Source organism: Eurypyga helias, unplaced genomic scaffold (assembly GCF_000690775.1).
Source record: "Eurypyga helias isolate BGI_N326 unplaced genomic scaffold, ASM69077v1 scaffold1881, whole genome shotgun sequence".
NCBI classification, from domain to species: Eukaryota; Metazoa; Chordata; class Aves; order Eurypygiformes; family Eurypygidae; genus Eurypyga; species Eurypyga helias.
The window spans coordinates 5,869-72,811 of NW_010228768.1; the positions used below are offsets into that span (position 1 = coordinate 5,869).

Sequence of the window (66,943 nt, forward strand, 5' to 3'; positions counted from 1 at the left end):
GGGGGGGGGGAAGCTATGTGAATGTCTTAATTCATGCAAAGGCCAAACCACTCAGTAGTTAGATTTTTGAAGAAGGAATTAAAATCAAATTATCTTTTATGAGGAAGGAGAGATATTTTGGGAGGATAAGCCAATTTCTCAACTATCACTGGGTCTCATCTCTTGAACTCCTCAAGATAGTTCATTCAGAAATCCCAACACTGCATTTCCTTGATCAGACATCATATACAGAGAACATTTTTATTTTTAAAAACTTCACTACCCATAGCAAATATTCTGCTAGTAGCCAGAGCCATATGATCTTCCAGCTAGATTCACAAGACTGACTAAAATGTGACACACTGCCCTTCAGTTTCTGGGGCTTCTTCCCTGCTTTCCTTGAAGGGCAAAGATGTACTTTTCTTCTTCAGTGTATTTTAAAAGTCTCTCATTAATACCTGGAAATAAGACACTTTGTCTGTCGTACTTATTTGCTGTATGTTTCCACACCCTGTTTGATGAGCAAGGGGTGATAATATACTGCTTCAGAGTTGTGGCATACTGTAGCATTTTAATTTTCTACTTTGTAGATTTTAATCCATCGCAGCACATTCTGTCACCCACACTGTGCAGTAACAGTAGATATTTCACCAGCCAAGGGAGAGCGAACACAAAGATATTTAGCAGAGACAAAAGCCCCACAGAAATGCCAGCAAGCTAAGGGGAAGGAATGCATGATAAATGAAGAATGCAACCGCAGAGATAACTGGTAGGGGCAATGAGCTTTGTGCAGTTCCACTCAAACGCTGAAAGCTGATTACTTCCGTACAACGTACTGGGCTGAATAATGCTACTATTTTAAAGCAACTAACATGCTTTTGCTAAATAACGGACCATTACCAGAGCTGCTACCCCAGGACGGCAAAACTACCCTTACTGCAATCACCATGCTCTAGTTGGAAGGTTAGTTACCCGGATTCTCTACACTTAATTGACATCAAACCCCAGCTCACTTCTGATGTTCAGAAATACTTCATTCCAGGCATACAGAAATGTTCAGGATTTCCAGCTGAGAAATACTTCTGCTACTAAAAAACCCCACAACACACACACACCCTTCCCACCCCTCCCCCCCCCCCCCCCCCCGAAAAAAAAACCCAAAACCCACCACTCCATCTTCTCCCTGCAATAACACACAAGATGATAATTGTTTTGAAAAGCACATAGAAAAGGTATGTCAGAAAACCTAACTAAGAATATTTAATACAATCTTCACAGCACTGCTAAACTAAACAGCATAAAACTAAATGCTATCTTCCTTCTTTCAGCAACTGTCATGAATCCCTAAATTATCACTGGAGTATTAAGTGGTAAGGTTTAAGCCTGTGACCAAACAGAACACTGACGGGTTTTGGTTTTGCCCTTCTTCTCCCCAATTATTTAACCTTTATTAGGTAATAGTCACTGCTATTTACATGCTGTATTCTACAATGCAGACTTGATCATTCCAATTCCAGTTACAAATCCTGAAGGTTTAGCTGTATATCTCTGACATGCTTGCACCAATTCAATTTCTTTTAAGCCTGTACTGCATCCAAATGTGGGTACATTTTCCAAGAACAACAAGATGGGGAATTGCTTATAAAGCTTCCAATCGCTGCCAAAACATATGACAGCATTACATTTTCCCCCAAAGAAAAAGTCACCATAAAATGAAAAAAATGAGGCAAAAGCATTGAACTTCTTCTTAACCCTTGCTCAGAGAGATGTAAAAAAACTGGCAAAGTAGAAAAGTAGAAAAGAAAAATCGCAAGTTAAAAAAAAAAATCTAAAAACTAAGGTTTTCAAAGTTAACTATATAGAAACTTTCAAGTGTCAGTCAATTTTGATAAAAGTGTTCTATCAGCACAAATTAAAATAACCTTAAATGAATAATATTATGGTGTTGAAGCCATCATCTATACCTACACTATTGTCCTGAAGACGTGGCAAATAGTTTGAAAACAATGAGGTTAAACGAGGATCTGCTAAACCATACTAGTAGACAGTATTTTAAAAATAGTACTAATTAAGAATAGATCACTTTTACAAAGCCATGAAAAAACACTGCAGGACTGACATCCACAAAAGAAATACTTATGGTAGGCAATTAGATTGAAGGACTTAGTGAAAATTTAATCTATTTCAAGTGTGGATTTTTTTTGTTTGTATTTAATTTTTAATCAGATTTTTTCAATCTCAACACTTATTTTTATGTACCCTTTCTGATCAGCTATGAACATCTTCCTTTATCTCAGAGAAGTTCTGTATTCTTTCTTCACACTGAGCTCATGACTTCAGTACATTGAACTTGGAACACAGGTATGCAAAGCTCTAAATACACTGACAGACCAGGCTGCTAAGCATAAATTTAAAGACTGTTTATATTGAGGTTTGAGAAGAAGGGCGAAAAATGTGAAGCAGTTCAATTACAACTACTGCAATTTTGTGTTTATACAAGTGTAGAACAAGGCTGACATTTCGCTTCATCTCTGCAAGCAAATATAATAATCTTATGATAAAGTCTTATGTTTACCTAAGCTTTTATTATCTGTGAACTACTCAAGAGAAAGCAAATGAGTCTTTCTAAAGACATTTCAGCTAGGAAGCCAGTTCCAGTTCTGCTTTGAAAACTTTGATCACAAGAATAAAAATGAAACCCGACGAATTTATCTTTAATTACCTTTTCTTGGCCTCTTCATACTGCCAGTTCAGTCTTACTTTGTCTACAAGTCTTGTTTTGTCATCAAACCCAAACTTTTGCAGAGTTGAAGAGCAAGAAGGGGAGGGGGAAAAAAAAAAAAAAAAAGACAGGGAGAAATTAAAAGTTAAAAAGACTCTCACAATAAAGGAATAAATTACTCTCACTTACTGGACTCATTAAAAAAACTCAATGCTTTAAGTAATAACATAAAAATCAATTTTATGCTTTAGAAATCCAAAACTGGTTTCTTGCTAAAAATACAGAAGATAAATTAGCCCTTCCAATAAACTATGATCCTGGAAATCAAGGGTTAGCAGAATCACTGATGAATGGTCAAAGCTTTTCAGTTTTATCCAAGCTTAAAATATCAAGAGTATTTTAATTGAAATATTTTACTACTTGATACAGCTATTTTATGGATAGTTTAATTAGAATTAATTTAGATTACATTCCCCGTACTGTGATGTGTTATACAGCGCTTAGATCATCAGTGCATTTTAAGCCCTATTACAAAAACACCACCTCACCCTTTAATGAGTTGTAGAATGCACATTTATACTACAACTCCTGTTGTATACAGCCCAGTTTCCACAGCAACTTCTCTCCAACTCAGGGCATCAGCAGTTTCCCTCTTTGGAAGTCTGAGTACAGTCTAAGAGTTAAAACCCAAGTCCCTGTTAAGTGCGCTGCTGAAAAACATCTAACTGCTGCTTTTGCTCTCTTCATCATCACACTCGTAAAAAAATCCATCTCTTTTTTACTCCGTTCCACTATTAGTAATTCAGGAAAACAATTAACATAATTATGTAATTTTATTTTCCTGATGAAAAACCTATACCTAATATATATATATTTCAGCCTTTCCTTGACTTGTCTTGGATAGCATTCAATGTGCACTGTGAATGGGAAAACGCTGCTATGTTCCTTTTGGTAACTTGTTTTGGAATTCAATAATGACATCCATGATCAGTCTGAAAAATGGCATCCCAAAAGCACCATCTACCTAACACACTGAAAGACAGCTCAATGCTTGCGAAGTTTTCTTAGACGCTTTAGAAGTTTATGGGCTCAAAAACAGAGATTTCCTCTTCTGTAGAGGACATCTGGAGACATCCAACTTGGCAACTAGTCAGCAGTGAAAGACGACAAAAGAGGAGAAATAGAGGATAAAAGACTACAATTAAAAAGTTACACAGTTCAAGAAAAATTTCTAACCAAATTATGTGGAGTAACATCCAAACTACAGTACTAACAAACCACAAACAGGTTGACGTCTGGCTTTGTTGTCAATCTCATCCACATAAGCAAATGTTTTATTGCTGAAGAACAGCTCGGCTGTCATTGTACCAGTGACAGCCAAGTTTTTATAATTTGGAATACACAGTTTCATTCACACAGAACTATTTCCAGGGAATGCCACTATGTTCTTCTCAAATACTGTATTTAAAGGCATATTTGAGCATAAAGATAGGACACGAGATCAGAATTTTTGTTAGTTTTTAAGAAAAAATACTTGGAGACTAAAAAATATTTCCCTTGTCTCAGAGAAAAGGAACAGATGTCTACTCTGCATCTTTGATTTATATGAACAATGATGACAAGCATGACAAAGACAAGATTTAAAATATATGTATATATACATTCATCACTACTACCAGAATACTAACACCCCACGCTGTTGCACAATCAGGCCTCTACTGCAACTTCAGGCTAGCTAAAGTATTTTCTTCCTTCCTGTATCATTACAAGTATGAGTAAGTCAGAGCTGGTGACATGAAGAGGAGGTCTGCGGACACCTCAGCAAGAGCTGTTACTCACAGATGAACCCACGGTCACCAAAGTGACGACGCGAGAAGTGCTCTGCCAGGCTGGCTGAATCCAGGAGCTGATTTTACCTGTCACTGACCTGCGAGCACGTCGCTATGCCCCTCTGCCACACTCAAGTAAGAGAACCACAAAGCCTACCGCTCATGAGCACCGCTCACACGCTCTGGAAACAAGAAGCAAACACAATTCCCTCGCCACCAATATTGCTTTGGATTTTTCATTCTGCTACAGCCCACACCTCTTAAATTAAAACAGGAAATAACCATGTATCACTATAGTACAAAAGCAGCTTATTTTCTGCAGCGAATGTCTCACACAGGAACACATACCTCTCCAGTGATGTCAGTCTGAGAACAAGCATCGCAGTGTTGTTGAGGTAAACCGGAGTCGCTGAGTGAACTAGAATTGTGCTGGAGATCCTGCAGGGAATCTGTAATACAACAACTATTCCTGAATCCATCTGTTAATTTGGCCAGGCTCTACAGGAGAAGAGATTAAAAAAAAAAAACCCATAGAAAACCTGATTTTTTTAATAATTCTTTTGTTAACAGAAAACAAAGAAAAAATTCATTTTAGAAATATGACAGGTAGCTTGCCTATAAAGACATATTTACAGAAAGTACAATTCATTGTAGTGTTATTAACATGCAGAAGCTTTGTTTTGAAGTAAGTGTCTCCATTTAAAACATGTATCTAATGGCAAACAGATTTTAAATTACTTGGTTTAGATATATGAATGTTTTAGGTTTTGTGTGGCTTACAGTTCTTTAAATCTAGCAGCTGTCAACCTTCAGGTTAGCTGATAGGAAAGACAAATGTGATTCACTTGCCCTTTTGCCATCTTTCAGACAGGTTACATTCCTTAGCAACTACTGCTATCAGATCCAACTTGATGAGTACCTTGTATTGATTGTATTTTTATGACAGTTTATTTCACCCTTGAGCTCTCCTACCCAAGGTTCACATAGCTAAAAAATATTTTACACTTTCGGTTAAGCAAGGGACATCTTTGAGATGCCTAGACAATGACACAAACTGTGAGGTAAAAGCAGAAATGTCGAGCAGTCTTTAAGAGGAAAGGGGAACAGGACAGAATCACACAAAATGTAACAATAACTTGACAATACAATATTGGACCTTTAAGATCACCTAGTCCAACCAATAACCCAGCACTGCTAATACCACCACTAAGCCATGACCCTAAGCATCACATCTATATGTCTCTTAAATACCCCCAGTGATAGTGACTCAGCCACTTCCCTGGGCAGCCTGTTCCAATGCCTGACAACCCTTTCCATGAAGACATTTTTCCTAATATCCAACCCTTTCCATGAAGACATTTTCCCTAATATCCAACCCACACCTCCCCTGGAGCAACTCGAGACAGTTTCCTCTTGTCCTATCGCTTGTCACTTGGAAGATGAGACCAACCCCCAACTCTCTGCAACCTCCTTTCAGGCAGTTGTAGAGAGCAATAAGGTCTCCCATGAGCCTTCTCTTCTCCAGGCTAAACACCCCCAGCTCCCTCAGCCGCTCCCCAAAGCAGTTGTGCTCCAGACCCTTCCCCAGCTCCGCTGCCCTTCTCTGGACACGATCCAGCACTTCTATGTCTTTCTTGTCGTGAAGGGCCAAAACTGAACACAGAATTCAAGATACGGCCTCACCAGTGCCCAGTACAGGGGAACAATCGCTTCCGTGGTCCTGCTGGCCACACTGTCCCTGATGCAGGCCAGGATACAACTGGCCTTCCTGGCCACCTGGGCACACTGCTGGCTCATGTTCAGCCGGCAGTCAACCAACACCGCCAGGTCCTTTTCCCCCAGGCAGCTTCCCAGCCACTCGTCCCCAGGCCTGTAGTGTTGCATGGGGGTGCTGTGACTCAAGTGTAGGACCTGTCACTTGGCCAGGTTTTTACTCAGTGAAGTGTACACCCATCCAAGCCATGAGTAGTCAGTGTCCCACAGCATTCTCCTGGAGAGATGGTGTCAAAGGCATTAATAAGGTCTAGGCAGACAACATTCACAGCCTTTCCCTCATCCACTAAGGTCAGATTAGTCAAGCAGGACATGCTTTTCAAACCCATGCTGACTGGGCCTGATCACCTGCTTGTCCTCTATGTGCCATGTGATGGCACATAAGATGATCTGCTTCATAGCCTTCCCTGGGACTGAGGTCAGACTGACAGGCCTGGAGTTCCCCAGATCCTCCTTCCAGCCCTTGCAGATGGGCATCACACTGGTTAACCTCCAGTCAACTAGGATGTCCCCATTTAGCCAGGACTGATCATGGGTGATGGTGGAAGAGCTGTATCAATTTACAAATCATAACCGAATAAAACCATTTGGTTCTAAAGACACACATAAAAACTCTCAAAACTGCTTATTCCTGTGTCTGAACTACAGAATCAGAGGCAAATCTGAAGCAGCGCACTGGAAGAAGGCTGGCACTTAGGAATCTCAGTGGCTCTGACAACTGATTTGCACCGAGCCCCATTTATTGCCCACATCCAATTACCACAGCATTTTTTCAGTCTTCAAAGCACAGTTTAAAGAGCATAACACATCAATGCTGCCTTTTCTTCCATAAGATTCTTCTAACAGAGTCAAGAAGATGAACCTGTGTAACAGCAACTGGTTGCTGCTCACGGGACCAGCAGGGCCACCTTGCATCCATAGGAATTGCAGCAGGCCTTGAAACTGGCCACAGAAAAACAGCTTTTTCTGGTGCCCTCCATTTTCGTCATTATATACCAGTCCCTCCCTCAGGCTTGCCTCCACTAGAGATGAAAAAGACTAAAAATACCCAGCCTGGTGCAGGACGAATGAACAAGTGGACTCCCTAGCCACAAGAAGGGGGGCCTGTGCTCCTTCCTGCCACCCCCCCAAGTCACACGCACTTTGTCTTCTTCCTATTAGGGAAAGGCAGGGAGAGACATAGGTACCCACGACATGTCGGAGAGCACGTGCTGCTCCCTCTTCAGTCTCCATCTGCTGGTACTACAAGGTCTGAGTGGGGCTGGGATTTTACACTCAGCGCTGGCAGGGACAGAGGATAATGCCAAGCAATGCCAGACCTGCCAGCACTGGGACACAGCTACTACTACTTGCCTCCAGAAGCTCAGTTTGTGTTGGGTCCTCAAAAAAGACAATTCTTCTGCCACCTCCCGACTGAACTGTGTCATCTTAGTAAGAAGGTCAAAGGAAATAGTTTCTTCTCAGACAAGACAGCAAAATTCACTTTCAAGTTATGTTGCCGAAAAGTCCCTGGCTAGTGTCCCTTTTACCCCCCAAGGCTTGCTACAGAATTAACTTCATGACATGGCAAAAAAACCCACAATGTCTTCCACTTCATGAAAATTGCAGAATCCTGTCTAACTCTCTTCAAATCTCACTGGAAATCATCCAGTCCTGTCAGTCTCCTGCTGTATGGAAGATCAAGATGGATCCCTAATGGGTTTGTAACATGGAAATAATAATTTCAAATCATAGCTACACAAACATCTAACATGTCCTCTTCCCAGTGAAGCAGAGCCAGTCCCATGACCAAAAACTGAGGATTCAGAAAACCCTAGGTTTCTCCCAAATAAGCTAAGTCCCACCTGGCACCTTTTGCTACCGCAAACCATGTTACAGGCATATGTAACCCCAAAGACCCTCATACCAGAACTTAAATCTAAACTTCTGTCCATATTTCAACTGCTTTATGCCCTCGTGGTGTGCTCCTGACACCCTCCAGCATCTCCTTGGCAGGTAACGAAGGGCTGCCTGGCTACTGGCCAGGCTTCCTATCTGGGCACAGTTGCTAAACCCAGGGTACTGCTTAAAAATTACACAGCATGTGGCAGGTGGCAATCACCAAGCAGTATCACCTTAACATATATCTGTGTGCACAGCTGACTATGCTCTAGGGTAAGCATATATGCTTTGAGTCCTTCTAGTTGGATGAGTGAAAGCACAGCCTCCAGCAATCCTAACATGGAAAATTACAACCAGAATTAGCATACTTTTAGATAGAAACAATTTATATAAACTGCTAGGAGTCATATCCTCCCCTGCCATATGGAGGAATCCATCTTTCTCTTAGGGTTAATGGATTGTTTACAGCAATCCCACAGAAACTGCCAGACCAGCCTACCATTCCAGGCACACCAGCCTAGACCTACCCAAGAAGACAGAAATGTCATTTCATCACTGCTTATAGCTCTCTGATTTGGAAACTCTCTGCCACATAGTTTCAGAGTAGTTGCTATCTAACCTATTTAGCCCATTTAACTGGTAAAGGAAAAAAAAAGGGAAAAGAAAAAAGGAAAAAACCCCCCAATCCCTATGCTTCCGAAGGACAACATTTCTAAAATCATATGCACATACTGGAACAGAAACAGGAGTATGAAAAGGATGGGGAAGAGTGGGAGGTGGACAGAGAAATACATGCTGCTTTCAAGAACCTAACCACACACCTTGATTACTCAATCTTTTTATATAAAAAGTTTGCCCACTTTTGAGGAGCAATGTCACTGCATATTTAGCTTTATTTGTAACCACAGCACCCAGGTTAAATCTGACCACCCTCTCCTTCCCTCCCACACAGCTTGATCCAATTATCATATTTCTATGACAGCTACAATATTGCAAGCACCTACAGAAGACTGAGTCACTTCTACTATGTTTAGTTCTGTTGCTTATACTGGACAGATTTAAATTAAGAAATAGTAAGAAATTGTCTATTTCCTTTCTCTGAAATAAATCCCCGTCTGTTTACACAATACTTTGAACTTCTCTATAAACACCTTTCAAAACAAAGAGTTTTTCATAAGCAAGCTTGTCCTACCAACAATAGCTTTAAAATGTAGCATTTTCAAGGAAAAAACAACTTCAAAATTGATAGGAAATTAAAAAAAACAAATTCTGAACTCATTAGGAAGATACTTAAAATAGACTTGCACTTGTTTGACAAAGCTAAATAAATCCATAACAAAAATCTTCAACTGATTATAAAAGAGCAAAGCACAGGAAAGTTTGGTGATAAAATCTTTTAAAATTTCATTTTTTTGGTCAAAATTTAAAAAAATATCAGGTAGAAAGCTTGGTGTTTTTGCAGAGCGCAGAAAGTTGGCAGAAATGCACAATTTTTACAACTGTGAATCTTGCAAACTATAGCATTTAATCCCTTATTAGAATTCCAACCAAACCAGAACTCTTTTGCATGCTAGGCCTGTGCAGAACAACTATTTTCTAGATTCTCTGGGACTACAGGTCTATTACTGGATGCTACCCAACAGACTGTCAATAATTACAGAAATGATACCCCCTAGACTGGTATTTCCTGTATGTCACTGAAATCCACGAAGAAGGATGGCAACACTTTTCATTTTTGCGACTGTCTTGTGCAACCTCTAAATTCGGGTGCTGCCAGCATTGCCCAATCCTTGGATGCTGAGCTCGATCCTAGACTTCTAACTCCCTCAACACTGCATTTGAAGAAACTGCAAGTGCACTTATGGTTGGTTTAATAGGTACGACTTTCAAGGCATCTCAATGTTTACAGCTGGATTTAGAGCCACTGAACACTGAAAATGTAAGGAAAAAGGGGGAAAGAAAAAATATCTAGTGGGGGAATCAACTTAAGGCCAGTAGTTAAGCTGCTCCAAGATCTCACACACATCTTTAAATTACAAGTTAGTTTCCTAAAATGTGCGTCACTGCATTCATGAAGAACTGCCTTTCTAATCATTTCTTGCTAGCCAGGCATGTGGAAGACTGAGAACCACTTTAAAACTTGGCCAACACAAAATATCAAGTATGTTAAAAGTTGCCAAGGCAGAAACTTTTCATAGTGACTTAAGTGTTCTGTATACTTGAATAAAGATTTGCGGTACATCAGCTGACCTTTGGGTAATGCTTTGGAGACTGAATAATTGTAGAGCTATGGAAATTCATTATATGCAGATTAGTAGCCACTCATGTCATTTAACAATTAAAAAAATAAAAGAAAACAGCAAAACACTATTGCAGAGAAAACTGAAAGAAAATGTTTGAATTGCAATATTAATTTAGCATGGAACCAAAAATTTAAGTAATAAAGATGTCTTTTTTCACATAGCAGTTTGAAGACTGGGTGAAGAGAACTGTCCTTGTCACCTCTCTGTATCTGCAGCCTATTTGCGCAAGTCTAGACTGAAGTCCTAGTGGTGGCAGAGGCCTGTGGCTCTTTGATCAAGCTCCCATCACATTGATAACGCAGACACAGTGACTGAAAGCCTGAAACTGGATGCAGAATCCAGCCGAAAGTAAGATCACCACTCAGCATGCATCTCCCCTCGATCCTCATGCTTCAATTCACAAAATAATTTAAAGCTTGCACAATGGTTTCTGTATACATTGTATTTAATCCTACTCTTTGAGGGGTTTGTGAGAACATTTGAAATTAACATGTGTCTTGACCTGAGTACTTAAGAGGAGCGCTTGTGGCCAAAAAAGGAGACATGCCAAACTGTAGTACAGTGACACAGAGATCCAGTTTTGTGAAATCCTTATAAAAGGAAGAACATGGTAGATAAACTGGTAAACATTTTAGCACATGAATTCTCAGTCCTACTTCATTATAGGTAATACAAAGAGACATTAAACAAAATGAAAAACAAACAGGGTAAACCTCAGAGTATTTTTGGTTTGGTTTTTTTTTTTTTTTTACATGCAGCATAATGACTCCAAAGCAGCCTTTGATACAGTCAGCAGCAGTGGAAAGCTATATTCAATAAAGACATTGTTCTAAAAGTAAGGATAGTATGTTATCTAAGACAAACATATGAAACGCATATGAAGTCTAGTGTTCACAGCATAAACAACTATATAAACTACTTACCTCTTTCAAGCTGCCTGCTATTGGCAGAAAAATCAGTGTAGACCACCCCACTTTTTTGTTTACACTTGGTAACCCCAGTGCAATCACAAACAAGAAAACAGAGGTAGGTTATTACTTCTTAGCAGCTATTTGTTCAGTAGCGTATTTTTTACCTGCATAAGGTCCTGCCTTTCTTTTTCACCTGTGCATATAGCTTTCTTTATGGTTCGAAGCTCACTCATTATAGCTTGTGCTTCATCCAGTCTGTAATTTGTATGAGCACTTGACATCTTACGATCAATCCTGTTGAACAGATTAAGATTTTCACATAATCAGAAAGCACGTAGATGTTTTAAGACCTCTTGCTTATTCACGTAACACTTTATTTCCATGAATAAAATTATACTCTACTTGGAATCAACACAGCACTCGGTGCCAAGTACACTTGAAAGACAAAACAATGCAATTATCTACCCAGGTTCTGCAGAACCAAAAGTCTCTTGTGTTTAAGATCCTAATGCAGAGCTTGCTTACAGGCATCTGTGGGCTACTTCACGCAACAAAAGTAAAATCAACCTTCAACTAACCTACACAGTAATAACTCAAAAGGAAAAGATTCCTAAGATTTTATTGCAAATGCTTTCCTGCCACTACGGGCATCTTTGAATATCTTTTCTACAATACATCATCTTCTTGTTCTAAAGAACATCATGTGGGACTATCCCAGAAGATTTCAAATGCAAACTCAGCATGAAGCAAGAGCACTACTCACTACACTAGGGTGAAGTACTGCTAATGGTTCCATCTTGACATAAAAATCTCTCATCTTAAGTGGGACATCCACTGTCTGAGTTTTTAAATACTTTTCCAGCAGTTCACAATAGCAGAGGACAACAGATTAGGATGCAGAAGCCTAATCCAGTGTATCATCTTGATAATTTGCTTTGATTTATAGATAAAGACCAGTGACTCTGCAGCACTTAATAAAAGTTCTAGTTGTGTTAAATTCCTGTTAAAATATGAAAACCTCAATTTTCCAGTAAATCTAGCCTAGATAGTGTGCAGATAGAGAAAAGGTGGTACGTGTAATGATCCCTAAAACTGATGCTAAGAATGACCACCTCCAGGAAAAGGTGTGTCGGGTTAACAGAATTAAAGGTAAAAATACATTGGTCATTACACAAGAAATTAGTTTATAAAAGTTGTAGTAGGAGAGGTTATGCTACACATACATGACAAAAATATTCAAACTCTATTTAAAATATTGAGAATAACCAGAAGTTTCAAGGTAGGTATTATATTAAGCTAAGACCGTCAAACAACGCTCACTCAGCATGTTCTGCCAGCTAAACAAAATCAGCGAAATTCCACTTGAAGAAGATTACTTGCTTTAAAATTAAAATATTAAAATGCAAAATCAAAAGGCTTGAATGAAAATTCTGTGGTTTTATTGTGCAGCTCACAATATTTAGGAAAAAAAAAATACAGGTTGGGTTTCTATGCTTTGGGTTTGTTTTTTTTTTCCTGACAGTTCCTGCTTTTGAAGACAACACAAAATAAGCAGAAAGCTTGAGGTTCAGACTTAAACACAATTTTCCCCATGTTGCATAAGAAAATACATAAGCCTTTATGATTTTTGGTTCAAGAACAAGAAAGGACTTAAATGTCATGTGGATTGAAGCTGGACTTTTTGTTTGGTTGGGTTTATTTTCTTTTTGACCTTTTTAACTTGAGTCTTTACTAATTTTTAGTTAAAAATCTTGAAAAGATCAGATAAACTATGGTAAAACAACTAATCCAGCTCACTAGAAGTTACATGAAAAAGGTAACGTGGTTTTAGCTGAAGGTTACCTTAATGTTAAGAACATCGTTTCCATCCAAACATTAGACCTGAAAATGCCTCCTACACAACTGCTCATTATACTGTTTGCCAGGTACAAGGTGGCATTTCAGGAAAAGGAAATTATTTAATTTCAACCAGATTTTTGTCCTGTTACCCACATATTCATGTTCCTGGACGTCACTTTGGAGCCCTACTTATGAATTGATAGTTGTTTAAGGAAAGAATCAGAGAAGTTTCTACTGCCAGAAATATTTGAGCTTAAATCAGTATTGCTGTCAACCTAAACTGATTTAAGTATCTTACAGAATTACTTGTTATTCATCATCTGGTTTGGTGGGGGTTTTTTGCCCTCCTTTCATAATGCTCTGGCTTTGAAAGCCACAAAGTTAGCAGGAATCTCCCATTTTATTAATGGAAAATAGTATGATACGAATACAGATTAGACCTCTCTATGAATAAAAAGAACATTCAAGTAATACACAAAACTATGAACATTTTCTGAGGAAGATATTTCTAGGATATATCGAGTACTAATACACGTGCTAATACACTATTCTCCTCCACATGCTTTCAAATACCCGAGCCTCCCCCATCCTCGCACAGGTCTGTAGTTGAGTTAAAATCTAATTTTAAAGCTTTTGTCAGGTCTCATATCCTCTAGTCTGTAGCTACAAATTGTTTAGTCAGTCCTAATTCCATCTCTCCCAACTTCTCTCAGCGTTCAGTCTGCTCTCGCAGCCAACTGGCCGAGTTTCCATTTCCTTTGTTGCTAAACGCCTTCTTCCTCCAAAATTCCTGCCGGTGAGCAGAAGGGTCACTGAAAACACAAGGGAGGAGGAACTGCTCCTCGGTTTCAGTCCTTGCCGCTGGGTCAGAGGAAGGAGTTTGTTCCAGGAAAGGCTCATCTTTAACCCTGTAACTCTGGGCCACAACAGGATTAGCCACACCTTGGGACAAGGGTACTCGTGGAGGCTGAGGAACACCGTTCACGCAGGGTAGGATCTTTGCAGGCTTTCAGTGGTGAACTCTAGAAAGTCTCCAGTGGGGAAAGGAAGACTGTGATGTCCAAAGGCTTATCACCACACTGCCAAATTTGGATGACACTGTAGAAAATAGAGCCCTAATAAAAAGCTGGAGCACTACAAAGTTTGAAATTCTGACTGTATTGGAGTTGTAGACACATTAAAAAAAAAAAAAAAAATCAATCCTCTCTCCACCCCCTACAAACCCCACTTTTCTCTAGTTGTCTTGTGGTTTGTTGGTTTGGGTTTTTTTTTTTAATTATTATTCTTGAAGATGACTAAGACATTTTACTAAAATTAAAAAGAACAGAAAACAAAACACAGTCCAAGGCAGACACTGAAGGTGGAAAATGTCAATGCAAGAGATTTGCATTTATCAAAGGCATCTGATTCAGACAGCAACATAAAATGATGGAAATACTGAGGAACCTAACCACCCTCACCATAAAACTTGTCTCTTCTCTGAGAGCTTTGCCCAGCAGAGGTTGCACAGGGAGTTGCATGGCAGCAGGATCTGATACCTGCTCATAACACCATTCTGGTCAGACTTTCAAAGCAAACATTCAGCCAGATGTAAAGCCCAAAGTGTGACAGCTCCTAATATTGTTCTTGGCTTATACTTGAAACAAAGCGAAGAACATGGCTTTAACACAGCTGAACAGGATGCATGCCATTCTCAGTTTGGCAGTTACATGAAAATTTGACCTAGCACAAGAAGGAAGATAAATTATGCAGACCAAAAATTTAGAAAAGGTAACAAAAGGGGGAAGTGTCTGAGATGTAAGAAACCTAAGGGGCAAAAAAAAAAAGGGGGGGGGGGGAAAGAAAGAGAAAAAACACACCAGCATTTTTGTTTTAAAGAAGGAACAATGGGTTTCTTTTTAGACAATACGTTTACTTTGTGGATATGCAAAAAAAAAAAAAAAGAAAAAGTACTTCAGCTTCGACTGACCCTTCCCTCCCGACAAATACAAGGGTAGGGGAGAGATTGCCCAGGGACAACCCAGAACACAGGCCTGACTGGTCTGCTGACTACACAAGTAGGCTAGAGAAACTTCTCTCTTCAGCTGATATAGTGCGAGTACTCTCCAAATTGGCTTGCTTCCTACTAGAAGCAAAACAGTCAAAAGAAAGCACGTATCTCACTAGAAAGGCAATTTAAAAATTACTTTAAAAACACAAGACAAACCCACAAGCCTCTGGTTCACGAGTGAAGAAGTCACTGCAGAGAGCAGAGCTCAGCAAGGCCCAAACACCAACAGAAATTCACTGCAACCCCAGATCACACGCCAGCAAAACAGTCCCCCCAGCTTCAGCAAGCAACAACAAATGCCACCCGATGCACCAACAGGACAGAGTGAATGTAGCAACAGCAGCCATGAGCAGCACCGAAGCACTGAGTTGTCATCCCCGAACTTTGAAACGGGACAATTAGGGTGACCACTGACTAATCAGATATGCTTTAAAATAATTCCTCTCGTGAATGTCTCCCCTATACCCCCATCCTGGACTATGGGCAGCTTCACTTGGGCTAAAATCCAAGACTAACATTTGTATTCTTAATCATTCACAGACTTTACTTTTCAAAAACTTGCACTACTTTGCTGGACTATCTTAAATGAATTACATTATTTAAAACAATCTTGAGTTTCAAATGGCCTTCAAATACTTTCGTCATTCTAGTCAAGTGGTTAGTCCTTTCATATAACAATTGAACCTATTCCCTTAAAATAACCCAATAACCAGGACAAGGAAAACAAACAGAGAAAAGTAGAAAAGGCAAAGCAATTCTTACTCAAAGAAAATACAATTAAGAATATTCAGACAAAAATGCTTTTGTTCCGTTACTGCTTAGGTATCTAGGCCACCATCCTAAAATGTTGTCTATACTTAAAATATTTGCTGTTTCAATACACCGAGTGCTTAACTTTACTAATTTGCAGTTAATATCATACATTAACAATTCTGTAAATTACCTGTAAATACTTCATGCAGTCAATAAAACTGTATTTATGCCTGAAATGATTACATTCTAACTGCCAATGAAGGATTTTGGTTGAACAAGTTTTCTTATCTGAAGTTTTTAAAACGCATTATAAAACAACAGAACCCTGTAAGCTTAAAACAAAAAACCCCCAAATCACCACAATATAAAGTGCATGCATTACTCCCTCTCCTTTAAAAGTAAAATCTGAGTCTCTTTCCTTATAATATCGTTTTGTTGACGTAACACCAATCAAAATCAAAGTTGGAAATCAGTAACCTAATTGCTCCAGAATACCTGGAACCTTGCCAGAATTCCTCAAGCAAAAGTGTGTGTCCATAATTTGTAGCACCAACGCAATAAATCCAAAGCTTCAAAATATGTCCACAGATACTGTACTTGTGCTGCAAAAGGCATTAGACATGCAACAGTTCCAACATTTTCAGGAAGCGCCTGCATTAGGCAGTTTGTTCACATGCATGCTGGAAAACAGGCCAAAATTTCTAAATGCATGGCCACATGTCCAAAGCAAATCCAAGAGCTGTTCAACATATGGTCTAACTCCTGGCCTTGTTGAACAGATCTGGAAGTCACAACAACCTGTGTTTACCTGCTGTCTTTTCCATGGCCCGGCAACCTCTCTCCCTATCCCACTGGGCATCCCGCGTATGTGCTACATATGTGTAGGTGACTAAGCAGCGCACAGATGGAAGTCACTCAGTTCCCATCTGATGGCCTGCAGGAAGAGTGGCAGGGAGAAGGTCACCACCTTTGTCACCACTGAGCACAAAGGAAACAGAGCTCAGGCTGCCTAATAGCCTTGGGAGCAGGGGCAAATTGCTCTGAGCTCCCTTCCCTTGCAGGGAGAGGACAAGGAGTCACGTTTACATGCACTTGTTCTGCACACATGCAACAAAATCCAGGGTCTCTCAGACCATCAGATTTACTGTACACAGACAAATCAGCTGTACTGCACAGAAAGAGGCAACCTGACCATCAGGCAAAAGGGAGAAGCAGTGTTGCTGTGTACATCTTTCCCCCCGGGGAGAAGTCTTGTGCCCAGCCTGAAAGCCTCTGTACTGTTCACAGGAAAACGACTACTGCACGGTGCTTTGGGCTGTGCTCCAGGCGGTAGGTATCTCCAAAAAATGTTTGGAAAATATTTTAAAAATCTAATTCCACCCTGACATCTTCAGGAAGAGTTGAAGAACAGGGCCTATAAAACTGGTTTATGTGGATCTATGAAATCACCATTCCAAGCAATTCTGTCCAACCCTTCTTCCATCACTTCACACTGTTCTCACCCCGCATCAGTATCGCAGCAGAAATTCTGAAGCAAAGCAATTAAGAGTTTTCAAACTTTTTTTTTTTGGCAATGCTTTAAGAGATTCATTCCAAGGTGAATAAAGAAAAAAAAAAATCCTCCCACAAACTCTTAACTTACTCTTGCAGAGTTTCTACTCCTTTTTCTTTATATTGCAGTTCCTGCTTCATCTGTGCCAATTCTCGTTTTAGCCTAGAAAGCTGAATATAACAAAATAACTTAAAATATGTAACAGAAGCTTTCATATTACAAATAATTGTTTTTCAAATGCAAAATCTTAAGTTACTTTAAAAAATCGAAGTGATAATCCAGTATCTCTTCTTATTTTGCTTTAAAATTTACATTAAAACAACACAAGACTTTCTGACATATTGCCAAGACACAACCAAACAGTGGTCACAACATCCACGTTTCAAAGTATCAATATCCTCATCTGTTCTATTGGTTTTCTGTCTCCAATAGCTTATGCCATCAGACAGCGAGTTTCAATCCATCTGAGTTTTGTTCTCTCCTTGTAGCACACAGACACCTCCCAACCATCTTCAACTCTTAGCCAACTTTAAAAAAGACTGAACATGCAATGCTGTTAATTTTTCAATCCAGGAAACCAAAACCACTGGCAACAGCATCGTCCTCTCTCCCAGAAATGGCAGCCTGATGTTCTACAGTTATTTCCATGTTGTCCTGCCCCCTCAATCCCCCCACCAATTACCTTAATCCAACTAGTGAGCATAAATCAAAAGGGACAAAGCTGCGATGTCTCCAAAACCACGTTTTTGTGGTTTTATGAAAACAGTTACCTGAGTAGGTTGGGCAGACCTTGGAAAAGCGCTACCAGCACCAAGAGTGATCTGCACAGAAATAGTTCCTTGCCCTCCAAAGCTGGTAGATAGCTGAGAGCAACGTGGGGAGGGGGACGCAAGGGGCTATGGACAAATGGGGGGAATGGAGGTGCTTCAGTGTGCAGTGGCGAGTTGTAAGAGAGAACTGAGAGCCCAAAGAGGGGGCAGGGATGGAAGAAAAAAGCTCTCTTCTCAAGCTATCAAAATTGGTACCTCTTCTAAGATTTACCCAGAGCGCTCTTGATTTGCCCATGTCTGTCAGTGAATGACAAAATCATTAGTTAAAAAAAAAAAAACAAACCACCCACACCACATAAACTAGAAAGAGACTAAAAAGAAAATCCCACATAGCCTTCCCCTTTCTTCAAAACTCATCACACCTTCCCCCCAAACACTCCTATACCCTCACTAACTCTTCCAACTCACCAGAAGTAAAATTAAAAAAAAAAAAAAAATCACTATTATCACGTACACAAACACTTCATCATATGTATTTTATCCTCTTACCTGAAAAAACTCAATGCCTATGCACACTGAACAGGTTACACTACGCACTTAGGAAAACATTTTGTTTTGAGATACAGGAACAGAAAAAAAGAGCCATATAAGTGAAGACCTTATATATTTTTTTTATTAATATTTAATGAGGCTTATTTTCTTGTTGAGAATATGCTGACATTTAGAGTATGTAAAACAAGCAAACACTAGTCAGCACGTAGTAAACACATACAGAGAGAATAAATGCCTTTGAAGGGTGGCAAACAGGATTTATTTTCAGAGGCACTCATGTGAAAAGTGGTCACTACAACAAAAATGGAACACTATCCAGCAAAGATAAGTATTTTTTATTTATTTTGTGAACTGAGTGCCTGGCATGCTAAATCCCATTTTATCTATTAATAAAAAGAAACACAATTTAGAAATAGGTTCTAGAGCTTAATATTATAAACTGGTTTTATTTATGACTACTATATCAATTTGCCTGAAACCAACATGCAGACTTTAACTCTTTGCTAAAGCAGCAAGGGAGAAATTCAAGTCGACAACTATTTCAACAAAGACTGTAACAAAAGTATAACTCTAGTTTAAAAAGAAAATATATATACACATATATATATAAATGCAATACTTCTTCTAGAACTGCCTATCACTGTCAGAACACTTGAACTACCCTTCCCTCATAGAGGAGATCCGGCCAAATCAGCTGAAAAGTTTTATTTGCCCAACATGTCTACTGAATTGTGAACAGATTTCCAAATAAATGGCTAAATCTAGAGTTTGACGACATCCATGTAAACCCACTGAAAATGGGTAAATGGGAAAATATGAAGACAGTGGGCTTGAACTGCACTTAATCAAGAAAGAATTCGGCTGGAGAGTATTTACTACTTGTGGCAGTTTGCAGAGAGAAAGCAGTTTCTGAAAGCCTGGCTGTCTTTGACATTCGTGACAAGATCTTTATGCTTGTAACATGGAAAATGCAAGACTTTGCAAGTCATTGAAATGCAGTGAATACAGAACAATAGGTCAGAGTAGAAAAGCAATTCTTAATATTATGTTTCCAAATATGCATGCAACATCCAATGCAAATGCTAAGGTAAAAGAAAACCACATAGTCCTCCTCCATTCCCCATGCCTAATTCATATTTTTACAAAATGATAAGAAGATTACTTACTCTGTCACGTCGGCTGGCTATTTCTGCTTTTATCTGATATGGGTCATACTTGGTATTAGTTGAAAATCCAGAGAATGCTAAACAGATGGAAAAGAGCATTTTACATGTTGTGGGGTTTTTTTTCTTTAATACACCTGTTAATATGTGACGCTATTTCATAGCCCATTGCGTTCATTCTGTGTGTTCCATGTCACTAGGTTTTACAATAACCCTGTGCTAAATTACAGCTGAAGAATTACCTGTGGCCTGCCTGATTTTTTTTTTTTTTTGTCCTCAACAACAAGAGTTGTATATAGCAGCACTGCACACTGCCTAAAAAGCAATGAGCTTCGATGACAGGATGGTGGCATTCACTGATGCAAGCAATTTGTGTAACATTTACAACTGCTAATTGCTTTCCAGGTATGCTGAATTAACAGCATGGTAGGGAGTAAAGTACCAAAACTACTGTCAGAGTACAGTTCAATCCACTTCAGAGTGAAGCTGCCTCCTAAAGCAACAGCGTAGGGTACTGACATACAGACCAACCTCTGGCAAGTGAGTACTTCGCACAGCGCATCTAGAGTCAGGCCATGATTCCAAGCTGTGGCGTTACAAGCTAAGGCCTAGACGGATGAAGTAAAGGTCCTAGAGGATAGGCTGGGCAAGACCAACCATGATTTATTGCGTGAGTCGTTCACAGCAGCACTTGCCCACTGAAAAATGCCTGGTATGTGGGTGGATGGGGTTGTGCTGTTAGACCTACCATTCCTTTGTAGAGTTGAAGGCTGCTGTTTTGAAACCCATATCCATGTCTGCATTGCACTGAGCCTGTCAACTCTCGAAAGAATACTGCAATGCCAAGGTCACATCAAGCGTGCAGGAACTTGCCAAAATGAGTAGTCATGCCTGGACTAATTCTCTAAATCCAGGATTTTCTATGGATATTTTTTTTTTTAAACAGTGCTGATCACAACTGAGTCACAAAACTGCTGCATGGGCACCTCCCTGTCAACCCACAAGCACTGAGCTCACACCACCTCCCACTCATGAGCACACGACACTGAGTTAATGGCAGCACCCACACGCAAAGAGGAGGAAAACAGCTTGTAAAGTTTTAGTTCTTTTAACTCAAGAGATTGAAACAAGTGGTGGTGGAGGCAGGAATATTCGCAGTAAGTGCCCAACTTTGGCCATGTAATTGCACTTGAACGCAGAGCCTTCGATTTCTGTACAATAAATGGAGAAGAAGGGAGTGGAGGAGTTGGATTAAGAAAAGCAAGTGGAGAAGCCTCGGGGAATCTTGAGTTGACAGCATGATTAATCCCCAAAGGGGTTTTTTGGTTGGTTGGTTGATGTTTTGGTTTTGGGAGGTTTGGTTTGGGTTTTTTTAATATATCATCTGACTAACCATGCCATCCCATTTTCCCAAATCAGATGCATATGGCCTTAAACCAATATAAAACATATTAACACATCTGTAGAAAATTAAACTTTTCACCTCAAAACCAGTGAAAATCTTATTTAAACAAATTTACAGTATTTCATTATTGATTCCAAAGATATACCAAAAAAAGAAATCTACCAGAAGACTGAGAAACGTAAGTCAACTGACATAGCATTAGCATTCATACTACAGATAACCTCCTGTTTTGTAGTTTTTAAGTCGCATTTTGTTGCTGTTTCAAGCAACTTGGTTTTCCAAGAGCTCTAAAAATATGAAAACCAGGTTTCATTTTTCTAGTATGTTATCTTCAATGGAACTTTATTTCTATACATTCACCTGAAGCAATTCAAAGTACCCCATAGAACTACTACAAATTTTGTCAAAAAACAAAGAGCCCAAGTTCCTAGAAAAGTATTGTACTAAATGGAAATTTAGATTTTATAATCTAATAGAATATTGATTGCACTATCTTTTACCTTATTCCAAGTATTTAAACAGTAGTTAAACACTTTAATCAATAATTTCTTTTTTAAAAAAAACTTTAAGAAAAAAAAATTAATCTTTCCTAATAATTCTCAAGAAACTTCAACATAACAGGGAGAAATAAGACTAGTCACATCTGTTCAGTTATGTCACAAACTAAATTACAGAAGACATATTTAAGACTAATCAAAAATATGAGATAATCCCAGTTCAGCAGTAAAAGAACACTTGGTCAAGACCATGTGGGACACCTTAGCCCTAGGAAACATCTTTTATTCAGGATTTTGGCATACAAATTAATTACCTTGGATTAATAAATACTAGTGGATCAGTAGCTAAACACTTCTATACGGATGACTGCTTTGAACCCGACCCCTGCCAGGTTTCTTGAACATTTTCAGAAAGGGCTAAACAGAGCTTCCCATACTTACCACATACATGGGATTTGCCAGCAAATCCGGCAGTTTGGCAATGGCTGTACACACGGCAGCCACTGAAAAGTCACCAGTGCAGTGTAACTCCACCACCTTTCCACCTGATGGGTAGGTATGCCCACTTCATACACTCCTTTGAACTAGACTGTTTTGACTCTTCAGCAAAGACACCTTTTCCTGTTGCACCAGCCAACAGCCACGACAGCAGTGCAACAGCTTCAGATTTCAGAAAAAGTGTATGATCTGCTTCAAGCTACTGGGAACATCTGAAGAATGAAAAGGGCAGGAAATAAAGCCTCTGTGACCTACACCACCAGCATTAGGATCAGATACTGGCATTCAAGAATAAGGTGCGCTAATGAAACACCAGATCCTACTTTGTGGTCAGAGGTACTCTTGACCATAGATTTGCAGAAGGCTTCCCCTAACCTGACAGGTCAACCCCATGTCAAGGGTGGAATAATCTATGAATTTAGGAGTGCAAATAGGTGGGTAGTCCAGAAATATTACCTTGGTTTTGTTGCCTTGCACAAGGCATCACTATGACTGGCTCCAAGATAGCTAGAGATGCTAGGATATATCCCTGTTAAAAAGCCATGTTCTAATGGACTTAACAGGAAATGGAAGCCCTTGAATAGCAGAGCCAAGGGATAGCGCCTCACTTCTGTAGTCAGGATCTTCACACAGAGGAGAACCAGGTGATGGAAACACTTCACACTATTTCCAACACCACGTCTTTTGTAAGGGGAGGTGGGTAAGTCAAGAAGAGACTAGTAAACTCACAGCTGGCATAGGAACGGCTGTCATCCTCACACATTTTGTGCAACTGTTGATACTCTTGTTGTGCTAGCTCAAAACGCTGCTGCTTTATTTGGTAAATCTCTTTCTTGGCGTTGAGTGCCTCCTGGGCAACTATTAAATATTCCTTTAGCATGCGTTCCTGCTCCCTTCTCCATTGCTCCCTTGGGTCCTCAATTTGTGTGAGCTCTAAAGGAGAAAAGCATAAAAGAAAAATACAAATTATTTTGTTAAGGTCTGTTCTCAACTAGCACACCTAACACTACAGTGGTCAAAATCACTCCAGCCTGGACGAGAAGAAGGAAGGATGCTGAGTGAAAGAACAGGAAAAGACCTTTCAAATCTAAAAGCCATTTCAATTTCATTCTTTTATTTATCAGCTAGAGCAAACCCACAGAAAAGTGTTTTGACTCTAACCTTCCCTCGTAGCCAACTTGAAAATTCTAAGGACTACCTAACAACCCAGAGCCATGTAGGAGAGAAAAAGGTATCTTAATGCTTAACCCGTAACTCCACAAATAGTTGAAAAAGCCCTAAGATACTACATACAACTTCACAAGTATAACATCCTTAAAGGTCAGTGACTACACACTTGCGTTAATTAAGAATAAAGTCATTCAACAGAAAAATTATCGTTTTCATCTCAAATCCATAAAAGCATTTAAACTGCTGCTTTTTTTTGGTTTTGGTCTTCAGAAACAGCACTCTCATGCTTTCCCTTTCCAGGGTTTAAAACAGTTCATATTCAAACACAAATTAAAAATAGGTTTCCAGTACAAAATCTTTCCTGCATATAATGGTTTTCAAAGTTATTATCATACAGAAATCTCTTTGCAGTTCCAAAGACGTTTGAAGCGGACACATGCATTAAAATCCTATAAAATTACTGGCTCATTAGTTTTCTTTTTGTGGTGATGCTCAAGCTAGCAAATATGTTTTACATGAGGATGCCCTTGTAACATCTCATGTCCAAGTGAATCTTAATTTCTGATGATTGAGGCTCTACAGGTAAGAAGTTGCTGCAGATGCAATGTCACTGTTCAAAGCAGTGGCAGAACCTACAGCACAGTCAGGAGGTAAGCACCTACTCATTTTTTTTTCTCATGAAAGATGAAAGCCAGTTATGTTTTGTATTAATCTTCTGTATATAATTCAGTATATATTGGTGTCAGCGATGAAATGAGAAACTATAGAAGACTGAGCCAAACACTTTATGAGCTTTAATGGTGTCAAGGTCATACTAGCAGCTCTACCATTTGAGAGCCATCTGAAAAGTACATAAACAAAAACATGAAGCTCATCTAGGAACAGTACTTACAAGAGATTTGTATATTAGGTTCCTATGAACGTTTTTCTGAACAGCTGTAACGTTTTTCTCCCCATAACTCCTCAACACAACAATGTTGTGCCTACAGTTCTGCAACTTCTCCCCAGATGCCAGGGACCCTCAATTCTCAGCAGTACCTTCTAGCTCCAATTCCCCCAAATTACCTTTGGAGCCCAGGACAGGATGTACTGTGGCTTGTTCCAGTCTCCATAAATTCTTCTCTGCATCCAGGGCAAGCAGAAAAGACTTCACACTGCAGCCCATCCTTTACTGATAGCATGATAGTTTGCAATGCTATCTCATCTGTCTTTAAATATTCCTGAAATCCCTGCAAATTTCATGTTCCTAAAACTGCTAATACCCTATGGAAACTATGCAGATATTGAGAAGTACTTATGAGACAGAAAAGCTGGATCTTAGTGTCTCTTTTAGAATAGGAAATTAATAGTTCTAATCTCAAAAAACAACCAAGGCTAAAATGTTATGCTGTGTCACACATTAAGCTTCTCAAGTCCTATACTATAGGGCACTGCATCTTTTCTTGAATTATTTCAGAAGCCTTCTCAAACACTGGCAGCATTCTTCTGAGGCAGTAAAACTTATTCATGACAATCTCTTCTGCTTTATGAAGTACAGAGGCTTCGCTTTACCCTGGATTTCTACACGTTTGCCATGTAACAACAAAACTAAAGCTGCACTGCATAATAAAAAAAAAAAAATCACATCCTTCGTTTCCTTATAACCAACTAAAAAAAAAAAAAATTAAAAAACCTACAGTAATTCAAAAATAGCCCCAGACAAATGCAGAGAACATATTATTTCCCCCACCAGGGAATGCCAAACTGGTTAAAGGAGACTTCAAAGGCTCCCAAGACTCTGAGGAGGAGGGAAAGCAATTCCGTGTCTGGCAGCCACCAAGGTTTTTAAGCGATGTTTGGACAAGAGCCAAGAGCAGCTCAGTAAGGGTGTCAACAAAATACTGAATTTACAGAACAAGATGGAGATCAGGGTTGGAAGCACCATTGAGATTTACAGAAGATTCCTCTGTTCCTGGGGTTTTTCAATATAAATGAAAAGTTATTGCCTAGAAATCTTTTTATTACTTTCTTGGTAAACAAACATAGCAAGAGGCTTGGAAAAATAAGATATATTACTGTTTTCTTTTAAAAGGTGCAAGGGCAAAAAGCTTAAGACTGTGCACAAAGCGTGAGAGGTCCCTGGTAAGCATAACTTTAGAAAGACTCCCTCTGAATTATCCCTTGCATTTTCTCACAGTATTTCTTGAAACCGAAGCACTTTAACTGTTTTGTCAATTAACACAAAACTCCAATGCTGTATAAAGCATTTAACCAGACAGCCACAAACGTGAGCCTGAATGTTTTCATGTTCAAGCTGCCGTTCAAAGTATTTCAGACATAGTTCAGAATACAATGTTAAGGACTCATTTCACAAAAACATTTCTACACCATCTCTGCCACTTGCCTGACACCATCCCATGATGCACATGATTGTTTGCTCATTAGTCCTCACTTCTACAAAGGAGGTTAATGCAGTCTTGATTGGTACCTTTGTTGTCCACTTTAAAATTGGATCAAGTATCCTAGTAATTGTCAGTAATGATTATCCAGCTATATCATCAGCTCTGTCTTCCTTCTGAATGTAAATCTTGCTTGTATATGCAAGCACTGTATTAGCCTAAGGGTGACAAACCCATTTTGCTGTGACGGCTGAATTACTGTTTAGGATAATATCTGTGGGCTGCAAGTAATTAGTTATCTTGAAAGAGACAAATTTTGCAACCTTGTGAATTGCAGAATGATTCCTTTCATTCAGTTCAGCACAGATCCTATGAAGTTTCTATTCCTCTGTTCATATATTACCTTTATTTAACTCCTAATATGATTAGCTTTACTTTCCCAGGCTTGGATGCCCCATCCCTGGATGTCTTCAAGGCCAGGCTGGGTAAGGCTTTGAGCAACCTGGTCTAGTGGAAGGTGTCCCTGCCCATGGCAGGGGGTTGGAACTGGATGGTCTTTAAGGTCCCTTCCAACCCAAACCATTCTGATTTTAATATGTGCATTCATACACATGTACATAGGTTGTTGCAAGTGCGGTCCATTACTTCACTCCAATGTAAATCTCCCTTTTTATTAAACTTCAGCATTAACTAAAGTTCCCATGACAGGTTAAACAGCAATCATTAAGCTACTACTTCTTTTAAACATAAAGGTAAGAATTACCTTTATGTTTAAATTACATTTAGGTAAGAATTACCTAACAGTCTGTATTTATTGCCTTTCAATTGTCTCAGCTATCTGTCCTCGTGATCAGTGCATTAACAGCTCTTTAAAGTTTATTATTTAATTTGTGATCTTTTTAAATTTCACAACAACTAAGTGCCTGTGTGGGACAAACAATATCATAGGAACATTTGTTATTCTGCTGGGTTTTTTAAAAAATAAGTAATTGTGAAACCACAATACATAAGTAATTCCAATGATGGCACAAAGCCAAAAACTACTTCTACACTTCTATTTTTTAATTGACAATTGAGGTTGTTTTTACAGTTTATACTATTTACCATTGCTGTGATAGGCCATACAACTCCTTTCTTCTTTTATCCCTCCCCATCAACTGCCGATTCCCACAATATTAAAAGCATTCACTCACTGGTGATAAGTAGCTTAATGATAGCAGCACAGCAGTAACAGCAGCAGTATTACGAAGCTGTAAAAGATAACTTTTTTTTTAAAGTACAACTGGCTAATATGCCAGACAGTGGTGATACAAAGCTCAGCATAGTCCAAAGGAAAAACATTGGAAATCTCTCCCTCTCAGTTTCCAAAAGGGACATCTGTTGTCTTTTTGATAGCACTTTTACTGTATTAAACATAAAACATATACTGACTAAGAAGTGAGGAGGTTATTGTATTTAATAGTGCTTCTAATTAAAAATCAGGACTTCCCTCAGAATGTATTTTGGTTTTTAGTATAGAAGAGTGAACTATGGATGACTGGGAAAATAGGAAATACACGGTAACTCAAATCATAGTCTGTAAATTTCTTTACACATGGAAGGAGGATTGTGGCCCCATTTGAAAGATGAGAAAACAGATACTGCAAGAAATTACTTGCATACATTTTCTTACTGTGGTATGAGGTGCAAAAATGGTATCGGAAACAAAGTTCGTGCCATCAGTTAACATCAGCTTGCGAGATTCCTCAAGATAATCATACAACTACTCACGATTTATGTGGTCCATATAATAAACTCCAATCTGTTGATCGTAAACAGTTTCCCATCCTAAAGGAAGCTCATCACCGACACAGTCAGCAAATGTCAATGGCTTTGTAATCCTGTAAAAATAAAACCAACACAAATAAATACAAAAGGTGCAGAGTTTATAGTGCAATAAATATTAGTACATGTTTTGAAGATACCTCCATCATTTGATCACAAACCAGTTATGCTTCTTAGGAATGTGCTAATAACTACAAACATACAGTTTCAAAATAAAATTTCATTTAAATATGCTGACAGATACTCCCTGAACAGGTAAGACAAGCTTCTCCCTTCAAGTTTCTATGTTTAACAGTTTAATTACAATGGCATGCAGTTCTGCCAGTTTTTCTCCCATATTGAAAAGAACACAAACAGGAAGCTGGAGTTCACCACTGCTATAAGTTAGTAGAAGCTTTACAGACTAACTTCGTTAAGGTGTCAAAGCAGGATAATTGTTTGCCCCTATAAGAAAGCACTATATAATAGATTTCTCCTCTTTTCAATTATACACTTACGACTACTAATTATATTTTCCTTGTCTAGACCCATCCAAATTACTTCCTCTCCCTCCAAAAGAAGAGAGACAAACAGATGTCTCTAAAGAATACTGAAGGCACTGGAGCACAAACAGTAACTAATAAGTAACAGCATTACCACCTAGCAGCTTAAAATATTACACCCCTTGCTAGGCAAACTCTTGATAGACAGTGGATAATAAAAAACCAAACAGCAATTTCATTATTTACACATTCCTGTCAAGTACTAGGTAACAAATTCTACAGAAAGACTCTAAACCAATACTGTTCTATAGCATTATGTTATATTAAAAAGAAATCCTGAAACTAAAAATCTTTAGCATTCAGTTGAATCACATCTATTTCCAGTATCATCATTTTAATCGTTACTCAACCACTAAGATAAAGCTGCAATAGAATTCCTTTACAGAAGAACTATTAATAATAGCCATCTCATTATACATGGGATATAGATTCAAAACCTTCAGCATCTATTTGTTGAGGCATTTCTAATACATAGAATGATGACAGCTCTGCAAAGATTATACACACATGTTAATTTAGAGACTGACTTCAGCTCAGCATAACCTATGGTATAATACTATTTGGTGTAAAATGGAAGTCTTTGCATGTTACAATACCCAATTAAAGTTTTCTGACACCAGATCTGGACTATTCTTACAAATACACTGCGGAATAGAGAGATCACTGGGACTGGTATTTGCACTTCACCTGATAACACCCTCATAAAACATTAAGTCTGTCTGAACTACAACATAGAACGCTTTGGGTTGGAACGGGCCTTAAAGACCATCTAGTTCCACCCCCCCTGCCATGGGCAGGGACCCCTTCCACTAGACCAGGTTGCTCAAAGCCTCATCCAGCCTGGCCTTGAACACTTCCAGGGATGGGGCATCCACAGCTTCTCGGGGCAACCTGTTCCAGTGCTTCACCACCCTCTCCGGGAACAACTTCTTCCTGATGTCTAACCTAAATCTCCCCTCTTTTAGTTTAAACCCGTTACCCCTTGTCCTGTCACTACAGGCCCTTGTAAAAAGTCCCCCCCAGCTCCCTTGTAGCCCCTTCAGGTACTGGAAGGCTGCAATGAGGTCTCCCCAGAGCCTTCTCTTCTCCAGGCTGAACAAGCCCAACTCTCCCAGCCTGTCCCCATAGCAGAGGTGCTCCAGCCCTCTGAGCATCTTCGTGGCCTCCTCTGGACCCACTCTTAACAGGTCCATGTCCTTTTTATTCTGGGGGCCCCACAGCTGGACAGAGTACTCCAGGTACTCCACTAAATATTTTTCATAAAATCAAACAATAAATCAGAGTGCATTTCAATTTTTTTTTAGGCAGAATTGCTTGAGAAGTAATGTTATTAACTTCATGGTATCCCTCTGACATAGACATGCTGAACACATGAATATACACTGATTTTAATATACGTATTTTCAGTCATATATGTAGCTCCATCTAGACCAAATCTAAAACTGCATCTTTGGTGAAAGGGGGTGAGTAGGTCCTTGTCATTACAACATGCCCTGATATATTTTAAGATAACCACCTTGAGATGTCATCTGGTCATCCTCAGCCATCTTTGGTGAAAGGGGGTGAGCAGGTCCTTGTCATTACAACATGCCCTGATATATTTTAAGATAACCACCTTGAGATGTCATTTCCATCTAAGATCTCAAGTGTAACTTTTTATGGAGTGTTCCAGACACCTCATCAGGAGACATCCACAGAGGACCACTGAAGGGCATATTTTACCACTGACCAAGCAATCGCACAGTCTCACATTGAAGTGTCAACTTTTTTGTGACTTGGCAATGAAGTACACTGCCAAGAAAAGCTAATTTTTCTGTTTTGTGTCTTCCACCATCTCACTTTACCTAATGAAATGGGAGAAGAAACAGCAATCAATTCATGATGAAAAAGAAGGAGGAGGCAGGTGTGTAATGTGAACAGACTCACTAGACAACTACATAAATGCTAGCACCTGGGGGTGTTGGTTGACAGCCGGCTGAATATGAGCCAGCGGTGTGCCCAGGTGGCCAAGAAGGCCAACGGCATCCTGGCCTGCATCAGGAACAGTGTGGTCAGCAGGACCACGGAAGGGATTGTCCCCCTGTATTGAGCACTGGTGAGGCTGCACCTCAAATCCCTTGTTCAGTTTTGGGCCCCTCACTGTAAGAAAGAGGGTGAAGTACTCCCAGAGAAGGGCAACGGAGCTGGGGAAGGGTCAGGAGCACAAGTGCTGTGAGGAGCAGCTGAGGGAGCGGGGGGTGTTTAGCCTGGAGTAGAGGAGGCTGAGGGGAGACCTTATTGCTCTCTATAACTACCTGAAAGGAGGTTGCAGAGAGGTGGGTGTCAGTCTCTTGTCCCAAGAGGAGACAAGCAATAGGACAAGAGGAAATGGCTTCAAGTTGCACCAGGGGAGGTTTGGATTGTATATTAATAAAAATTTCTTCACCAAAAGGGTTGTCAGGCACTGGAACAGGCTGCCCAGAGAAATGGTTGACTCACCATCCTTGGAGGTATTTAAGAGACGTGTAGATGTGGTGCTTGGGGACATGGTTTAGTGGTGGACTTGGCAGTGCTGGGTTAATGGTTGGACTTGATTATCTTAAAGGTCTTTTCTAGCCTAAATGATTCTGTCCTACTGTCTGCTCGCCTGAAGCCCAGGGTAGTGAGTATGCTGTGCACCCTCCTTGCAGCCCAAAGGAGGACCATTTCATGTTCATTGCATCCAAGGCTGCCTTTGAGCTTCACATTCTCCACCAGCCCTCCCTTGTTGGTGAGAACAAGACCCAGTAGATCACCTCTCCTTGTTGGTTCCTCTGTAAGTCAGAGGAGGAAGTTGTCATCAACCCATTCCAGAAATCTCCTGGCTTGCTTGTGCCCTGCTGTTCTGTCCCTCCAACAGATATGAGCAAGGTTGAAGTCCCCCATGAGGATCAGGACTTGTTAGTGTGAGGCTGCTCCAGTCCATAGAGTGCCTCATCTGCTCAGTCTACCTGGTTGGGTGTTCTGTAGCAGACCCCCACTATAATGTCACCTGTCACTGATCTCCCTTTAACCCTGAGTCATAAGGTCGTGGTCAGCTCCTCATCCATCCTCTGGTGGAGCTTCTTGTATGTCTGTCTTTGAACTAGAAGTCCTTCCCCACCCCAAAACAAAACCAACCAGAAGAACCCAATGGTAAAAACTTCAAGTGATGGAAATAATACTACAGCTACACTCTAGCTATTCCAACAGTGCAGTAAGTGCACCATTCAATGACTAACGAAAAGCACATAAACTTGCACACAGTCAACAGAAAAACTGCATTTACTTGCCTCCTAAAACTATTTGAGTATTCTTGAGATTAAATTGTTCAAAATTATCTGTGGTAGAATAAAAAAAAATCCTCACTAGTTCAAATGTACGGTTTTGAACAGCTCAGTACAAGAGTATAAATATCAAGTTATTTAGGTCAAATAATAAAGAGCTTGATCACACTTGCTATGGATTCTCAAACATGTATAAACAGTTTAATAAGATGAAGATGTACATAAACTTGTACACCCTTATTTAAGCAAAAATTTTCCATTACTGACAAATACATTGTTTAAATCATGTAATCATACAAATCCAAAGCTGCTGTATTCAAGAAAGAAAAAGTTACTATGGACTGGCACATGCATTCCTTCAGTAATTCATCCAGTAGTCAGGCAGACCAAATACTGCCAAATACTTCTGATCTCCCTGGAATTCAGTCAAATATTAAAAATATAACGTGCAGCATTTTTCTTAAACTCTCATGGTTTTGTTCTGAAGACATCATGTTTACAGTTTCTCAAAGTAGTCTAGACATCGGCTCCTAAATCACCACACTATAGACAAGATTTTCTTTGGAATGAGTTATGAGACATGCTTGCCTGTTATACAAACACACCGTCACCCTTTATTCATAAATAAAACCTGCCCATGATACCCTAACTTTTCACACTACAAGAACTTTAATTCAACACTCTCCATGATCCCACCCGGGCTCAGCCTTCCAGGACAAGGACAACGCTCACTTTCGGGAAAAGGGAGACGGAAGAAAGCCAATAGATCTGGTCTAACCGGTTTTCATTCCAATGTTACAAAGCATGCATGAAGAGTTTAATTAATGGTTTTGAAGAAAACCTTGTAAGAAAAAAAAAAAAACAACAAAAAAACCAACACACACACATATAAAAAGCTGTCTTCCAGACATCCAGACCACTACTGACTTGATGTCACTACATTCGAAGTTGCTTCAAACTGGATTCCCTTCAGACAAAGCATAACATCACACTGACTCTCAATACAGTCACACATCTACCTACCTTGAACCTTCTTCATTCAATTAATCTACATCAAAACATGTAATGCTTAAATTAGGAACTGGAATTTTATCCCTGTGTTTTGCACTGGTTTAACAAAGTCAACTGAAAAAAAAAAATAGATTTCTGGTTTAAGCAGCGCAACTCTGAGGACAAGATACATTTTTCCAGTTAGGGAAACCATGGGCTTCCAAGGACAACAAAGACAAAATGGAACAGATGCAGATATGGATATTGGAGGTCAGCCACAAATTTCAGCAGTAAACTGAAGTTATTTATTTCAGCAGTAAACTGCTGAAATTGAGTATTATCTTGAAATACTGCTTTACACTCTTTTTTTCATTTAGCTTAAGCACTGTAAAATGGAACGGGTCTCTTCTGCTTCTATATAATCATACAAGGTACAAGCACATCTGTTAAAACATTTCAAAGTACTAAAAGACAAAAACTTTTCAAAGTAATATGAAGACAGACAGACTAAAAATGCTGACATTTTTAATTAAATAAAAAACTAACCAGGGCTGTCCTGAACGATGCTATTCACAGTAGTATAAACAAACTAAGGCATTTCATCTGTAACTAGTGATCATCTCCTGTCCCCCCCCTCCAACAACTGATAAACACTAGTAAGAAGGTTCGGAACTTCCAGCTAAAGACAGAACTCCTCTGGGACCAATTTACAACATGAACTGGTTGCAGCCACTGAATCTACAACCCAGGTACAAGTGAAAGTCACCCTCAGGGGCCAATTTTGTATATATCAAAGAGCCAACCATAACTGAAGATTAATTCATTTGTTGATTCCTCATTATCTTGATACATTTATCCTTTCCAGAAGTGATGATGATCTTCAGTCATTAGGCACACAATTTTTTATGACTGAAACCCTTCAAAAGCAAATACCAAAACAGAAAGCTTCCAAAATCCAAATCCTGCAAACTGAGAGAAAAAAAAAAAATCTTTGAGCACTGTCATGCGCCTTGGATCTGTCACCTCTAACTTTGCCCAAATTAAATGTTTTCATTAAGAAGAAATGGAAGTCTGGAATTTGCATGCAGTAAGACAAACATATTAATAAAATCTGGGTTTTCAGGTATTTTCTCTGCATCAATTCTCAAGCTAAACAGAATACAGAAATCTAACTACAAAACAAAACCAAGCAGTTGAATAAAATCATTTCCGAGTGGGGAGTTTTTCCCTCTCCATGTGTACTTATTTCACGTATTTATTCATCACCCATACCCAGAAGGCTTCCAGAATACATTAATACAGCTTTCTGAATATGCAGCAGCAACACATATTTCTTCAGTGCATCAGTTCATGGCAGGGAGTGGGTGGGAAGGAAAGAAGACAGTAAAAGGCAAAGGCTAAATACCATTTTAGATAAGTTACTGCAAAACTGCTCCCAGCTTTAGTATACTTTATTAACAGAATCTCATTTCAACCCCCTCAAATTACAGAAAACCTCAACTAATAAAGGAACACTCCTGGATTCAAAGAAAAGGCATACTTCAACACTCCAAAACACAGTTTGACCAATAGCATGAGGCAGCAATTTCACTGTCATGGATTTTCAAAAACACAAGGCATCAGAAAATATTAGATAAGATCCTCAGTCTTCCCGTGGCCCTGATGCCACATCAGAGGGTCCTGGCTGCTTGAAATCCCCAGGGCTAATTGAGCAAAACTTCTCCCAGGAGGAACTAAATTAAGACAAACAGAGCCTGTTTTCACAAGATCTTGAACAGGAAATCGAAAAGGTGTTTCCAAAGTAGAAATGCCACTGCAAACTAGCTGCCGTCTCTCAGACAATGTCTAGATGCCTAAATTGCATCCAGGGTCACCTTATCTTCCAAAGTGTTCCTGGATTAAGAGGAAAGCACTAACCACGAGGGCTAATTATGGAAAAGAACCAGCACGTTCTGAAGAAAAGCCACCATGTGTAGGGGAGATAGGGGGAAAGATGCAAGAACAGCAAAATGCTTTTATTTTTGTTCCTGATTTGGGTCAAGTCCAACAGCAGAGACAGAAGATGTCTAATAAAATCCGATGCTCCTCAACAGACAACTAGGAGAAACATTCTCTTAAATCTGATCTCAGTATGAACAGCCATCTAATGCGACAGATATTTTTGCCTGACAAATGAGAATTACAGGCTAGAAAACGGTAGCAGTTCACATTTTGGATCTGAAAAATACCAGGTAATTTAAAAAGAAGTAACTGTGTAAATAGAAAAGAATTACACATTCTGATAAATCCAGCAATAGTTTATCCAAAGTATTACACTGAGTGTATTAATGAAGCGTCACAAGGCAAGAAAGGCAGAAGGCAAAGTGAAGTCATGCGCACACTTGGCTTTCAGCCAGACATTTTCTTACCTCCTTTAAAACGCGAATTTATATTACAGCCATTGTCATAAAATTCAACTAATCCTCTGCGAAAGAGCCGCCCAGCAGCCTGACCCACGCGGCCTCACCACGCGGCAGCACGTCCCAGCCAGGCACGGGCTGGGCTGTCTGAGGCAACTGCTGCCATGAACTCCAGGTCCCCTGTCACAGCACCCTGGAGCACACCATGGCCTCCCTCGCTGCCCGTCCTCTACCACGGACTCGGATTGCCTCAAGTGGCCAAGTCATAAAAACGAGCTGGATTTTGAAATATGGTTTGGCAAATGATATGCTGACTGTTTAGTCAAAAGTACAACAAAGTTCACCAAACTATACATATCTTTCAAAGATAAATATCCCTTACAACTTCTTTCTTAATCCAAATTATGTATCTTCATTTTACGGCGTAACTTAATCCCGACTTTTGAATAAAATAACTTACTGAACATCTACTCAATCCTCCATTAAAATAAATCCACAATATGGATGGCTGGAGAGAAACTTGCACAAATGAGATTCTGTGCTCAGGACAAAGACTTAAACAAGGTAACTTGTATTCAAAGTCATTGCTGGCAGAGATTCCCCTTAGAAATAAAAGGCTAGCCTACAGCAAGGAAATAACAGCACCAGCTCTTCTAAAGGTCATTTGAAATTCAGTCTTTTTATGATCACACTGTATTTTGCTGTGATATTCATTATTTTTTAAAAAAACAACTGGAAATAAGCACACAGAAGAGTGCTAATAGTGTCAAGTCAGTGTATTTGATGCAAATCATTTTACAGTAACATGAGCCAACACAGCATACATCAATGTGCAAAACAGAAGGCACAGGATGACACTAGCCAGCTACACTAATGAATCAACATTTTGTGTGGAGAAAAGTGTGTAATCATTATTACATGATTTTTAAATTTTTTTTTTTTTAAATGAAAACGAGTGTTAACTGTCTTTTAACACACAGTATTACAAATCTGGACAACTTGCACAGAGACAGCTGACAAGCACATCACTCCCACAAATATTTGAGTTATTTGTCAATCACCACCTCCTGAGCCATGGTTTGACACTGTTTACAAGCATGGCAAACAAGCTGGTGGCAGCTCCTTTTAACCCTTCACAGCGTGAGCTACTTCAGGAGCTACTTAAAAAGCAGCTCTTGAAACTGTGCATCAGGGCAGCACAGACTGTACCTTCATCAGCCACCTTATTCTTCACTCCATAACCGCCCTTGTTTTATAGCCACCTGAGCTTACGCGGGTCAAGAAAAGTGGCACCAGCTATCTACCTCTCTTGTGACCTCGTGCCGAAGAAAAACAGTCAGGAAAAAATGGAAATAGCGTTATAAAAGCTGAGCGCGTTGACCAGAACGCATGAGCACTCTATACTGGCACCCAAAACCTGAACAGAGTGATTTTGCGTCCTGTAGCGTTTCAGATCATCATGTTCCATGTTGTGCATTGCACTGAATCAGCTGATCCAAACCAAAAACCATGAACTTGATGTTGCTCATTTTAAATTATATTCAAAAGTTGCTCCAAACTGGATTCCCTTCAGACAAAGCATAATGTCACACTGATTCTCAATCAAGTCACGTTTGTATCTCTGTAGTTTGAACCTTCTTCATTCAATCCAAATGATACACCTTCATAATTCATCTTTTACTGCATAATTTAACCTGGAGTTCTGAAAAGAATAAATTTCTGAACATCTACTCAATCCTTCATTAAACTAAATACACAGTATAGATGGCCGGACAAAAGTCACACATGGAGATTCTGTGCTCAGGACACAGACTTAAAGGTAACTTGTATTCAAAATCCTATCTTTTTTGCTGCACTGATTCAATAGACTCCAATCCAAAAAGAATTCACTTTCTCATGCTAGGCAGTCTGTGTATGTCAGTGAGATTTAAAAAAACAAAACAAAACAAACCACAACAAACCAACTTTTCTAATGGGCAGGGTATTATACATATATTAGACCAAAACTGTTCATCCTCTGTAACCTATTTGCTGATACATATAATGCAAATTGGGCAGGTGGACATGAAAACCCTGAACAATCAGATTTTTTGATGCAAGATGGATGTAGAGCTACATGTATGAGTTAATCTATATGATTTGTTGACTTAAACTTGCTACTTCGTCTATGTTGCCTATAAACACCTACAAGAAATATACCTGAGGACACCCTCTAACCTCCTTTCACTGTTATAGAAACAACAAATATTTAGAATCACAGAATGGTTTGGGTTGGAAGGGACCATAAAGATCATGTAGTTCCAACCCCTCCAACTTACTAACATTCAGCAACAGAGAAATAATATACTTTTGGTTTCATCCTTTATCACACTCCCAAAAAACCAAAACAGCTAAGAAATGCTGGCTTAGCATGTTGAAACATAAAATAAAATGCTATGTCCAACTGCAGCTCTCACATAACTTGTCTGACTGCTCAGGAACTGCTGAAACCATTCCACACAAGTAGCCAAGTCTTCCAAGAAGCTATGATCCATAACCAAATTCAGGACACAAATATTATGGGAAATTCTTGCTGAAAACATACCGACATTTCATCAAGACGACTAAAATTCCTCCTTAAAAAATCATAGTGGTGTTAAAAGTCAGTGCTTTTAAGAAATCTGCTTTTGTTTCTACTATTAATTTTTTTTACAGAGAATAAACACTAAACAAAAAATGGAGATAGAGGGGTTAAGGAAGACTGTCCGTGAGTGTTTTAAATCATGTTTTGTTTGTGCACGCACAGACAGCCCGAAGTTACAGGCAACAGTACAAAGCCACCAGCCAGAGCCGAAGATCAGCAGCAGGGCAAGGGCAGTTGCTGGAGGGGCTGGCGGAAGGAAGGCAGGTTGGGCAGTGGCTGATTTGACATCTAGACCAGAAAATTACATATGGCAGCTGGGAATAAGGTGTAAGAGGAGGACAGCAGATAAGAGGAGGAATATGCAGCAGGTAATATAGTTAAGGGGGTGGAAATTAAGAGACTACAGTTCTACTAAACTGATGTCAAACAGGACCTTCATATTCAATATGTTCTTAGCTAGGAACAGTAACATGTAAGATATTGACTCTTCTTTTGCCAATCCTAATAAAGTTGCCTTTGTTACTCAAAATCTCTAATTATTTACAAGGTCTTCTTAGGGACTTGCATATTGGGAAAGACTTCTAAAAAGACCCAAAGAGATAAAAATTGAACGCCTAAATTGAGAGATAAGCAAAATTTAATGGGGAACTTCAGAATCTGAGAAGCAAGCTGAAATCTTCTACCTGTGCAAGAAGCCTAACGTGACACTACATCTGCCCAGACACAGCACTGCTTTAGAGCGGGCAAGCAGTGTTCTAGTTTTCTAGTTTCGTTGATTCTGAATCAACATTTAACTTTTTCACCAACTCCTGGGAATAACTGTCTTTTCCAACTACGTGTTATTGGTAACTGAGGTCCCAGATAGTGGAGGCCATCCCTGCAGATGATCTCTTTATTTCTTCCATCCTGCAAACCGCAATTCTGCAACCTTCTGCTGGAGAAGAGCACATCACGCAGCTCTCTGATTTCTAGGTCAGTTCAGTCCAACAAACTGCTTGGCAGTTTTATCCTACTCTTGCAATGACCCTTCTAGTCTGAGAAGTCAGATTTCTGACTAGCTGACTTGGGCGCAATCCTGCCCACCAGTTAACTAAACCCTCGTAGAAGAGTCACTGTGAGAGGTGATGAGTTGCTACACCCTTACGCAGAGGACTCTGTACGTGCTCATCTGTGAGCACACGCATACACACACACAAAAGTGTTCTCTTCCGACTCCTGGTCACAACTTCTGTATGCAACTACCAGATGAGGAGGAAACACCTGTACTTGCCTAATGGAAGTCAGCTGAGGGTGAAAAGGTGCCTCTGTGAGACGTTACCAGCAAGTTCTTAGCAATGAGCCCTTTGCGCATGAACAAGAATAACGGGAGGAGTTCAAAGCAGGAACAAAACGAAGCAAAAAGGAAAAGGGAGGTCCCCAGCAGACAAGAAGGAATGCAAGTGGGATATAAGACTCCAAATCCAAGTCCATGAAGTTCCACGTGTTAGGAAAAAAGGTGGCATCAAAAGAAGCGTTACATCTTAATAACAAATAACTAAAATGGTCTTAAATGCTGCAAGACACTGTCATGCATGGGAATACTTCCTGCAGACTCTTGCAGCATCACTTCAAGCTTGTATATATCACTTCCAGATCAGCACATCCTCACTATTACACTGCCTCCTTCACTTCTAGTTTATTAAGGCATCTTGGCCATCTCTTGAGTAGTACAGAAGCAAAAGGGGGAAGTTCTTCAAAACTGTCTTCCCATCTACTGTGTTCTCTCACTAACCTCACATGTCCCATATCCAGAAAGATTAGGACAGCATTTGCTGACTGGCTTGTTGCCCTTAAATCTGACCTTACTAGACTAAACTTTTCTTCAAAGTTTTGAAGTCTATATGATCATCCCAAGTATTACAGCAGAGATTTTTTTCTAAAATGTTCTAAGAGCCATTTGTAATACAGGTTGCTGTACATTTGGAATGGCCTGCTCTGCACTGCTGAAGTCCTCCCCCCTACCTGAAATTTTTCATTCTTCACCAATTAGCCAGATCGGAAATAACTGAACAGTGTGTATACACACACAATTTATTGATTTGTCCAAATACCATTAAAGTGTCAAATGACAGAGGCTTAACTTAAACAATCTTCAACAAGGAAAGCACTGTAAACTACTTCTATGAACAGTAAATTACTTCAGACACGTCTCAGAAAAAACTGAGAATCTTAGGCTACCTGGTAATCTTTGGGATGACTAGAAGGCAAGCAGTTGAAGATGCAGAGGTTAACACTAAAAACCTGAGGTATGTACACAATTATGTTTTGATGTGGTCTACAACTGCTTATTAACCAAAGAAAACCCTTCTCATCACTGAGAAGGCCCATTATGCTAGAAAATAGCCAATAAACATGATGATAAAGGAATTTTTTACTCCTGCAGTCCGGGAGAAACAGTGTTTTACAATAGGCTATAGTCAAACCATGTTAAACTACTAGTGTTCCCCTAGAGGTAAACTGGAGTTTAATGAGATTAGAAACAGGCATCTGTCATGTCTATGTGCACACCCTCAGCACTACTATCAGTGAAAATTTAGTTAATTCAATGTTTTAAAACACTGTCATCCCCAATCCTGCAAAAACTGACTATACTTGGAGTATATTCCATTAAATTTTACTAAAATAAATTTCATGAAACTATTCCCACCAGTAAGTATTACTCAATGATACCAATAAAAGAGAAAACACATGTTAAAAGTTACCAGAAACCGTTTCTAGAGAAATTAGCAGAAAGTGGCAAACAATGGGAGGAAGAAGTAAATGCAACTGGACTGAGTATAAAACAATGGTTGGAAAAATATATATTCAAGAGACCATTCTTTTCAAGTCTTGGAACAAAGTGATGTGTAGATAAGTGCCAAAAGAATATGCATACCATGACTTCACATACATCCTATTAAAAATAAATTGTGAGGTAAAACAGTAAACAAACACCTCATACCCACAAAAGTCTACACTGCCAGCTAATATTAGAAATTCAAGGCAAGAATTTCCCATTTAACCTTTCAGAACAGCTTTGTTCCTCCTTCTCCTCCTGTAGCCCGCTTGAAGAGTGTCCTGTATTTTTCCTAAAAGTACCACATATGGCATTTCTCAAACACGTTCAATTAGCACATACCTGGAAGTTTTATGGACTCTTGTACCATTTCCATATAACGTCTTCTAAGAGGCTACTGCATTGTCATGCACCAATTCTGCCTGTACAGCAGAGAAATTCTGCCTTGCAGAAGGCCACAGCTCTGGCTCTAAGCCTCCCTCTGCGCAGCGGTTGCCCGTGGGCACAGAGAAACCTGCAACCAGGGAGGGCATTACGCTACAATCCGGCAGATTCCTGCCCACACTATGCTGCAGATCTGTATGGCAGGCTTTCCAGACCGCTTCTCTTCTTACATTCCTGAACCTCGTTAGTAAAGCAGTATTTTATGTGGCAGCAAAAGAGTGCAGCTAACGTGGCACACACAGGATCCAAGGCCACCGTTTCAATCACTTGCCTGAAGAGTTACTAAGCTCAACTTAGCTCTAAGCAACTGAAGTGGAAATATGTTGACAGGATCTTTGATGCTTTTGGTTTCAGAATCCATTTCTTCCAAGCGGTGATCTATGGCAGTCACCTCATTATTTAAGGTTTTTCTGCTCTTCCAGGAGTTAGAGACCCTTAGTCGAGCACATATGGGTGCACATTTCAGCTGCCTGGAAGTGGCGATAGACGAGTCATTAACGAACACTGTGTACGTTAGCATACGCACACAGACATCCTCAATCTACCTACTTATTTAAAAGCTCCGTATTTTAACGGGTATTACAAAAACAGTTAATGGTTACCTTTAAGGTATTACAAGCGGTCTAAAAATAAACCCATCAAACAAAACTGTGCTTAAAAAAAAAAATTCTTATTTTGCAAACATATCAGAAGATTTAACAAAGGAAACTGTATCTCCCTAACGTCTTTTCTTCTTTCATACCACTGGAGCAAAAACCCACCTGCTAAGTAAAATTATTTCTTTAAAGCCCAGTAACTGCCTAAGGAAAAAAGCAATGGTTCTGCGATGTTTTGCAGCCTTGCTACATTTTTCTTCTCCACAGCTCACTCTTTGCCTTTAAATTAAAGACATAGCTGCCAAATTATTTACATTTTAGGTCATCCTAGTTTATATAATTTCTAAGTTTTTGATTCTCAAACTAACAATCACAAATACAAATTCGTGTAAGCTACAAATATATAATGTTAATATAGGTGTTGCTAAGAAGATTGTCTGAAATATGTACTTAAACCCTTACAACTGCTTCCACACTCCAGGTTGCCATCCTTGTCAGCCAGTAATTTTCAGGCTTCCAGGATAACTTAGCCTGTTTTCCCAATATTTAAATACCCCAGTATTATTGCCATTCACCTAATAAACTTGCCTCCTGTAGTCCTCTTTAATGCTGACCTTGCAAACTAGCACAGTGCATTCCCCCATCAATATCAGTAATTTAGTAATATATCTTAAGAAAGACAGTCTTACAGATCTATGTTGACTGGAAATGTTTTAGGAGGTTGAAGTTATGAAGTTTGATACAATTACTTCTATGGCTGCCAGGAGTTGTGCAATACATTATATTTAAGCTTCAAGCTAGACCAATAAAATACTTCCAAATAAGAAGTAAGAAAAATTACTCATAACTTCACTGTCACACTTTTGCTAAAATACAGAAACAAAAAACGTGTTGTGAAAAATCCAGAGAAATCCAGTGATAATGTACTTTTTATGAACAGTAATAGTGCAATAAGAGAAAAAAAAAATCTAAAGACAACCTGCTCAAACCCAATATAAAAAAATGTTTAGAACTACTAGAAAAATTCATTTTCCGTACAAGAAACTGAATCAGAGTAAGACAGCACTACGCTGTTCTTCATTTGAACGTAACTTAACATCCACGAGTAACAATTACCTCTTTACTAAAACAGCAGTGAAAATCAGATTAAATTTATAGTAACATACCAAAGAGATTTCAACAGTAGATGGCCTCCTCTTATTCCTCCCCATCTCCCATGACAGAGAAGGTTAAAAATAGAGACTTCCGTTTCCTTAGATTATTTCGCTTTAAACTTTTCTAGAGCACTGAAATTAGCTACTTTGCCAGCTTCCTACATTTGTGTTAGAACAGAAGGAGTGTTAAAAACACGCTTCCACTTACAGCAACTCAGGAAACCGACTTCTGTGGTTTGCATTATTATTATCATTTGTAAATGACAAGTCCCTCTAGAAGTTGTAGGTGTTTCTTCCCAAGTTTCCCTTTGGATATAGCTCACCCAAAAGCCCCTTACACCACACAAAAACGTACTCCAGGGGCAATCTTCTGTACTTGCATATTTTTCTATATTTATGCATTCCTTTGCAGTTAGTAAAAGCAGATATTTTCAGTTCAATTCCCCATATCCAAGAGCAGCTCCAGTACTAGGGAGGAGAGCTTAAGAGGTGCAGAAAGCCAGCTTCAGCTCCCTCCCTCCTTGTCCTGAGTCTTCGAGGAAGTCAGAGATGCAGGAAGCCTCCAACTTCCACCATGGTGGCACAGAGTGGCCCCAGCTGTCCAGGTCCATATTTTAAGGTCAGAAGGAACTACTGTCATCATCTAATTGACCTCCTGCATAATCCAGGCCACAAGACGTTAGCTGGCAATTCTCGCATCCAGCCCAATATCTCGTGGTTGACCTAGGTCATATTTTCCATAGTGGTAAGAGCAGCGTTTGTTTATATTGAAAATGATGTACATCGCAGAGTTAAGTATCTGAACTGTTTATCTGGAAGTACTGCAAACCAACAAACAGAAAGTAGCAGGCATCCAAATACTGGGGTAATATAAAGTTATATCACCCACACATTACTATAAGGCAGTGCCACCCCTTCATTAGGAAGCCTGGTATGCTTCGTTAGGCATTGCCTCATCGGGCAATTTTTTGATTGCTTCCAATTCTGCTAGACTGAAGTCCTGGCCGAAGTCGTCCCTCCTGAGGGTGTGCCTCACCCTCATCTCTTGTGAGAACTTTCAATTGAAACAGCTCAGCCATTTGAAAACAATGAAGCAGAGGAAAAAAATGCTGTCCCTCCCCATATCCTGCTAGAATTCCTACAGCAGCCTCCCAGGTAATCTCAGAGCGACTAACACCGGGACCTAATTTTTTTTTAGGTCTCCTACTATCCCCACGGAAAAACACTGAAGTTTGGTCAAGGCAGAGAGGAGTGGAAGAGGGGGACTACTGTTGCACATGCTCAACATAACTCTGCGAGGTTCTTTGCAGATTTAATCTCCGCTGAATGTCTGCCAGCTTCTCAGGACCTCTGCTGGCTGCACACCCACCCAACCTCCGTGTGCCAGGACAACGCGAGGCTTGCTCCAGCTGCACGGAGCAGCTCCAGGAAAACGTTTCCTGTACGGCTCTGCTCCCTGCTCCCTGTATTCCAGGAAAAGGGACTAGGAAGCCAGTTTCTCCTTCCAGTCTCAACGCAATCCCTCTTAGCACCTGAACACCATGGAGGAAGATAAAGAAGCAGACACAGCATGGCAGTTCTGGATGAGGAATATAGGAACCAGGTGCTGGAAGGAGAGGAGGTGGCAATCAGAAAGCAGTAACTGGTGCAGGAGGCAGAGACAGAGGAGGAGGTAAGTACCAGGAGAAGGACTAACAGCAGAGCTGGAGCAGAAGACTGGTGTAGCAGTATGAACAGGCCACAGCCTCACCAGCAGGATGCGGAAAGATGGGACCAGCCAATGCTGCCACCCTCTACCTCCCTAAGCTCTGAGGCCCTGAACGTGGCTCTGTTCTACTCTGTGCACTCCCCTCCAACCATGCCATAACCTCTACCTGCAGTTTTGTATGAAGTCTGGGTTAGCAGCGTGGTACCATCCAAATGGAGAGATAGATCCCTGTTGTCTTCAAATTTGCCCCTTCCACTGCCCTAAACTGCACAATCCCATTGTTTCATAGCACTACTACTTCTGCCTCTCATCTGAGCGTACAGTAAGCTAGTAGTAGGTATGCTTCAACTCACTAGAGCTGCAAATAAAATAACAGGGAAGGGGGAAGGTTGTCATTTGGGGTTTTTCCCATGGTTACTGAATGGAATCAGTTTGCCTTTTTTGCTCCTCTGATAGCAAAGTAATGTAGAGGAGACAGGAGGCGAGCAAGATCTCCTACTATTCGTAAAAAAGAAATGTTAATCCAAATTGCAGTGTACTATGGGTACATTAAGCCTCACTCCTTTGGGAGGGGGACACAAACCAAACCTCCCCCCTCCAACCAAACCAGAATGCAGCCACATAAATAAAGATGATTTCACAATAATGATACTGCAGACCTTAATTCTGGCATTTTAGAATGTGTTTAGCAATGCAACTTCAATAAACATGATAAAAACCTTACATAGGCTTCAAAAAACGTATCTCCAGGAAGAACACATTTAGGCTCCAGGATCCACATCTTAAAGAGCCTTCTAAAGTTTGGGGGAAGAACAAAGCTTATTTTAAGGTCTGTTTTCAGAGAAAGTTATGTATACAGCAAATGAAAAACCAAAACCTCAAAGGCACCTTTGAATATCCACTGCTGGGTAGTGGCTCTGTTGCCCCCAGGAACAGTAATCCCCAATACGAACACTTCCTTCATTGCTCATGAAAGGTTAAGACCTAACAACATAGGAACTTGACATGAATAAGATGTTTGAGAAACCACCTAATTAATCCATTTATCTGCTAAGATTAGTTAAAGTAAAACAACAGACACAGGGAGCTACTCAGGAAATAATTAGATATTCATGTGGGAAATGAACTACTGAAACACATGTAATGACTGACTGACCAAGCAACCATCAAAAAGAAAGTCGTGCAAACTGTGTTTTGAGACATATCCTCAACAATATGCTCACTAAAACATCTTTTTTCACAGTACCTGCAACTAAAATCCCCACCTAGCTTTTCTCTTTTTTTCTCAAATAAGATCAAGTCTACCTTTAACGCAGAGAGCACCCACAAGCAACAACAGAAAAGCCACAAAAACATCAGAAATGCAGATTAAATGAACTGCGGGAGTAAAAGCGGAGGAAGAAGAAAAACATTTGCATTTCCAAGAGCCCTGTCTGAGTAACAAGCAGGTTGGAAAAATGCATTCAGAAGAGTGGGGGGGTTAAATCTGACATATTAGAAAACTAAGATCTTCTCGGTGCTAGCAGAAGGGACATAATGTTTCCTTTACTTAAAATACTGAAAATTACCTGCCCACAGAAATGACATGAAGCCTTGCCAAGTAACTGTTCCCTTCATTTAACTGCCCTTTGTGTTACTAGCAGAGGAAGCATCTAAACTTTTTGTTTCCTTAACTCCAATTTACCTACTTTCCTCAAAATTTTTATGGGCGAGACCTAACCATCCATGGGACCCTCTCAATCTCTGAAGTGAGGATGGTAGGTAGAACTGTCTCCTGGACTTAGGAGTTGATCAGCAAAATCTGAGACAGGTGGCAAACTTCTCCCAACAATACCAGCTATTTCCAGTTACTGAAAGATCTACTGATTCAATCTCCAAGTAGCTTGAAAGGGAAAAAAAAAAAACAGTTTTCAGAAGTATTACAAGCTTGCTTGCTCAGTTGGGTTGATGAGCAATGCTTCAGGAGATCTAGTAAAATGAAGGCATGAAGCAGACTGAACCACGATTACAATTCCAGACAGCAGAAGCCTAATGTGTGCTGGAAACTTGTGACTAAGGTCTGTTTAATAGACCAGGACTTCAAAAAATTACCACCAGCTCCTGAAAGGCTATTAGGAAACCCGAGTGAACTGAAAGGGAAACGATGGCGCACGGGAAGGCAGGAGAGCATACAAGCATGACAGGAAATTCCCAGAAAAATGTGGTTAATGACTCTTATGCACTTATTCTGCTCCACACATTTTCATGTCGTATCATTTTCTAAAAAACTTTTACTATTACCCATTAAGCGAGAAGACAGCCTCTCTTAAGACAGCTGTGAAAAAGAAACAGGAGTACTCCCTCTTTCCTCCCCCATTTTGTACTTACACCACAACTGAGCAACTGATTTGAAGAGGAGATTTTCTCACCGCTTCCTAGACCGCCACTGCCGCCAAGAAAGCCTGCCTTCTGCCATCACCCTTCGTCTAGCTTCCTTTTGCGGGTCTAACTTCGCTGTAAGTGAACGCCAATGTTTACATACATTGTCACTCCACTCTTCCCAGCATAAAATGCACAGGATTCTAATGCACAGGATTCTTATGCACAGGATCTGGAACTTCCAATTTCATACTGCTGCAGCAAGACAACAAGGAATTACTAAGATGGAAGTTGTCCGAAGAGCAAAGGTCTTCAGTCCATCCCTTCCCTACTCGTCATCGTAGCCGAAAGTCTGATCCTACATTTTTAATGTCCTCAAGAAGTTACCTTCCTAGACAATTTTGTCCTCAAATCCTAATTAGAGTACAATGAAGATACTTAAATGGTTATCATATTGCATTGAATCTATTCCCTACCACCACCACCAAATTAACATGGTATGTCTAGTCAGCGCTCAGCAGCACTGCTTTTCAGCCTATCTGATCATCTTCAATCTCCTTTCAGAACAGCCTTCTCATGCAAGGAGCCTCACTGCACGCCCAGTTAAACTCTGTTACTGTGCTACATTTTAATGGAAGCTTAAGTTTTACAACTATGACTGGTCTAGACCCCCTCCTTCCCTCTGGCCATATATTGAGCAATGCATCTTACTCACAGTGAGTTAAAGCTTCTAATTCCCGCAAAAGTTAGTTTTACGGGGACTATTCATTTTCCCTAACTCCTCTCAACAAAGAAACAGTAATAAATACACTAATTAAAGACACCAGACAAGTCTCAAGTGGAATGCTGATCTAGGGAAGAACACTGATCCCAGCCACCCCCCAGAAAAACAACCAAACAAACCCCAAACCTCAAACTCTCTAAAACAGGGAGCAATACGCAAGACAGCATTATCAACTACCCAGGACATCTCTAAACCACACCGCTTCCTGAGGTGGCACTACAGCAATGCTAAAGGCAGACATTCATGGTCACAAGCACATTTCTCATTTCTACTGACTGAATAATCTGTACTTCTCCAAAGTTCCAGCAAAAGCATAAAAGGGGCACTATTCAGCATTTACTTCTTCCCAGAAAATGAATGCTGACAGAAGCAAAGGATGGGATGGCACCGTTGTTGCCATAATATAAATCCAGAATACTTAAAAGGACAACACACCATTTATTGACAACTGAGGCAAAACAGTTTTACAATGTAACATTTTATGCCATCCAAGAACAGTATAAAAGTAAACAAAAAAGGTTTAAAGAGCTCTTGTATATAGACTCTAATTGCTTTTAAAAGGAAAACAGATTAGACAAATATCATTTTCAATAGCAACTTGTCTAACACATGGTTTAATTTAACAGGTATTAAAGATATAAGCATGGACAAGTTCTTCTGCCAACTTTTAACATCCAAACTTTAATGTTGAGGAGAAAACAAAAATCATGGTCTTCAGAGATTCAAGATTAATTTCATTTTTATTTATTGTTTCCTTCAAAAATTCCCATGAAAATGAACTCACCTTGCCCTCAGTAAACAGCTCACCCTCATGTATTTTGCAAAATTAAGCCCAGCATATTCCATTGTTTTGAACCTACACCGCTCTGATCTTCAATTTCCAAAACAAGAGAACTACAAAAGCCATCACAAGCACACCTTCCAGACCAGACATGTGCTTACACACACAGGTATGAATGGCACACACTACTCTGTTCCCTTTACATTACTGTCCATCACAAGCTCTCCTAAGCTTAAATTTTGTCTGTACAAAATACATTGCTACGCGAACAACGACAAAAATACTTTCTTAGTACCATCTCCATCTTTCTTTCCTGGAAGCACACCAATGCCTTCTCACAGCACTGGCAGCATCCCCAGCCCTGCAGAGCCAAGGGCAGCTGGTTCCTAAGGGAGGACAGCCAGCTCCAGCAGCGCCCCTGCGAGCTCTATGCCAGCGTCACGCCAGCGTCACTGCGCTGCCTCATGGCACGCGCTCCTGGAGCATGGGACACCGCTCCCATCTCAGGAGCTGGCACAGGAGCAGCAGATGCTGACCGCTTCATGATGCGGTGTTGCGGAGGAGGAAAGGGAGGGTTACTTGGCACTCAATTATAAATACAGTTTTTTATATTGCACACTGACAAGAGTCACACGTAACTTACTAATTTCCAAAGTATTCTGGTAACATTATGGCTACTGCTTTCTCCAAAAAAAACCCACTACACGTTAAGCTGCCAACTATTCTGTTCTACTGCCTTTGATAGCAAGGTAGAAGGGAGGCAGGGGAACAGGGAGAGAAAGTCCAAACCACTGCATCCTCAAATCAAGCTTGCTCACTGCTACATGTCTTCCTGGTGTCACCAGCAAACTTTATTTGAAATATCTAGGCAAACTAATATAAGATTCAGGAACTAAAGTATTCTGCCTTTAGAAGGCTATAACTGAAAGAGCTGAAGTATCACCAATTTTAGAAAGCGTTCTACAAAGGAAAAGCTGGAACATTAGCAAATAAAGCCAAAAATAAGAGAATTGAAGCTTTACATCACTTGTTCTATTTGTATTCATATAACTAGATTTTTCATTTACAATCAGAACACCACTGCAAAGTTAAGAAACACTGTAATTAGTACCCACCTGAAGACCAGATACAAGTTTAAAAATAGCAGTACACAAAAAAACCACACAGCAGAGCAGAGAACTGAACCCCAATCCCCCAAATCCCAAGCCAGTACCACTGAACCATACTCTCTCTCTTGCTTTGAAGCAGCATGATTAAAATAAGCAAACAACATTTTAGGACTGGTATTTCACAACAACTAGAACAGGAGGTCAGAAAAAGATATTGCAGTAATACAGCTGGGAGACAGGGCAATGAATCTAAAGGAGGATTTTGGAAGACTGCTGAGAAAAACTTAAAGGTGCTTTTCTGTTTCTATCAAGTATTTGAAAAGAGTAATTTCGCTGTCTGCTTTGAATTCAACTTAATCCTTCCAAGTAGCTATTGCTATTGATCATATTAGAAATCTTCCTGAAGTCATGGTTTTATTTCAAAGATCTTTGCTTAAGACAACTTTATTGCGTACAAAATGCTATACTACTGCAAATCAACAGGTAAGAACATTATGAATCCATTTAGCTCACACTGGTGATACATCCTATGATAACACACATTTTCTGTATGGTTCATAAATACAACCCTACGAGAAATAACTAGTGCCTACAGCTTGCACGAAAAAGAATGTTGCTTGATCTCTGTAATCAAAGTAACACTACAATAAAGGCACTGTACGTTCTTATAGTAAACTAATTACTCCACACAAACACTTCTGGAGTTTGTCTACACAGCATATTTCCAGCAGACCCAAAGCAGCTCTGCCTTGGCTCCCATGCATGCCGCTTCCACCTACTTCAGCGTGGCACGCAGCTCCCATCTGATATAACCTTAGCTACACAGGGCTTGTTAGCTCAGGTTCGGCAATGAATTCACCACAGACACCTGGCTTCCGACCAGCTCAAAGCATGAGCCGAATTTGCAACATAGCATTTAGACACAACAGAGTGTCTCATCATGAAATTGCTTACTCACCTTATTCACCTCACTTACTTCATCTAGTGGAATAAACTACTCACCCGTATTGCTACATGAAAGGCATTCACATGGAAGATCGAGAGTCCTGTATACTCACACCCAAGCTTACTGAACTCCAGCTTTTGCAGGTAGAAAAAATCTGTGCTTAATGAAGGTCAAAACCAAAGTGAACAATCTTTGCTGACAGCGAAACCAATGGCACCCACTAGCCTTGACCATATTACACACGGTACATGTCTGATCCTTATGAGCAAAAAACAACTGCTAACAGCTGCAGGAAGTACATTAACAGCAGGTATCTCACTGATAAACCTTTTGCAGGACCCTGGACCTCTACCCAAGACTGCTGTTTGTTCACGTGTACCGGAAACCAAACCTAAAAGCCAGGGAGCGCAGCCTGACAGCCACACTGGAAACATAAACCTGTCTAATGCTTTGCTTCACTTTTGAGGGAATAGTGCAGCCGTTGCACACATACCACAGAACGATTATAATCCAAGCCTCTACCATAAAATCTGGCACACTAATCTCTAAATGCATTTTTATTACTTAGCAGGTAAAAACATCACTTGGTTTGTAGGAACTGGCTTCTGTTTTAATGAACTGGCTACCAGAAGCTGGCAAACAACAGGAGCATGAAAAAAAAATACCAAGGGCTTGCAGTCTCATCTGCTGTAAGAACATGGACATGTGATTTTTATTAATAACTATATTAACTAACAAACCTAAGTCTATTTGGTTCCATTGGCGAGTTTCAAATTTTAGGGATAATTCAAGTACCTATGGAAGTTAATGAATATATTAACTAACAAACCTAAGTCTATTTGGTTCCATTGGCGAGTTTCAAAACCCCTAGATAATTCAAGTACCTATGGAAGTTAATGAAAGTAGGAGGCCTAGCAGAAAGCACAAAGCCTATGTTTACACCTAATCAGGTATCAGAAAATCTGCTCAGGAGCAAATGGATGCAAATACCCTAGATGCAAGGCAAAAAGTGTCCGGCAGAACTTTCAGCTTTCCAGACACCAAAGTCAATCAGCTGTAAGGCACAAACCCACAGGAAACCAGACTTCATTAGTTCCGGTACTCACGGAAATACCTGATTTCTATAAATGGTAACATTTTCCACATAACATCTACTGCAAGCTTCTTCAGCACATCGAGCTCAGGACCTTGCAAGTCATATCCCAGCCCTACCCTAGACATTCACGTGCAAGCTACCCAAATATTTTCCCTTCCAAATGTTATTTTCTTTAAAAATACATTAAATATTTCCTTTAAAAATCCACAGCTAGTCCTATTTATGTGACTATTTGCTGGGTGGAACAAAGTTAGATGCTAAGCTGAAAATATCGTAACAGCTGAGTATTTTAACTGGCAACACCCTTGTAATGACATGCCTGTGTGTCACATCAGCTATAGACCCTGCAACCTTACAAATCTGGCATCTCCCAGCCTGAAAAAGTAATTTAGCAGGTTTATCAGAATTTCATACATCCATTTTCACGGATATTCTTGCATTAAAAATATCAGAGAGCACTGTACAAAGTGTATATTCACAGGTTTGATGCCTGTCAGTAACGATCTCAGTAGCCGACTCTGGCAGGGTACTCCAAAACCTCCAAAACTGGGTAAAACTTTCATGCCACACCATAATACAGTTTACATTACAGTAAGTTTTCTGTAAAAAGACCCAAGTGGAGGTCATACGTTGTTTTTAAACACTGAAATTTTATCTGTTTCCAGATAAAAATCAATAGCCTTACCACCTGTACTGTTCTGTCATTACAGGTGACCACCATTTACACAGATTAGCAGTGTTATACAAGGAATTTGTCCTAAATAAACATCAACTGTGGAGTAAGGATGCTGCAATTCCTTATGTATCTAACATCGCTGGGCTTGGGAGAGTCCTCCCGCCCCAAAAGTTGAAAGCAAGCATATGGCAATACGTAAGACGATTATGCTGCTTTTTCCTTAACACAAGTACCAGATGTATTGAGAAAAAGACAGGTTTATTCCCAGTTTGAGTATTTCCTGACAATTTGTTGCCCGTTTTAGAACTTCAACTTTACTGAGGTTTATTTTGTTGCATTTTACAAATGTAACAGGGGTGGGGGAAACAGAGGTAACGCTGGATTCAGTAATCCAGTAGATATCAGTCTCGATTAAAAATATTTCTCCTGATTAAAAGTGACCCACCCATGAGAACCAAAGAGATAGGAATTTGGAGATGTGCCAGTTCATACAATAACTATGTTTATTTGTCTTAATAAATATTTAAGAAACATGACTTGTGGTATTTGATACAACTGAGCCTGTGGTTAAAAGGCCTCTCTCCATGACATAAGCAAACAGAGTCTATCCTCTTTATTTGTCCGACTTCTCTTCGACATTCAAGGCTGATCCAGTTGCAGGTCAGGAAAAAGACTGCGGTCTATCATTTTAAACAAACCATTGTAGTAAAACGTGAACAGGAAATTCCTAACTACACTGTTCAAAGAACAATGATTAGAAAAACAATGCTAGCTCACAAAGTACAAGGAACCAACGAACTATCACGGGACAGTTTGGGTGGAAAATAATAGTAAAAATAGAAATCTCACACACATAAGTTACCTTGGCCATTTTTTCTTTCCTCCCGCCCAATTCTCCCCACTGGGGCCAGGGGTCTTTCAGACCTTTCAGAGGGATAAACCTTCAGATCCAAAGGGGGAAGAGAGCAGCATATACAGCTCTGTCTGATACCTTGGAAATATCCGGCCTGCGGGAGTTAGCGCAGGCATGCCATTCATTCCACAACATATAAATGCCCTCTTTAGAGCCTCATCTAAGCAGCAGTTTCATTTGGATTTTGAGGCACAGGTCTGCCTTGTTTTTCAATAAGCTGCAAGCTATTTTTACCATTAAAAAAAACGCCCAAACCCAACATTTAAAAAGCATGCCTGCTAGCATACAGAGAGTATATAAAATGGTTAAAATGTGGACTGCAGGAAAATCTCCTGTATTAGCATTCTATTCATAGCACATATTTCCCTCTCCTAAAAAACAAAAAAACACCACACCAAAATTCATGTATTTTAAATTCTACCAGGTGTAGTGTCTTAAAACATTCAGAAATTCATTAACCAAAGTGCTCTGACGACTATTTGGAATTTGTTCTCAGCGAAGTCTGGACATCTGACCATCTTCACCAATGAGGAGAAAAAAATAACATATTCCTAATTTGAGACAAAGCATGGGGTGGGGTGGGGGGGTGGGGAAACACACCACCACTTCTAACATAATGTACTAACATTACATTAAGAGTCTATAATCATCTGGATAACATCTCAGGTTTTTTTTTTTTTTTTTAAACAGGAGACATATCTTAAAAATAACTGGATACAGATACTGGTATTAAAATCTTCACCCACTTTGAAAAATAAGCTTCAGAGAACATACATAAAAAGCCAAAGACAGAAAAATGAACATAAGATCTCAAAAAACTTGAATTTTAAAGAACACCATTCATGGACTGGAGGGCGGGGAGAAAATTTCCACAGCCAGGACACTATCCACAGTTTTGGGGTGTGAAAATAATGAAACCAGAGTTTTGGACATAGGGTAATAGATTTTTTTAACAAGAACAGAAAATCCTTTTATAAATGTTCCACAGATTCTAAATGTAAAGAAAAGAAACTTAGGGTTGTGATTAAGGTAAAAATTAAACACGCTTTTCTTTACAAATTGACTTCAGAAAAAGTAAAACAAATATCTGAAGAACAGCGTGGGCAAACGGTCATATGTGCAAAACTTCAAAAAACCCCAGATGTTCACATACCGAACGTAATTACGCAAAGGAGGTATTCCAGAAATTTATTACAGTAAGTTTTAATGATAAAATGATACAGCTGTATTTTAAAACAACAACAACAAAACTTTTAAAAAATTCTGAACCCCTTACATGTACAGCACTAGAAGAAAAATCAATATCCTCTTTCAGATACTGCTTCCAAAAGAATCGGGTAATGGCCAAGAAGTTCTGTAGAAGTTAAAAACCAGCAGCAGAGATTCTTTAACTCAAGGATCCAAACTGAGTCCTGGTCAACAGTAATGAAAGCGCATTATCACCTTAAAGAGTTGTCTGGCAGATACTGTGAGAGAGAACGGAGGACGCAGCTTGCTCCTAGCAGGCAGATGTCCAGAGAACAAGACCAGCTACATCATCCTGTTACCGAACAGAAGCCCTGAACAGGCACGGACAGAACTACAAGATTACTCCCAGCAGAAGTTTGCCTAACACAGTATTACAGCACAGTGTGGTACAGGAGAGTTCGCTCTGTACCTGTGACAAGCTCTACATACAAGGCACTTAGTATTTCAGTGGGAGAAGTTTACAAAAATTGACTATTTTCCATAATCACTGGAGCTTTACTGTGATAGATTTCATGAATGTTTACTGTATGTGTATCACCATCCATATGAACCATCTGGTGTGTTGCCTTTTGTTAAGTCATAGACAGACATCGTATAACCTGGCTTAGCATGAAAACAGATTTACATCTAAGCTCAGTGAAATGTTCCAGCTTTTGTTTAGATTCCCTTCTAGGAAAACTTAAGGCACACTGCAGATCAACTGGAAGGGATGGACCTGAAAATAGCCATTTATTAAGATTAAAAAAAAAAAAAAAGCTTATGAGCATGTTATGAGAAATCAAGAAGTTGTTTAGCTGAATCAGTGTGGAAGATTCTCAAAGTGCAGAGAACTATTAAATACAAACAACACAAAAGGAAGGATTAGGCCATGCTCTAAGATATCTCTTTCCATCTCTGTCCAAGCTGCACTAAGTCAAAAGGCTTAAGAAATCCGTTATTTCCTTGACTCCCATAAAAGCATGTTGTAGCTACTTTTATTTAGTACAGGTAACTGGAGAGTTACTTCTTTCTGAAGCCCTGGCTACAAACAAGTACATTAAAATACTGGACATGAGCATTAAGCTGCAGTTTCCAAGGGTTGAGAATTGAGTGAAATCAAGAATCAGTTTTCTTAACAGTTCTTCCTCTTGATGTCATGAAATTTATTCTCAAAGTTCCCCTAGAGCCAACATGAATTTATGGTTAACCAGTCCAGGTGCAAAATAAAGCTGATCCAAAAATACCTGATTATTTTTAATTAAAACAATTTTGCTTTCCTTTTGAGGAAAACCATGTTTTAAAACCTATGTGAAAGATATAGTCAAAATTATGTCTTTTGCCATTACAGACAAGATAAAAGCATCAAAAATCAAACTGCAATTAAGAAGTAGGCTACAATGGATTATCAGAGTACTTCTAAAAGAAGAATCCACTGTCTGAAGCATTTACAAATGAAGAAACTGGAAGCTCACACGTGTAGGTGTATTTAGGGAAGGTCTGTATTTGATTACTCAGAGGAATCTCAAGACACGCAAGAAATTAAGACCATCATTTCATAGGACAGCATTTTTAGCCATCTGTTCTGCAAGCTGGTACTAGTAAACATTTTTCTATACAAATAATCCTATAATTTAGTAGGCCCAACTGAGGAGCTACATTAAACACAGAAGTGGAATTCAAATGCCTGTGCAGAGTCTTGAGCACATGGTGCCTATTTATCACAAATCTCGGTACACCCATAACCACAACAGCAGAGCTAGGTTTTTCCTTGAATAAACTATGAGCTGGCAGAAAAGCAAAGATAAGACAATCAAACCAACACAAAGTAGTGTACACTTTCTTTTTGAATGTCATCACTTAATACACTGCATACAGTTGGACATAATTGCATGTTCATATGCTTATTAATATACATGGTCTTTAACTCATTTTTGACAAGTTATCGATTGCATTTCCTGTCTTTACACACCTTATTTTTTTATTACATAAAGGAGAGGTCAATTGCACTTTCTCTAGTGCTTAATAAATCGTTAATTTGTTTTAGTCATCAATTATAGTGTTAGAAACTATTTAGATACTACTAAAATTGATCTATGATCCAGCAGCCATGACGGTTGTTAAATCAACTTTTCCTGGGCTTCATGGTTAACTTATTCTGAAGTTTGGGGTTCAGGGATTTTTACCTATGCACACTATCGTATCTTTCATACTTCTGAGTTTTAGTCTTACCCAAAAGATGCAATCTGGGGGAAGCAGAAGACACACAAGTGTTTAAACAGTAATTTCCAAACACGTGTAATATTTTCTCCATCTACTAATTATCCCTACATTGCCAAAAAAACCCACACCCACACCACATTGGTAGTTCACTTTTTGTTCTGAAACTCCCTTTTAAGCACATGTGGAATTGCTGTTTAAGTCAAGTAACTTTGGATTGTATCCTCCTTTGAGGAGTGTGTCACAATTTGTTTATCTATAGAATTAGATAATTATGCAGTGCTTCAGCTGCCTTCCCAAACATGGATAAGCCACTCTTTCTAAGAATGCATTGTGTATGAAAGGTTTTTTAAGTCTTATTTTCATCTGTTTAAACTGTAATCCAACATTAAATAAATCAATTTTGAAATATTATGCATTTTCAGCTTTAATACTGCATTTTGCCATAGAGAATCCTAATCATTCTATGTGTGAAAGAGCTTCAGCCTAAGTACAATATAAATCAAAATAGTTTCAACAAGATTCTCCATAGATATTTCATCTTGAAAATAACTCTTTCAGAAAGCTATGAAAGATAGTCTTTGATTCTCCATTGCTGGTTCAAGGGTGTTGGTACCACTGTACTTCACTTTTGTCCCATTGCCAATTAAACATACTGAAATAGAAAAGTCTTTGAAAACAAAAATCAAAAAACCTAGTCGCTTCAGTTTTTGGTATTCACTAATTCAGTTCTCTATGGCAATCAGCTCCTGCAGCCAAGAGAGCTAACAGTACAGCGCAGAATTGCCTCCATCCTGCGAACACCGGAGACGACCAATCTCATCGCTGGATACAAGAGCCTTTCGTACTCTGGCAAACACCCACAAAAAGACAGGAACCGAAACAAACTGAGAAATACTCCAGGTTATTCGATCATGCATCATCTGTCTAGAGCAAGCCTACCTGTGTGAAATGGCTGACTCAAACGGTTCCATGGGCCATTAAAAAGTGACTGATCATGTCTCGCCATGCTTTTTAGCACACCCTAATTATACTAAGTCCAAATTAATTTTCCTATCTGGAACAGAAACAAGAAACGATCAAGACCTTTGCAGCATGGCAGAACAAAGCCTACATCCCAGTCCTCTTGCCATCGATGACTAGTTAAGAACTAAGGCATTTACCTCCATCAAATAGGCTTGATCTTTCTTCACCAAGTGGAGCCTGTTTTGCCTCTGACCATAACTGGTGAGCGTCCTTGACTCGCTCCACGAGCCTTTCCTTGCACTGTCTCCTCCCTATCCCACTGGCAGGAGCAGTGAGTGAGCGGCCATGTGGTCTTTTGTTGCCAGCTGGGCCTGAACCACGACAGATAGGCAGCAAGGCAAAATCATGTCGAAGTCCCTGCTCCTCTCCATAAGCAGAGACAAAATTCTTGTTCATCTAATTCAAATACTACAACCTCCTTCTCTACAACCTGGCAATTTCAAACTTGACCCATTGAGGTATGTTAAAAAAAATGACCAGCCACACTGCCACAATCTTTTGATGAGTCAAAGCTCCAGATACTGGTGACAAAGCCACCTTCCAAATCCCCCCAGTAGCTGCTCCTGTGGGTTGTTACTAGCTTGACATGACTCTTCACACCCCACCCTTTGCCAGTTATACCCTACGCTTCTACATGAAACAGAGATACTCCTTGGAGGTGCTCCACTGTCAGCATCCTGCCCACATCTAGCTGATCTTATACCCAATTCCCTCTCACACACACCTCCAAGACACCACGCTGCTGATACCCTTCCCAGGCACCCGTCTGCTCCTAGATTCAGTTCTGCCACGCACCAGCTTTGCTCCCTGCCAGCGATGGCAATGCTCACCACTGACTTCCCCAAACCTTTCATGAGTGTTTTCAAGCTGCTGCTGATACCCACACTTGGACCCCAAATCGGTTCTGCCGCTTGCAGCACTCTCACTGCTGAATAGCCACTTCAGTGGTGCTACTCAACTGAAAAACTGACCCCGATACCTATTTAATCAACTTCTGTTGGCTTTTACACATCTGTCTTATGTCTGAAAAGCGAACCCTTCATTTTAAATGTAACTTGAAGCTTATCTAGAGATGTGTTGGTTTACTATGGGGGTATTTTAAAAAATCGGTAGTCAGGACTGCCATTCACACAGAGGATTTACTCCAAGAAGGTTTTAAACTGACTCATCACCTCTGCCTAAGCCTTACTGAATTAATCTTAATTGACATAAGCCACTTAAACACCCATCTGCTGTGAAGAAGTCAGCTTAGGGAACTAAACTGGCTGAAAACTACCCTCCCCAAAAGAAGATAAATTAAATACTGCATAGGTGGGTGGTTTGGTTTTTTGCAATTCATCTTACCATGAGGCTGGATAAGCACCAGCACAAGAGAGGGGTGAGACCATGTGGCTGGCAGGGAGGACACTGGTGCTTTTGGCAGCAGCTAACCAGTAGCTCAAGGGTGCTGTGTTGCGAAACCTTGCTGAACATGCACTCTGCACTGCCAAACCAGGCAGAGAGGTAGGAAAAGTACCTGGAGCAGGTTTTCTTTAGCTTGCTTCTTTCAATCAGAAAGAAGTTGGAGATTACTTAAAAGCTGTGATACTGGCTGGCTTTGCTGGTGAATGTGAACCGTCACATCTGCAGCCGATAAGATATTCAGGAAGTTCTATTTTTAACTGTAGGCAGAAAAAGTTATTACTTTTACTTTGTTTCACCAAAATATCAACTAAATACTTCTGTTTGGCCTCACATACAACTTTACATAGCCCTACCTTCTGATAAACAAGACAAAATTATAAACCAACATTACATTTAACAGGCACCTCTATGAAGCCTGTTAACAGGATTGTGCTATAGATAAGTTTCTAAATTCTTTTTATTGCCTACAAGTCATTTGTTCTTATGTTTGCACAGTGCTGTCACTATATTTACATTCACTAAAAACACAAAGTTGTTATCTCTGAAACTCAACTTATCACTAGAATCCAAGCCTAACAAGGTATTTTTTCTCCAGATAATACAACTTTAAACCTAGCCCTAGCCTTGTGACATTTCAAATCTTGCATTCTCACATGTGCAGATTACAGATCCTGAAAAGCAGACACTTCCCCCTCCACGCTCTTTAGACGATATGTTAACGCAAATACCCATTTTTCTTTTAATAAGGCTTGGTGCTGTTTAATGACAATAAGTACAACCATTATGCCTATACTGACTCAAATACATGTTAATTTATACATAAAGTACCTTCTCTGACAGTTTAAAGCACAGACAACATCTGACAGGTGACCATTTCTCAGTTTCTAAGATCCAACTCACAGGTGAGGCAGTCAACACCATCCCACAGAACCCTTTAAGAAAAAGCCCCCACAACATCTGCCAGCACACTGCTGTAAGACACTGAAGTCACAAGTGCTAATTTAGTCCTTTCTAGCATACACACAAATGCAGCAAGGCAGGCGTCTGCATTCCTTATCTAATTGCTGAAAATACTTCAATTTAGAGGTAAAAACCTACACACACAAAAACCCTTCACCTTTAACAAAACAGTAAGAAGCTTAACAGCCTTGCTTTGCTAATGAGGTTATGTGGCTCAATAGCCGTTTTGATGCTTCGGCACACAGGCATTAGGTCTTGCAGTTTCACACTACTTAAGCTAGATTTTCAAAAGTTATCTATTTTAACCAACAAAAAACAATTAAGTAAGCCATAATTAATCTAATTGCTACCATAAAGAAAACCTTTCACCTTTAGGAAGAAAGAGTGGATGCCTCCTACCCTCCACTTTCTGAGACACTAAAATATTACTAAAAACATTTATAATCCTCAATAACTGGAGATGTAGCACTCATTTTTAACAATATTGAATGGTAAGAGTAGTTTATCAGAAAACATGAACGCTCACTTCATACAGGCATTGCTTTTCCCCAAGCAAAAAAAAAACACCCACAACCCTACCTTTAAAACATTTAATCAGACAGCTGAGATCAAGAACAAAAAAAAGTACAGTAAAATTATTTACCATGAATCAGCTGATTAACATTTACTTGCTATCAGAATCTATCAATCAACTGATTCAGCTTGAAAAACATACCTAATACCAACTAACATTAATATAGGACGCTTCCATCTACATACATTTATTCATCCTGGCTGGCAGGTTTTTGAACAGGCAGATGGATGTTTGTATAGTGAGCGATTTCGATGGAAAGGTTTATGATTAAAAATTAATGTCCCTCCCTCCTGAAAGGCAGAGAAGTAGATTTATCATGGCATAAAACTTTCAAAACAATTGTCAGCTACAGCATGCCTTTAAAACTACTGCTGAATTACTCTGAACAAGAGCTGAAGTACAGATACGTGCAGATGGCCCAGGGAGGCTCAGGGCACCGCAGCCCGCTCTCAACACCATGTGCTGCAGCATGTATTCCCAGTCACATGCCAGGAGAGCAGTCGCACAGCTGCATGGCTTTCCCATCCATGCTGTGGCTGCATCCAGGCTTCACATTTGCACAGAGAATTCAAAACATCTGGATCTCAACTGCTACTTCATATGCAACGCTTTTAATACAAATTCTATCACGTCCACTGTATCTACTGCTAACTTGAGGTAATGAAATGATGCAACTACAGTGACCCAGATGCCTCAAGTGATGGGGATAAATTGGATTTCCTCCTTGCTGTGTTAAGAGAAAGCACCAGACAGAGAAGCTCTCCACTTCCTAATGAAAGGATAGCTGCTCTGCCAATCTGCATGAGATATATTTGGTTATATATATAGGTCAAATGATATACCAGCCAATAGAGGCAGTACAAATGGATGGTCATAGATAATGGGACTTCCAAGTTAGAGCTGACTTAAATCAAGCAAAAAAAAAAAAATTTGAACTAGATAGTTTAGCTAGAAAGCTAAAGGAATGGAAAAACTACTCTGACATTTAATATCTCTTACTACTAAAAACATATCATGTTTCTGGTTTCAACTTCTGACTATCAGATATTATTATAAATGTACTAAACAGAAGAGCTCTAAAGTCTCTGGTATCATCTCTTTTTACGAACAGTACTCAAAGCACATCTTAAACACCTCTTCAACTTAATAAACTCAGCTCTTTTGCTCCCATGGGAGAGCATATTTTCCAGATCCATACTCATTCTTTTTTTTTTTTTTGTTCCCCTTTACAACCATCTCCATTGCTTGTGAGCTTGGCACTGACAGCCTAGAGAGCCAATTTATAAAATCACAACCAAATTAGTATTTCAGTAAATCTGCTCCCCTGTAAACATTTTCTAAGGGTCACTTCCAAAAACATACCTATAGGGTACATAAATTATTTTGTTTCACATTAACAGCCTGCGTTCACAGTCAACTAAAGCATACGATTTAAATCTGCCCGCTCGTCATAATATTTTCAGAGGGAATATCAAAATAACGACCAATAACCACTTTGTTTTCTTCACATTCCACAAACAGTTGAAGACAAACTTGTGAGTTGATAATAAAAACACAACAAAAAGAAAGTAGGCACAAAAAGTCTGAAAACACACACGAACTGGAAGGAAACTTTCAAAAATGGCACTGGTACTAACTATCCTGTTGCCTTTATCTTCCTGATGCCTTGGATTACAAGTATTTGAATTCCAATACTGAATGACACTAATAGTGACTCTCAGTGCAGGGGTTTAAGCCAGGCCAAGAAAAATGCTATTAGTGAAAAAATCTTTATTTAAATGCTTCTTCTGATGGTCTCCAGGTTGATGAGCAATGTCAACTCCTGGAGAGATACACCCCAATACTCTAGGGGATATTCTCTTGCCTTGAAAAAGAGGCCACTCACTGCCTTTCTATCTGTATCACATGCTGGTGTGCCAAAAGATCCTTAGCCTCACTAGTGAGAGGCAGATCTTCCAGTTTTGGCAAAAGACTTTAGAAGCAATTCTTACCCACTTCACAGCCCTCAGATCTGGCCTCCGAGCTGCTCCTCTCCATGTATCAAATAAGGCAAGACAATATATGAAAAAGTAATTTGTCACTAAAAATGCTCTCTTAACATAAGACAAGAAGTAGTTAAGCCACTTAATATTTTTCTAGCTTTGAATATTTTACATTAATATTCTCTTGATTTAAGCTTCTTACTTGCAATCTTCTATTCCTTTATAAAACCAAACTGGGGAAAGAGAAATCACATCATGCAGCATCGCACAGCATGTGGGTTAAACACCTCACTTTGCTCCTTGTTGTAACAGAGGAAACAATAGTAATACTGGACTGCCCATGTCCAGAGAGAAGAGGCAAACAGGGTAATATATTTTCTAAAAGCAAATAAATTATGCGAATGAGGAGTCCTGAAATGGTTCTGCAAAAACCAGCCAGCACTTCTGAACTTTTCTGCCCATTACACACTTGAGCAATTCTACCCTGCACCCCTAATAACCTAGATACCTGCCTAGTGACTTTCTTAAGCTGAGTCCTTGCTTCAAGCCCATGAGCCTTTCCTGCTTATTTCCAATCTCTGCTGTTCTGATTTCCCACCAGTCTCCTTGGCCAGCACTCCTGACCCCTGACCTCACATTTCACACATAGTTCTTGTATTTCATCTTCCAGCTATCTTCTCTTCCTCACCTAGACTTTGCATGCTGCCCTGCATGGGCACTTTCTGACACTGAAGATTCCTTATCCAAACTCAATGCTCCTTCTTTTCCTTCGGGGTTCCCTGTAGAGCCAAGAAAAGAGCTGACACCCTCACACCCTGAACCCTCACCAGACCGGTTTCTTCTTACTTGTTTTTCCCTGCCCTACTGGTTTTCAGTCCAGTTCCCCCACTTTTTTGCTTCCCAGGCTTCAGGTGCCATCCTCCTTCTCCCTACCCCCAACCCCTGATTGCTTTGCTTTCCACAACCTACCAAAATTTACCTCACGCTACCGAATTCCAAGGCCAGCACCACTTGATCCCATAGTCCTTGTTCCAACCCACCTCCTCTACGAGGCCAGGGTTTTTCTCCTATGCTCAAACTAAGCAGCTTTTAGGTCTCAGAATTAAGAAGCTGATGAGGACACAGGACAGAAAACTTCCTGATTTCAAGTGACACACCAGGAGCCCAGCTTGCAAGAAGTTTCTGCAAACGCAGCTGCTAAAACCTAAGTCTTTACCGAGCCCATTCCGATTTTTCAGTGCCTCCCAAACTGGCCCAAGTGGATGATTTCTCCATGCAAAAACACTGCTACACCTTACAAGTTTAAAATCCTCACTCCAAAACATGATTTAAATCTTTAAACAAACAAGACCACTCACATCAAGAAGTTGAAGGAAACACTCCCTCTCCCCTAGCATTGTTACAAAAACACCACACTATATTTTAGCTGAAGCTTCGACATAAAACAAAACTAACAAGACTCCTCAGCTTGGAAAGCTTCTGTCAAACTCCAGTAGTTTTCACTTGAAAACACAATCTCATAACAAACAGCAACAGCATTAAGACCCTTGGTGCCATGAGGATCACCCAATATCATCCAGAAACATAGTCAGTCTTTCCTAAGATCATTAACAATTCCCCAGTTATTGACCAGCATCTCAATACAGCAAGTACTGCTCAACCACGGGATAAAAAGGCAGTTTGCTGCCTTGAAGAACGTACAATCTATTAAGGTAAGACTACTTCCACGAGATGAAAACATGTGCTGAACGGATCCATTCTGAGATCTACAGGATCCACCGGACAACTGTCCGCAATCTATTCATCACGCACAATCCACATAGATCACCACAGTATCTTCCCCAACCTAACCACTACTTTGATACCAAAGATAAGATGCTTCTCAAATCTGCTCATTTTATCACTCTTCTACTAGTCTCTCTCTTTTCTTCATGTATTCCCCTTTATCTTACCACAGAAAAATCGTAAGGTACCCACTTCAGAGTCCTTTATTCCCTCTCACTCTGTACTATTTTGACTTACCTCCCTTGTCCTCATCACCTTCTCTTTCCTAAACTCCAATTCCCCTTTTTCTTACCACAGAAAAATCTTACCACAGAAAAATTCAGAGTCCTTTATTCCCTCTCACTCTGTACTATTTTGACTTACCTCCCTTGTCCTCATCACCTTCTCTTTCCTAAACTCCAAATCCTTTATAGGGCACATTTCTCCTACCTCAACTTCTCCAATTAGTATTTCCTTTTCTTCTTGGCTTCAATGGGAAAAAATGTTGGAGGGGCAGGAGATTTTTGGGTTTTAATCAAATAACTGCTTCAAATTAAATTCACTAACCAAACTACACAAAAGGCTGAGAAATCTCATGGGGAAGCTGAAAACAAAAACAAATTACTAAGTGCCAGCTACAGGGAAAGGGAAGCCCCGTGGGGATGCTTACGAGACTACTGCCCATAGGAAAGCTTGAAGGTGCTGATTCCCATAGCCCTGATCAAGTGCACCATGGCCTGAGGTCCCAGAGCTTTGTCCAATTCCTCCTCCTGGATAGAAATTAAATCACTCAAACACAGAAAGCTGGGAAGGGGGGGTGGGGGGAAGCTCATTTCTGTCACTCTATGCCGAACTCAAAATACTGAGGCACACACAAGACAGGTAGTTTTTTCTGCCCTCTACTTTTTCAACTACTTTTTTTTGCAAACATACAGCTTTGGTACCATTTCCCTGCTGCTGTGACCTTTCCTTCCCAAACTTTGGCAGAACACAACTAACCTGATCCTTTCCTACTTTGCTGCTGCACATGGGAATCTGAATAGCTGCAATGAAAACCAAAAAATTGGGCACTTTCTGCTATGCAGAAGAATACAGACATCTCACTAAAGTAGCAACAGTAGTTTTTCTTCAACCAAAGATTAACTCTGCAATCATAAAACTAGGTCCTGCTACTTGAATTCTGTAGAACTTACTGACACGTGCTCATGAAAGTCTTTTCTATTTGCCCCAATACAAATGTTTCAATCTCTGCTCCACAGCCTGTTCAACGTGAAAAATAAATCCAAGTTTAACCATTGGGGGTGAAGTATCTAGCCGAATTTTCAAGCATCTTACGGCATTTCAATTATTTCTTTAGGACATTAAGTCATGATTTTAGCAACACTATTTAAGTTAAATGGTAACGGAATTTAAACACTGTAGCAACGGGCTAAATCTTTTTCGTTACGATCTGTATGCAAGATATTCCGGAAGACAAAACCACATGCTCTCTGAATTTTAATGGAAAGGATGCAGAGAAGCTATGCACGCGTTACGCCACCAGTTTACCTTTAAAACGGTGCATTACAAGTAAGCTAACCTTCAAACGCCTATGTGGTAGAAAAATGTGCTATCTAAAGCATGCTAACAAATATTTAACGCCTCAGCAAAAAATTAAAAATATACGTGCGTGCGTAAGTACGTCTAAATAACGAGAGGAAAGATCTTGATCTGGTTGGTAAATATTCAGGCTATTTAAACAGTTATGTATCATTGTGCAAGACGGCAGGAATCTCTCAAATTACTACAGTCTTTAACCCAGACTGTGCTTAAATGTTTCTGTGGCCTGCTTAACATTCCAGGCATACTTCTGGCAAGGTAGCTCTGGCTGAGGTTCAAACTGTCCTTGTCCAACTTTCACTTACTATGAAAACATTGTTTAATACAGAAAAGCATGCACAGAGACATATGGTCCTTATTTTGCGGACACGTAGAATACCGACACTTGCATCCACGAACTCTGGAAGTTTTCAGGCGCTCCCAAGCGAAGGTGTATTTACGGGGCAGTGCCCGCTACACGCAGCTCGTGCTTCCGCCAGCTTTAAGCTGCAATGCTTAAATACCGCTTTTAACGCAATTCTGCTGAAATACGTAAAACCCGCCTGTACTTATTCACCCTCATTCAAATGAAAAGGCCTAACCCGGTCTTACCACGCACCGCCAGGCCCGAGAGCCCCGAAAAGGCTGTCCCGGAACGGGGCAGCAGCCGGGCGGTGCGCAGCAGCGCGTTTGTCAAATTAACTGCAGGAATTTACCGGTTTGCTCACCTCCACGCAGCGTTATCTTTTATGAGGAGGTAATCTACCAAATTACTTCGGCGTGCCTCCAGCCTGCTGCTGCCAATTAGTTCAGCCCGGCTAATAAATCAGGACGGCCGAGCCGTCCGGTTACAGCGGGGCTGGCCCAGCGCCGGAGGAGTACAAACGCGGGCGGTGCGCCCCTGCCTGCCCACCTCTCCCCGTGCGGAGACAACGCTCGGCCTCGGTACCCACCACGGGAAAAAATTATTTTTAAAAAGCCTTCATTCCCAGCGTGGTTTTTTTTTTTGATCTAATTTAACATGAACAGCGGCGGCAAACTCGTCAGCCGGCGGAGCAGGGGCCGCCCCTCAGGTCCCCACACGCACGGGCCGAGGAGGGCCGGTGTGACAGGGCTCGCCTTCCCGCCGCGGGGCCAGGCGGAG

At 39.9% G+C, this 66,943-nt stretch overlaps 1 protein-coding gene across 1 annotated transcript; it reads right to left on the bottom strand.

The window, feature by feature from the left end:
- Positions 1-2,697: 2,697 nt before the first annotated feature.
- On the bottom strand, positions 2,698-27,905 carry LOC104515940 (protein WWC3-like; the record flags this gene model as incomplete). The annotated part of the gene is made up of 7 exons (XM_010160116.1): positions 2,698-2,775; positions 4,879-5,028; positions 11,563-11,692; positions 17,683-17,762; positions 20,081-20,157; positions 23,207-23,410; positions 27,796-27,905. Coding segments are annotated over 7 exons (829 nt in total), but the record flags the coding sequence as incomplete, so codon positions are not given.
- Between the last annotated feature and the right edge of the window lie 39,038 nt (positions 27,906-66,943).